Consider the following 72,089-nt stretch of genomic DNA (forward strand, 5'->3'; position numbering starts at 1 on the left):
GTTTATGTCAAGTTCATGTTTTTGTTAAATCACGTTTATAGTTAGGGTTTTGGATTCACTTTTGTAAATAAACTGCACTTGGGTTCTCATCTTCATCATCGTCTTCATTGCCATCATTGCCAGTTCCAGCATACGTTACAGAATACTTAACCACCCATGAACCCAGCAGTTTTACTTCTGCGCCTTCGTCAGGGCAATCGTCCCTTGGAGGACTATGTCGAGGACTTCTGTGGTCTAGCCTGCCAGGTGGACTTTAATGAGGTTGCCCTCAAAGACTGTTTCAGATTTGGATTGAATGAGGCCATTTCTTTTTTGATGCCTGGCGGTCGCAGTTCCCTCAGCCTGGCTCAATATATCGACCTCGCCCTACAGATCATTGGTTCCACGTTCACTGTGGGGGAGGCGGATGCCGAGCCAGAGTGCCACGTCATGGCCGCCGCCGAGCCAGAGTGCCACGTCACGGCAACGCCTCAGCCTGCTCCATGCCACGTCACAGCCACACCTGAGCAGTGGGACCTGGAGATGTTTCCCACCCTTATACCCACCCTTAGTTCTCCTGAGCAGGCAAGGGGAACTTTCGGCCCTCCGACCCCGCCTGGACCCTCCGAGCCCTGGACTTCGCCTTGGCCTGTCAGTCCCTCGACATTGCCTCAGCTCTGTGTTCCCTCGGCTCCACTGCGGTCCTTCAGCCTGTCGGCTTTGCCGGGGTCCCTCGTCCCTCCGGCTCCTCCTTGGTCTGTCGGTCACCTGGCTCCGCTTTGGCTCTCCGATCCTCTGACTGCGCCTCGTCCCTCCGATCTGTCAGCTTCACCAGGGACCTCCTTCCCTACGGCTCCACCTTGGTCCTCAGTCCCACCGGCTCCACCTCAATCTTCCGATTCCCCCAGCTCCGCCTTGCTCCTCCGAGCCTCCAGCGCCGCCTTGGTCCTCCCTGCCATCGGCTCCACCCTGGCCCTTCGAGTCTTTGGCTACTCTCCGGGCTCTGCCTTCCATGGCTCCGCCCCTCGAGCCTCTCACGGCTCTGCCTTCCATGGCTCCGCCCCTCGAGCCTCTCATGGCTCCACCCCCCATGGACTTTGCCTTGGTCCCCTGACCCTCGCCCTTTCTCGCCATGCCACACCCCACACCTCAAGACACCCCAGCCCCCCCCCCCCCCAGCTCCCTACAGAACTTTGAATTTGTGTCATGTTTTACGTGTTTTGTTTGTGTTGGTGTGTTAGGAGCCACCCCTTAGTGGGGGGATATGTCATGTGTATTTTGTTGATTCATGTCTTATTTTGAAATGTTTAGTTCCTGTTTCCCTTGTCATGTGATTTCTGTTTTCCCTCCATGTTCATGTGTCATGTTTTCATTGGTTTATTGTTTAATTAGCTTGTTATGAGTTCTGTTTGTTCATTGGTTTATGTTCAACCATGTCTTGTATTTAAGCCCTCATGGTTTCATTGTCTAGTTGTCAAGTCTTGGATGTGAATGTTGTTTTGTTGTCAAGTCTAGTTTATGTCAAGTTCATGTTTTTGTTAAATCACGTTTATAGTTAGGGTTTTGGATTCACTTTTGTAAATAAACTGCACTTGGGTTCTCATCTTCATCATCGTCTTCATTGCCAGTTCCAGCATATGTTAGTTTTATTATGACAAGCCTCCTCTAAAAGGAATAGTTTGGCCAAAAATGAAAAATCGCTCACCATTGACTCACCCTCATGAAATCGGATATGTATGACTGACTTTCTTCTGCAGAATACAAAAGAGATTTTAAGAAAATCTTAGCTCTCTATGTCCTTGCAATGCAAGTGATAGGTGACCAAAACTTTGAGGATTCTAAAAGCACAAAGATAGCCTAAAATGAATCCATATAACTCTAGTAGTTTAATTCACATCTTAAGTAATCCAATCAGTATGGGGTGAGAAAATACCAAAATATAACTCCTTTTTATACAAATTATGACATCAGCAGTCTCCTTGGCTCCTTGAGCAAGGAGTTTTATTTTAGTCTGTTCTTACCCAAAACCGATTAGATTCAGATCAGCTTCAGAAGTATTTTTTAATTAATCATATTTAAAAGGTATTAAAATACTAGTGTAATTTTCAAATGTTTTAATGGATTAAACCACCAGTGTCTTTTATGATGTTTTTGTGCTTTGAGCCTTGCATGATTTACTTGCATTGTATGGACCTACAGAGGTGAGATCTGTGATTTGTTTGTGCTCTGCAGAAGAAAGAAAGTCATACACAGCTGGGAAGGCACACATGTGAGTAAATGAGAGAATTTTCATTTTTGGGGGAATTATTCCTTTAGGCTATAAAATATATCCTAAAAGAACTTTTCAAGAAGAACACATCCATGATATAAAGCAGTTAGACATTAAAGACAAGGTAAAATCTCAAAGCTTTAAATGTTTTCCAAAAAAAAAAAAAGCCAACCCGATCTCATGAAAATTCGTACATAATTTACGAGTTTATTTCGTATGGTCTCGAACGATGTTGTTCGCAAAAACTCGTACGACTTCATTTCGTGCAAATTCCCGGATGTCTAATGCGGAAGTAAGTGCGAGTTCCGCACACGAGGCGTTAAGGACATGCTTATTAATATTATGCCCTTACACAAACCCCATATCTAAACTTAACCAATCAGTAGAGAGTGTAAACATGATAGGAAGCTGTTGTGTGACAAAAGCAAGTGTTGCGTATTAGATGGAAATGATTTCCAGTGACGCCATTGGCTGTAGTGAAAGTTGTAGGAATTCAAATGAAAGCAGTCACACGATATCATACGAATTAGCCAAACTTAGAAAAGTTCTATGAATCCTGACGATTTCGCTGTGAGTGTATGTTGAAAATGCCATACATGACACTTGGCTAACTGGACTATACTCACACTTGCTGTTAAACGTATAACATTCTCCAAGAACATGTCTCTAAACAGAGATGTTTTTGTGGAAAAAACTATTCTGAAATAAAACTTGGTAAACAAATTGTCTTGCAAAACCAATGACAGTTATGCTTGCTATAAGCTTGTTTTAATGTTGAACTTTAAGAACAAATCCCTCTATTCAGTGCATTCTGTACCAAAACCTGGTCCAGAAAAACAAAGAAAAGGCTTTGCTTGCAAAACTCTATAAAATAAGTTTGTTTTTAAGTGCTTGCACTTTGGTGGATAACTTACATATATCCAGTTCTAATAAGATCATCTGAAAGGCCTCAAATGTATACCTCAGTTTTTGGGATAGCTGAGGTTTAGGGCTTATGTGAGTCTCAGAAGATTCGCACAGGCTTTAGCCATATTTTCCAACCCAGTCATGACTTGGACCCCCTCCAAGATGATGCTGAAGTCCTCCTGCTCACCCCTTGTGCTGCCAGTAATTTTCATTAAGTGCTGCAGGAGATCTTGCTGAACATCTGTTTTAGAGCACTATAGAACACAAACTCACAAGCATTTGATACTTCACATGTTGCAAGTATTTCTAGCATGTCAGCATATTAAAAAGTGTTTCACGTATTTTTTTCTGTTAAAATACTTGTATCTCATTTTAATAATCCGAGATAACTATTAGTAAACCATATGTTGTCTGATTTCTCTGAAAAGTGTAAACATTGTGACTCTTCGACTACATTCATAAAATCCATTCTGACCGGCTGTCTGCAATGCAACACTTATGAGGGGCTGCACAAAATTCATCAGATAAAGTTGTTAAAGTTACCAGACTGTAACAATGAACACTAGTCAGAACTATTACTAGTGTATTGTACCTATCACATCCTTTTGTGTTTCACAAAAAGAAACTCATCCTGGTTTGGAAAGATACGAGGCTGAGTATTATTATTTTTTTTAAAATAGACAAAAGTACTAATGCATTGTGTGTGTGTGTGTGTGTGTGTGTGTGTATAAAACATCATAAATGTTCATAATAGTTTCAGGTACTTACATTGTGCTTTTGGAAGAGATCTTTCTCCTCCGCTCCAAAGTAATTTACCAAGCAACAGATTATAACCTGTCTGGTCTGGTCAATGCTTCTACCTGGGTCCTGAAAATACATTTATTTATATGTACACATCTTTTCATTTTTTTACATTTATTTGAAAATGTATTTATTCATTTTTAATTTAGGTGGTTTTTCTCTTCCATAAAGCTTAATCAGAGGCCTTTTCATTTTATAGTCTTTAACAACCACATTCATAAAATCCATTCTGACCGGCTGTCTGCAATGCAACACTTATGAGGGGCTGCACAAAATTCATCAGATAAAGTTGTTAAAGTTACCAGACTGTAACAATGAACACTAGTCAGAACTATTACTAGTGTATTGTACCTATCACATCCTTTTGTGTTTCACAAAAAGAAACTCATCCTGGTTTGGAAAGATACGAGGCTGAGTATTATTATTTTTTTTAAAATAGACAAAAGTACTAATGCATTGTGTGTGTGTGTGTGTGTGTGTGTGTGTATAAAACATCATAAATGTTCATAATAGTTTCAGGTACTTACATTGTGCTTTTGGAAGAGATCTTTCTCCTCCGCTCCAAAGTAATTTACCAAGCAACAGATTATAACCTGTCTGGTCTGGTCAATGCTTCTACCTGGGTCCTGAAAATACATTTATTTATATGTACACATCTTTTCATTTTTTTACATTTATTTGAAAATGTATTTATTCATTTTTAATTTAGGTGGTTTTTCTCTTCCATAAAGCTTAATCAGAGGCCTTTTCATTTTATAGTCTTTAACAACCACTTTAGACAAGGGGTTTTCAATCCTGCTCCTGGGGACCCACAGCTCTGCATATTTTGTAAGTCCCCCTTATCTGACACACCCAGATCAGGTCATAGAGCCTTTACTAACGAGCTGATGATTTCAATCAGGTGTGTTAAATAAGGGTGACATTAAAAATGTGCAGAGTTGTGTGTCCCCAAGAACATGTATGAAAACCACTGGTTTAAGGTTTACAGACTACCATTTTCCTCAGGGCATATTATAGAAAATAAGACTCTAATCTTTATTGGCGCGGGAACGCATGGCTCATAATAGATGTCCCTCTTATTTTACACTCCTGATTCAACTAGCTCATCAGGACAGGCTTCGACATAAACTGGGAATATAAAATAATGGTGCCATACAAAATATGCGATGTTAGTGGTGCTCCAGAACTGGATTGGATTGAACACACCTGGTCAACATTTAACGATACAATTAAGAAATAAAATGAAATTACAAATTATTAAGGCTTACGTTTTAGCGTGTACTCATGTCGATAAGTCTGCCAAAATGTCGTCAAATCAGCAGCTGTTAACTTTCAAATGAATTGGTGTCTGTAAATTAAACCACAGAATTGCACACATTTTCCCAAAATAATTAGGAAGTATTCTTTCTTAATTTTATTAGTTGAATTGGTGTCCATGAATTAAACCACAAATTGAACAAATTTCCCCAAAATAAAGTAATCTTCTCTCTTAAATGTAGTAGTTAAATGTACCCAATAGATTTTATACAATGCAAAGTCATAATTTTAAATATAAAATATCCGTAATATTTATAAATTTCATGTTAATTACTTTAATCAAATTTACTTGACATATATGCACTATGAACTAACAATCAACAATTGTATTTATATTAACTATTAACAACGATTAATAAATGCTGTAAACAATATATGGTAAATTGTTTGTTCATTATGCTTAATGCATTATCTAATATTAACGAATAGAACCTTACTGTAAAGTGTTACTAAAAAGACAATTCAAAAAGTGATTTTAGTATGCAATATATGTTTATTTCCATATTATTGAACTTATGTCATCTGCCTATCATTGGCCTACAGTTCACACAATCCATTTAGCAATTAAATTCGTCAATCGGCCCGAGATAGATTTATTATGAGGGCTTGTCTACGGACCCAATTTACATCTGCGTCATACTTTGGGCTTCAGACGCTTTTGAAGCGTCTCGGTTGCGTCGCGTCATAAACATACCGTTTTTAGGTTGCTGTGTTAAGTCAAACATAGTTTGAAACTTAGAAAAACACGTCTTGAGATCCCTGCGTTCGTATTTTGCGCTCCATCAAGCAGTGTTTGAACACAAGAACGTGTTCTCATCTTGTGTTATTGTAGTCAGTGTGTGGATTTATGGCGGGAACTCCGTGCCTAAACCAAGCGTCCATATGACGGGCCTAACCGAACGTGTAACCAAACATCTTGTGCTTTGAGCATCTTACACAGCTGGTGACCCACATGATGAACTTACCTGGCATCAGCTTCTTGAAATTAGCTTGTTTTTAACTAGGTAAGGAGCCAAGCTGTTGTTTAAAATCTATAAATGGACAATACAGGCACTAGATGTAGATATTTTAAACCTAAAACAATACTCAACCATTTTTCCTGCATCCTGCTGTACTTCCTTCAATAAGCATTCAGAGAAAGGTGTTATAGGCTATTCTAAGTCATTCTGATAGCTATAAAAAAAGCTACCACCTGACTTTCACTGATAATTTTGAAAGAAACTTTTCACTTAACACGTTCCATGACAGAAGGATCTAAAGTTCTGTTTTCATTTTTCAAAGGCAATGCGTGTTTGTGAGTCTGTGTGCGCTTGTGAGTTACTTAAAGAGAGCAAACATACTGTACATACTTGCATACTAAGTCTTAATTCATTTAATTTCTATTTTTTATATTTTATTATTCATATCACTTTTATATAATGTTTTACTCATTTTTCATAGTGTTATTTGTCAAATTCCTTAATGTTATATTGTGTGCTATACTGTCTCACAAGTTAGAGATAAAGAGTTTCAATTTCAAGGTCTTCAATGTCATGGGACGATGTTGTGAAGAAGTAATTGTCCATTGGCTTTGCATGGTATAGTAACACTTGTTGAATTACCTAGTGCTGGTCAGACAAAGTCAGACTGAGCACTGAGAAAGACGCAGTTAAGATTATTCAATAAACTGCTCATTTTTACTATCACTTCGTCTCCTGCCTTCTGCTGTATTCCTCCTGCTGATTCTTGGGCTGGTAGGAGAGTAAGTTAACATAAAAAGCTGTTGATGTGGACTGGTTTTGGAAATCAGACAGAACTCTGATATATGGATATCTTCTGACGGAGAGAGTGGTCTTGTGAACACAGGCTCTAACATGCATTTTCACTGCCTCATATTTTCATATTCTAAGCATATCATTGAATACTGTATATGGCATCACATCTCTGTCTATAGGCTATATACTTAGGCGGTGGGTGAATTAATTGCAGGATAAGGGTACATAAATAAAATTAAGAAATAAATAGATAACATTTAAAATGCAAATAAAATTTCCCCATCTGAATCCATATATTAACTAATTTCAAGATTTTCAAATTGCAGGTTCTGCCTACTGTACAATGTTCATGCTCCATACAAAACACTCCAAATTAATACATTTTTGATTATTGTTATTTGCAAAGACACCAGTATTCATATTGATATTTATACATCTCAAATTGATGCCTATCAATCCATCATTCTTTATATAGTCAGTCTCTGTATCCCTCTTTCCAGGAAATCTAGAGAATCTCCAGATGATGTCATGTGCAGCTTTAAGAGAGCCTTTAGAGCCTTCTTTCACAGTTTCTTGGCCAGACAACCTTTCCTTCTCCTGGATCTCCTCTGAGCTTCCGAAAAACTTCTTCTGTAAAACATATTCATATATACCCCCATTTTCTGATGAATATTTCTGTATTCTTCCCAATAATAAACATGTTTCTATCACTGTTTACATTTACAGTACTGTGCAAAAGTCTCAGGCACATTAGACTGTTCACAAAACATTTGTCTTAAGATGGTTATTTTCTATCTTTTGCTTTAGTGTGTCAGTAGGAAATATTCATTTTAGATTTTAACATCTTTAACACATACAGTGCATCCAGAAAGTATTCACGGCACTTCACTTTTTCCACATTTTGTTATGTTACAGCCTTATTCCAAAATTGATTAAATTCATTATTTGCCTCAAAATTCTGCAAACAATACCCCATAATGACAATGTGAAAGAAGTTTGTTTGAAATCTTTGCAAGTTTATAAAAAAAAAAATAAATAAATAAAAAACATCACGTGTACATAAGTATTCACAGCCTTTGACATGACACTCAAAATTGAGCTCAGGTGCATCCTGTTTCCACTGATCAACCTTGAGATGTTTCTACAACTTGATTGGAGTCCACCTGTGGTAAATTCATTTGATTGGACATGATTTGGAAAGGCACACACCTGTCTATATAAGGTCCCACAGTTAACAGTGCATGTCAGAGCACAAACCAAGCCATGAAGTCCAAGGAATTGTCTGTAGACCGCTGAGACAGGATTGTATCAAGGCACAGATCTGGGGAAGGGTACAGAAAAATGTCTGCAGCATTGAAGGTCCCAATGAGCACAGTGGCCTCCATCCGTAAATGGAAGAAGTTTGGAACCACCAGGACTCTTCCTAGAGCTGGCCACCTGGCCAAAATGAGCGATCAGGGGAGAAGGGTCTTAGTCAGGGAGGTGACCAAGAACCTGATGGTCACTCTGACAGAGCTCCAGCATTTTTCTGTGGAGAGAGGAGAACCTTCCAGAAGAACGACCATCTCTGCAGCACTCCACCAATCAGGCCTGTATGGTAGAGTGGCCAGACGGAAGCCGCCACTCAGTAAAAGGCACATGGCTCATAATTTCATTACCATTATATGACCAATTCACAACGTTATCTTTACGTCCTCCTAATGTTGCAAGCTTACCCAGAATGGCCCAGTTACATAATATATTTGTAATACTTAAGAAATTCCATTACTTACTGACAAAGTAACTGCAACGTCATGGGCCCATAACTTCATTACCATTAAATTACCAATTCACAACATCATCTTCACGTCCTCCTAATGTCCCAAGCTTACTCAGAATGGTTGAGTTACATAATGTATTCGTAATATATTACGACTTATTGGCAACGTAACTGCAACATCATAGGTCCGTAATATAATTACCACTTCACCTTCCAATTCCACTTTTTTACGTTCTCCAATATGATTAAAAAAAAAAAGAAAAAAAAAGTCAGTCCAGTCGCAACACAGGAAAATTGCATTTCTATGACAGATTTGTGTTGTAGCAGTTTAATAATTGTTACAGAATCATTCAAAGTTCAACAAATACATCAGATTGGTTAAGTAAAATAATTACCTTCTAGTTGAAGTTCTGTTAATATTTTTGCATCTGTAATTATTTGGCAGCTTTAATCACCTGAAATGTCCGCTAACATTATGCCAAATATTTATAACGGAAGTGTCCAGGATAATGCTTTTTGATGCTATTTGTTAAAATAAATGTATACATAATACAATATAGATGTGAATATATATAGTATATACATTTTGTATTTTTTGATAACCGATTAATTTTACATTTTGCTATACTTTAATATAATTATTTATTGAAAAAATTTTAGATCTGAAGATTATATTGTAATGAAGTCATTAACCATTTTTAAATATCTTTAATATGGCTTTAAATTAAATTAACAAATGTATTAAGGTATTAGGTGTTAAGCTGGTCTAAGTAGAGTTTAATATGAGCACAGAAGTCATTTAGGCTTGTAATTTCGTTGAAATCCTGTGGTCATAGGTTTTCATTTCTTTTATTGTTGCATTTTTCTCTGTTCTCTGTCAAAATAAATGAAGTAAATTAATTTTGAGTCTGTGTTTGTGCACGCACAACTGTTTAAATAGCCTTTAAATTAATGATGGGCAAATGAGGACATAAATTAGGTTAGACTACTGCATGTCTGCCCATAGAATAATCATTAAAAGCAAAAATTACCAACTGGTAACTAACAAAATACTACTGATCCTCGATGTTGCTACAACCTCGTCATGATGGACTGGCACCGTTCCAAAGTTACGTTGTGGCAACGAATCCAGGAATGCACTTTTCTGGTTGTCACAATGTAATCAGTTACGTTGCCATGACGAAAGTTTGGTCATCAAATTATGGTGCAGTTACATAATGGACATGTAATTGGCTAGCTGGGATGCGTATGTATTTACACACATATGTGTGTGTGTGTGTGAGAGAGAGAATAAAGCATTTGCTTCATTCATGAGGATAGCTCATAACTGTTTGGGTATATATCATTTTATTTAATACATTTCTGTGCCATGCATTAACTTACGTCCAGTTAAGACTTGCCAGCTATCTGATTTCCTCGGGACAGTCAATATATTTATAATAATATAAGTCAAATATATGTCTGTGTGTTTTGTTTGTTATAAATCTGTCATTTATTTGTTATGGTACTAAAATACCAGACCTCAAATTAGCTGTCAAAACAGTCCCATGGTTTGTTAATAAAGAAGCCGTGGCTGCAGTATTACACTTTATATAGCTTTAATAATACTACATATAAATTGCTAAATCAGCTTATGCAATAATCAAACGTGGACTAGTTGGAGAATACAACTGAAGCATACAAAGTTAAATGAAGGTAAAAAAACACAAACGTGTTACTACGTGTCTTCACACGTAAACAACACGTTGGAAAGACAATCGGTTACTGGCACTTCCGACCAGATGCCATAGGTACATGTCAGCAACACGCAAGCACACGTAGGATGGTGTTGCATATGATTTTATTAAAAATATCTCTAATTTCATTTTGGCTCATTGTTTGTACATCACTGACATGTTTTAGACATAATTTAGGATTGAAGATATTTTATAATATTAAGGATATTTTATTCTACATTTTACTTTAGGAGTTTTTAAAGCATGTGAAATTTTAAAGCAATTTCAATCTTCATTAACTACAAAGTTTAGCCTGTCTGTGTGCACACTCTTCTAGGTAAAGAAATCAGATTCAGCTGATTGTAGGCCTAATGTAAAATTAGAATGCTTAGAGTTGTTTTTAATAAACCTTATCACTTTGGCATTCATGAGGTTCATTTGTGAAAGTTTATGGCATTTAGTACGATATTTCTCTTTAGTTCTTGAAATAAAAGATCATGCTTAGATTTATTAACTTTTCATTAGTTTGTAGTTATGTTTTTTATATTATGTATTTATATGTTATGTACGTTTAATATATATATATATATATATATATATATATATATATATATATACACTTAGAATAGAAAAATGTAACCAATGTTGGAAACATGTCGTAAACGTAAATGTACAACAGACAATGGGGGAATGTATGAATATGTTTTACAGACAAAAATTCGTAGGCTCAGAAGAAAGAGATCCAGGAGAAGGAAAGGTTGTCCAGCCAATAAACTGTGAAAGAAGGCTCTAAAGGCTCTCTTAAAGCTGCACATGACATCATCTGGAGATTCTCTAGATTTCCTGGAAAGAGGGGTGAAGAGTAGGGCTGTGCCAGTACAATCAAATATCAATATATCGTGATACTTTTTCTCATGCTATTGTATCGATCCCAGTATCCATATTGTATTCAGTTTTTTGTGTGTATATATATCATGTCCAACAGTTCAATAAAGATGAAGCAGATTGTCTAAATAAGAGTGGCATTCCTCATTTCTTTCATATGAGTAAATATGGACATTATAACTGAAATATACCCAAATTAATTGAAATTTAATCAAGAGCTTGTGAATCAGAACTGAATTTAATCATGAAATTGTGATGTATCGAATCGTGACATATGTATAGTGATATGTATCGTAAGGTGCCTGGCGACACCCAGCCCTACTAAAGAGACTGAATATATAAAGAATGATGTTACTGATAGGCATCAATTTGAGATGTATAATTATCAATATGAATACTGGTGTCTGTGCAAATAACAATAATCAACAATTTATTAATTTGGAGTGTTTTGTATGAAGTGTGAACATTGTACAGTAGGCAGAACCTGTAATTTGGAAAATCTTGAAATTAATGTATGGATTTAGATGGGAAAAATGTATTTGTATTTTAAAATAAAATTAAGTAAACATTTATGTACCCTTGCCCTGCAATTCGTTCACCCACCACCTGTGTATATAGCCTATAGACAGAGATGTGATGCCATGTACAGTATTCAATATGCTTAGAATATGAAAAAAAAAATGAGAGGCAGTGAAAATGTATGTTAGATCCAGTGTACACAAGACCTCTCTCTCCGTCAGAAGATATCCATATATCAGAGGTCTGTCTGATTTCCAAAACCAGTCAACATCAACAGCTTTTTATGTTAACTCACTCTCCTACCAGCCCAAGAATCAGCAGGGGGAATACAGCAGAAGGCAGGAGATGAAGTGACAGTAAAAATGAGCAAAGTTTACGGAATAATCTTAATTGCGTCTTTCTCAATGCTCAGTCTGACTTTGTCTGACCAGCACTAATTCAACAAGTGTTACTATACCAAGTCAATGGACAATTACTTCTTCACAACATCGTCCCATGACATTGAAGAACTTGAAATTCTTTAATCTCTAACCTGAGAAAATATAGCACAAAAAAACTAAAAAAAAAAAAAAAAAAAAGACAAATAACAATATGAATAGAGTAAAAAAAAAAATGATTATATAAAAATGATATATTTGTGAATAAAATATGAAAAAATAGAAAGACATGAATTAAGACTTTGTATGTACAGGTGCATCTCAATAAATTAGAATGTCGTGGAAAAGTTCATTTATTTCAGTAATTCAACTCAAATTGTGAAACTCGTGTTTTAAATAAATTCAATGCACACAGACTGAAGTAGTTTAAGTCTTTGGTTCTTTTAATTGTGATGATTTTGGCTCACATTTAACAAAAACCCACCAATTCACTATCTCAAAAAATTAGAATACATCATAAGACCAATAAAAAAAAACATTTTTAGTGAATTGTTGGCCTTCTGGAAAGTATGTTCATTTACTGTATATGTACTCAATACTTGGTAGGGGCTCCTTTTGCTTTAATTACTGCCTCAATTTGGCGTGGCATGGAGGTGATCAGTTTGTGGCACTGCTGAGGTGGTATGGAAGCCCAGGTTTCTTTGACAGTGGCCTTCAGCTCATCTGCATTTTTTGGTCTCTTGTTTCTCATTTTCCTCTTGACAATACCCCATAGATTCTCTATGGGGTTCAGGTCTGGTGAGTTTGCTGGCCAGTCAAGCACACCAACACCATGGTCATTTAACCAACTTTTGGTGCTTTTGGCAGTGTGGGCAGGTGCCAAATCCTGCTGGAAAATGAAATCAGCATCTTTAAAAAGCTGGTCAGCAGAAGGAAGCATGAAGTGCTCCAAAATTTCTTGGTGAACGGGTGCAGTGACTTTGGTTTTCAAAAAACACAATGGACCAACACCAGCAGATGACATTGCACCCCAAATCATCACAAACTGTGGAAACTTAACACTGGACTTCAAGCAACTTGGGCTATGAGCTTCTCCACCCTTCCTCCAGACTCTAGGACCTTGGTTTCCAAATGAAATACAAAACTTGCTCTCATCTGAAAAGAGGACTTTGGACCACTGGGCAACAGTCCAGTTCTTCTTTTCCTTAGCCCAGGTAAGACGCCTCTGACGTTGTCTGTGGTTCAGGAGTGGCTTAACAAGAGGAATACGACAACTGTAGCCAAATTCCTTGACATGTCTGTGTCTTGATGCCTTGACCCCAGCCTCAGTCCATTCCTTGTGAAGTTCACCCAAATTCTTGAATTGATTTTGCTTGACAATCATAAGGCTGCGGTTCTCTCGGTTGGTTGTGCATCTTTTTCTTCCACACTTTTTCCTTCCACTCAACTTTCTGTTAACATGCTTGGATACAGCACTCTGTGAACAGCCAGCTTCTTTGGCAATGTTTGTGGCTTACCCTCCTTGTGAAGGGTGTCAATGATTGTCTTCTGGACAACTGTCAGATCAGCAGTCTTCCCCATGATTGTGTAGCCTAGTGAACCAAACTGAGAGACCATTTTGAAGGCTCAGGAAACCTTTGCAGGTGTTTTGAGTTGATTAGCTGATTGGCATGTCACCATATTCTAATTTTTTGAGATAGTGAATTGGTGGGTTTTTGTTAAATGTGAGCCAAAATCATCACAATTAAAAGAACCAAAGACTTAAACTACTTCAGTCTGTGTGCATTGAATTTATTTAATACACGAGTTTCACAATTTGAGTTGAATTACTGAAATAAATGAACTTTTCCACGACATTCTAATTTATTGAGATGCACCTGTATATACAGTATGTTTGCTCTCTTTAAGTAACACACTCACAAGCACAAACACAGACTCACACACACGTTGCCTTTGAAAAATGAAAACAGATCTTTAGATCCTTGTTATAGAATGTGGTATGTAAGTTTCTTTCAAAATGATCAATGAAATTCATGATAGACAGGTGGTAGCTTTTTTATAGCTATCAGTTTATCACTCAGAACGACTTAGAATAGCCTACAACACCTTTCTCTGAATGCTTATTGAAGGAAGTACAGCAGGATGCAGGAAAAATGGTTGAGTATTGTTTTAAACAACAGCTTGGCTCCTTACCTAGTTAAAAACAAGCTAATTTCAAGACGTTGATCTCACGTCAGGTCGTCACGTGGGTCACCCGCTGTGTAAGACGTTCAGTTACACGTTTGGTTAGGCATTCGGGTCGGACGCTTGGTTTAGGCACAGAGTTCCCACCATATGGTTTGTTCTCTGTATTAGTGCATTGCCCAAACAGCTGAAGTTTCGCTTACTGCTCCCTGGAGAAAACAGGTGGTACTTCAAGCTTGAATTGCACAGATGGAAGAAATATTCCTAATCATGGTCCAGGGACATGATTAATTTTTTATATAATCACACTGAATTAACATGTTAAATCGACAGCCATCATATTAACTTATATAACAGTTTAATCTCATGCCTATAATGATTTATAATCCAAGTTCACATTTAGATCAGTCTAATCATTGGTGATCTGACCTGTTCTCTTCTGGTTCCACATCATGGTATTCTTCTATCTCAGTATCGTCCTGTCTGAGACTTTCAATAAAGTGCACATTTCTTGTGTCTGTTTGTCTTTTCTTGTGGTGGGCATTCTTTGCTGATGGATCCTGCACAAGCATTGACTGAGCACCATCTGTTGGGCCGTATAATCAGCCATTGCTGGGGGAAAAAAATATGCTCTTTTGCCTGAGATGATGTGCAAGAAAGAGAATGTCTGTTCAGTGACCCCCCATGTCTGTGACACAGACAGAAGACAAAGCTGGGTCACTACAAGATGTGGCCTTTTCTTTTTGCTCAATATGAAGTTAAAGAATCAGGTCACTAGCAGCATAATTCCTGTAATGGAAAGGCATTTTAATATCTTATTTTTAATACAGATAAAATTATAAATATCACCTTTAAGGTCAGCAACCTGCTCAAGCACCTATTACTGCGTGCCATACAAGCACTGGATGCAGGAAAACACAAAGACATCATTGTGTAGTAGAGGAATTTTTGGAACCCCCCCCCCAACTTTGGCCATCTTCTTCCAAACAATGAAGAACTTCAATGTGGTTGGACAACTACAAACAAGAAAAAGACATTCATTACTATAACGCAGTGATTAAAATTACAGTACAATTAACACCACAGATATTTATCACAGAGTTATAACAAACAATAAAATCTGGTATAATGTTCAGGAGGCTGTGGCAGCGGGGGTGTGGTCGAGCGCCCATCAGGAGAGAGAGAGAGCGATAAGGGCACTTACACCGGAGCTAAATTATGTCTAACACCTGTCTCTAATTCCAGTGAGCTTGGTGAGAGCGGCATATAAACAGCCACGCCACCGCCAAAAGGAATAGGGAGTCTGACACGAGAGAGCCTACAGTGATCGTAGAGGCTGATTTGTTTATGAAGCTAATGAGTTGAGTGCCTAGTTCCTTGGAGACAGAGTTTGTGAAGCTGTAAAGCATTGAAGTGGCTGATTAAAAGCCTTACCCGAGTCTGGAATAACCCGCTTTCCGGTGTCCTCCTTCTGCTTGTGGAGTCTTTACACTGGTGCCGAAACCCGGGATACGAAGCACGCCCCATGGAGTCCTCCCAGGTGGACGAGATCCCCCAGTCCCTCGCCAGCCTGCACCAGTCCAACCAGCAATCCCTGCTTGAGCTTCGCCAAGACCAGGAATGACAGTTTTTTTGAGATCCTACGAGCTCAAGCAGAGGACCGGCTCACGATCCAGAGCCGCCTCGGCCAGGAGAGAGAGCAAGCGGCAACCCCGGACCACCGCAACCAACTGCCTCCCCCCCACACTCCTGAAGATGGGCACGGAGGACGATGCCAAGGCCTTCCTCGATTTGTTTGAGAGGACCGCGGAGATCTGGGGCTAGACGCGTGACCAGTGGGCGGCCAGGCTCCTCCCACTACTGTCCAGGGAACAGTTACCGGTGGCTAATCTCCTGGTTTATGATAACCTAAAAAAACTCCATCCTGCAGCGGCTTTTATGCGGCCACTTCAATGCTTTACAGCTTCATAAACTCAAGTCTCAGAGGCACATAGGCACTCAACTCATTAGCTTCACATAGGTAAACACATTAGCTACATAAACAAATCAGCCTCCACAATCACTGTAGACTCTCCCTTTTGGCGGTGACGTGGCTGTTTATATGCCCCTCTCCCCAAGCTCACTGGAATTAGAGACAGGTGTTAGACATAATTTAGCTCAGGAGTAAGCACCCTTACCGCTCTCTCTCTCCGGACGGACGCTCAACCACGCCCCTGCCACATAGGCATATGCCAACAGAGCGTCAATGAAATGGGAAACTTCAAAAAGCATTATCACCAACGAAGAAAAAATATTGGGAATACAAACAGGGGTGATAATTAAATTGGAGCGTCAAAAGAGAAATCACCATTCACTTGCATTTTAAGGACCTACTGCGCTAAGAATTATTATTATTTTTTTTTTTTTTTATATTTTTTTTCCAAATGTGTTCTGGTGAAGAAAGTCAAACACACCTGGGATATCATGAGGGTGGGTGAGTAAATGATGAGAGAATTTCCATTTTTGGGTGAACTATCCCTTTAAATGAAGTAGAATCCAAACAGTTCCATGAGAGACACAGAACAACACTTAAATCATTTGTTCCTCTTAATGCTTTTTATCCAGTTAGATCATAGTAAACAAAGCAGTAATGATCTTGAATTTCCAGTCAGTGTCTAGTTCTCATGTTCATGCATGTGAAAACCATTTTATATTTATTCCCAATGGAAATATCACCCAGTTGTTCATGCAGAACCTCTTTGGTTTGGCAGTGAGCCCAGACAGATCAGATAATCGGGGACAAGAGGCCCACTTACCTCCCATCTGTGTGTAATTCCCTAGTGGAGCTACTGTATAGCCAGCAATGGTTGGAAATGGAATGACATTGGACTTCAATGACCATATTTCTTTTGGGCATGGCCTGTGGTCTGTTTGTTTGTTTGTGTATCTAACTGAAAAAAGATTTGGTTAAGTTACTTGAGGGTATCACCAAATGCAGTGCAACAACTGAAATAAACTGACTGAACAGACTGTGATGTTGTACACGGATTTTTGTTCATGAATAATGCCAAGAGTCTGAGAACACACCCTATTAGTGGTGTCAAGCATTACAGCTCCAGCCAAAGTCAACACTAACAAGACCTGAATTTTATATGTGCCTTTGGTATGTATAGGTGGGTTCTAACAAGTGACATGTATGAGTGCTAGTTTAAGAAACACAAAGCACAATTCCAAAGCATAATGCACACAAACAGTGGTAAGCTGGAAAACTTGCTTGTTTTCTTCAGGACACTATATTGTCTCCTGTTGTATATCTCTTCTATACTCATTTTAGAAAATCACTGCAGCAGCTAGTATGTTTATTGCAGGGAATATAAAAACATGTGATATCAAGTGTCTCAGAGAACTTTCAAATTAATAAAAGGTGCAGTATCTTCTGCAGCAGACCGTTTTTTTTTTAAATACTCACAGGAGATGGATGGCCAGGCTGTTGAACTCCCTCTGTGTCAGAGTCTCTACGCCCACTGCACAAAGCACTGAAACCCACGAGAGAGGACAACACAACAAACACACAACACTCAAATAAATCTTGACTTGCAAAAATGACAATCTCACATAATTCAATGCAATACTCTAAATGATCTGGTGTAATTAGCAATCTAGCCACTAGATGTCAGGTTTGCCAAACTCAGCTTGCGGGCAAATTTGCAAACATCACTATTGTTGTAGTTTGCAGGGTGTAAATTATCTATCTCATGTTGAACACTTTTTTCAAACATAGTTATTTATTAATAATATAACAGTAATTATTAACATTTATATTTAAAGAAAAGGAATTAGTTTTGGTTTAACACATTTTGGATTGGAAATATTTCTGAATTTTACATCCACCAAAAAAACTTTGGTCAATCAAATTTATAATTAAATAAATACAGTATTACATTTTAAACCCACATATCCAGTGTATCAGATGTTCCACACCATTTTCATTTATTCAAACAATTCTTTAGCCAGGGCAAGTGTAAGGCAGTAATTCTTCATCTTAATTGAAAGTCATTATTCTCAACAGTGTTCCATTTGGAGAAAGAGTTCCAGCAATGCCATCTGTTTTATGTAATTGATGGTCTGCTAGTGGTCTGTAATCCATACAGAAACTGGACATGTGGAGAATATTTGTGTATATTTACTGGACTAACCTCTATTTCCACTAAAAGTGGCATTCCAGAAACATCTGAACGAATTTGCCCTTCATACCCACATTTTGAAGCATGTCATAATATTAATCAAAAGTGGTAATGAGCCCAAAATAAATATCCCAGAAACATAGGCACTAAACATATATCAAAGTTACCTTTAAAGATTTGTATTCATGGCACCTTCTGTGAAACTATGGCATACAAGCTGATACAAAACACACAATCCTACCTGCAGCAGTACTCTGCAATCACATTCCATCATAACCCATAAAGCTGATCCCTTCAGGGTAAAAGTGAAAGGACTGTTCCCTTTAGAACTTCAGTCGCTTTAGAACTTCAGGTTTATTAATAGCTAAGCTATTTGTTAAAATTAATGGAAATCAGAACTTTAAATATTCATGTAAAGATGGCAGTAGAGCCAGTGCCACAATGGCCCCATGGTCGGTAATCTCCTTGCCTGAGCTGGAGGGTTCTGTAGGCTAGTTCCCACTGAAGCATTCACTTTAGTAATCAGCCTAACATAAAAACTAAAAGCAAAACACTGACCACCCTGTGCTGGTTCCTGCTACATTCCATCTCCACTTAAAGTGAGGGGATAAAACAGGACAGGTCTAATGAAAAACAATACAATATAGTTAAAGTTTATCTGACTAACTACGAGGTAAGAGAATGACTACGAAAGAGGCATGTTCCCTGAGGGCACACACACACACGCACACACACACACACACTTATCCATCCATCCATTCAAGCACACAGGCCTACAGGTTACATCCATAATGACCTTCATGAGGAGGTATTTTACCCTGCAACACTTTTACAGCTGCTGAGGGACATATTCAAATTAAATTACCTTCAACCAATCACCCAATTAATCAAAAATGCCCTTGCCACAAGGTCAGATGTGTTTTTACTAAGTAAATGTACATGGAGAGAGTCACAAATGTCTGGCCGATAAGCCCTGCTCTGAACCAGATGATTAATGGTGGAAAAAGCGGGTCTGCTGCATGTAGCAGTACTTATAGAGTCTGAACCTGACACAATACAGATGTTAATCATTCTAAAGCAGACACACTGGACAGACACCATCTCATCCAGTCTTTAGTTACCTGTGTCAGAGGTCAGACTTTTCTGAGTCATATCACATCACAATTGATTAGAACCATAGTGCGCCGCATGACGGCATAACACAGTGAGGATCCATTTAATTAAATGTGATTACATGTGACTACAGTTCTGTGACATTATTTTAATATACTAATTAAAACGCCAGGGCGCCAAGTTGAATAACAATAATATACAAATGACATGAATGTGCTTGATGTGAATATTTAAACAGAGCCTTACATGAGTAATCACAATTTTAGAGAAATTCATGGTCTGTCAAAGAGACAAACAGAATTATAACTTCCTCTGCTCTGAATCCCCAAAGTAAATACTGCCCAATCATCATTTGGGAAAATATATTGTGAATGTTCATAGAAAACACAGGAGATATGGGAGTAAATAGGGAAATATTGCCGATGCAAATGGTAAATTCTTAAGATTTATATGACCTGAACATTCAGGGGACCAAAGAGGACCCTTGACCACATAAAAGAAAATGACCTCAGTTCTCAGTTAACTGAGGCCTTGGAGGTCACATCATATATATATATATATATATATATAAAACAGTTAGTTCCGGTCCTCAAATCTGATTGGACGAAAGACGTTCCATGAGCACTGATGGTGTCACACCATCAGCACTCGGATGCTTCACTGTGTGTATCACTCCGCTTGTGTTCGTGCAGTTCTAATGTGTAAGAGCAGTGCAGATGTGTTAAGAGCTACTTTGTGTCCCTTTACATGTATTTTGTTTTTTGACATTACATATGTTAGCCAGCAGGTGATGGCAAAAGATAACTTTTGTGTGTAATATGAGCCAGTTAGGTAAGCATAACACAGTCATAAAACCTGACTGAGGCCCACACACAGTCATAAATCTTACTGATAAAAACTGCGCCAAAATCAAACAAAGGGAGTCCAAAACAGACTACAAATCCCATGAAGCCTTGCTCACTAAAGGATCGAACTCTCAACTCCTATTGGATGAGGCACACGACAGAATGCCCCCAACCATGACGTCATCGGGAGTAGAAATACCTCTAAGATCCATCTGGGCATTGCTTCCAGCAACTTTGCTTGCCGTGTGTAGACGCAGATCATCACTGCTCTCAGGTGTAGCCTCGTGGCACAAGGAAGTAACATCTGACTTGAAACTGTGGCCATACAATCTCCATCTCGCTGGACGAGCTGAGATTACTCTGTGTTCCACCGAACACTCTAACGGATCCGAAGGAGACCGCCGAGCAATCCACATCTTCATCCGTTTGCCTGCAGAAGTGAAGAAAAAAGATTTCCCTCTTCAATCTAGTCGACATCACTGATTTCTCCGCCAGCCCGCAGAAAATCAGCAGCCGTACCGCCCACCGACAGAGCGAGGAAATGGCCTTCCGTCATCACCCAGGCCTCGAGGAAATGAGTCGGAGTCAAACGACGGTTGAACACACATTCTACCTGCGTCCTCATGCGATTCAAGTAAGAGGTTTACGTCTGGGCAGAGATAGAATATTATAGTGTGTTATTCTTGTGTATCAAATAGTGAATGCGAAATCCCTAAAATAGACAAATAATCGCCGTAACGTATACTGTATATATTTTACTATACTGTATATCCTACATTCAGAGTGTTTTGGAGTAATTTACAACTCCCATTTCCAAGTTGACTCCTGCTAAGAGGAAAAATGTAAATCCCCTAACACAGAACAAAACTATCTTTGTTTTCTGCATGGGTCTACTGTTTTCCAGATTAGCAGCATATTATTCCAGGTATGTGTGTGCATTTCCGTGCTATGTTCAGACTGTGAAGCTAGAAATTGAGCTTAGTAAACAAGTTTAGCCCCTTATTACTTCATCAAGCAGTTAAACCAATGCGATTCCATGGGATACTGACCCTGATTAAAAGCACTCAGGAGATCTGATGCACTTCTGATTTGTCTCATGAAAATTGTTTTAGTATTCCTCATTTGAATATTGTGTCTAAATGTTGTGCCTAAATCTGTCTATTCTCTGCATGCATATTTATGAATCTATGCAAGCTTACAACATCTTTTGCACTTCCAGCACACCATTAAGTTCATTCCTGCAAATAATTTAATAAAATCACAAACTACAATACTTATTAGTTGTTGAGAATAGTTCTAGTGAAACTGTTTCCCACAGAACTGTTTTTGCATGCTAAATTCAAAATAAAGCTAAATAGATCCTGATCTGCAGTACAGTGGAAAGTTATTTTAACTACCATAGTGAAAATAAAGAAGAGACTTGCGCCCACTTCCTAAGAATAACAATAAATAAATGCAAAATGCATTTATATAACATGTTATGACAACTTGTACAGAGTGCCTATTTTGCTTCTTTAATGCCACACTTTACTAGACACGCCAGACAAAAACAACATAAACAACACAACACATACATATCAATGAGTTGTTTTGGCAATGTCTTGAGAACATTAAACCAGAAACCAGAACATAAAGCCTTAAAATTGGTTTTGGGTGTCTGATTTGCATTTCTGACATGTTTTTATAACATGTCAGAGTTCTGTTTGCAGTGACATATAATAATTGTCTTAGTCAAAGCTGAACTACATTGAGCTGTGATGCTTAATATAAAGACTGACTGGTTACTCTGACAAAAGGCAATGCTTTTGTAGGATTTTTCCCCAAAACAATAAATGTTTAGTAAATGTGCCAACTGCTACAATCACTGATGGGTCAAAGTGACTCCTAATTCGTGTTCTTAAAACATCATGTTCATGACTGTTGACCTTGGCATGATCATTTGTTATATAAACACATATTGTGGATGAATGACTCCGTCAGGAATGATATATGAAGTCAAGTCTTTTGAGGTGCTTGATACATTGCCTTACCTCAACAAGAAAAAATAATATCTTTAGTGCAGTACAAACATCACGTATGACACAAAGCCATTTATCTTGCTGGAACACAGATGACAGAATTTTCGAAAGGATGGATGGCACGAACAGACTAAATAATCTACAGCAAATCCTTTAATGACCACAGTACAATGGTGTTAATGAGTTTGATATGATGTCATGGTATGGCAGTCAGCTATAACATATTTCATTAGACAGTGCAAATGTGTTAATTACTAATGTGAGAAATTGTTTTGATCAAACCCACTATTGAAGTAACAAGTGGTCAGCAAACTCTGTGTTTGCAAGCACTGGTTCAATTATGATCTGAAAAAGTTCGTTTAAATGTGATATTTATTTAAAAATGGTAGATTCACGCTGTCCAAAGCACTTTGGTTTCAAGTTAGCACAAAACACAGCATTGTTTAATTTTTGTTACTGGTCTCCCCCTCATTTTCCATTCTATAATGCAATCTCAGCAATGGATCTGTTATTCATCAAAGTCTACTGGGATGCATTTAATCTTGATTACAATGGCAATTTTATCTCTCAACATAAACATCTCATGAGAGTATTCTTGGTCGGCATCACCATATTCTGCATTTAGCAGGACTTTTGCTTTGTGGAAAAAAAAAGTTTTGAAAGGGTTATTTTACTTTAACAAAATAACCTTATGATGACTGATCACCAAAATACTGTTGCTTTTTTGCTATTTTTTTTTTTTTTTTTTTGTCTTTTGCCTTCTCAAGCCTCCCTGTCTTTGCCTTGTTTCTCTGCTCCCCTTGCCCCTTGTGCCCCCTTGAACTGCCTGTTTCCCCTTTTCCCCACACCCCTTTTTTTTTTTTTTTTTTTTTTTTGGAGCATCTGGAATCCGCTCTTTAAAGGGGGGCTCTATCATGTATTCCCTGTTTTTCGCTTAGATTTTGTTGAAATTCTTGTTTAGTTCCTGTTAATTTTGTAGTCCTTTTGTAGTTTCATTTTATGATTGGTTTTCCCCTGATTGTTTCCCCAGGTGTTCCTCATTCCCTTGTTTGTCCCTGTGTATTTAAGCCCTTGTATTCCCTGTTCTCTTGGTCAGTCTTCACATGTATTGTCATGTTCTGTACCTGGTTCCCTGTGTTTTGTTTTCATTTTATTCTGAGTTACCTTGTTCATCTTTTGTTTACATTAAAAGCTGCATTTAGATCCTCCATGCTTGCCTGCCTCGTTATAGTTGCACACCATGTTTTTGACAAAGTTGATTCCACCTCTGCCTTGATGTGGCTGCAGGGAATATTGCCCTTTTTTTCATTATGAAAATGCTTCTATTGGAAATTTTCCTCTTTTTATTTTTTTTTATTATAAATTATATTACTTGCATAATAATTTGAGTGAAAAGTTAAACTGAAAAAATTACATTAATTTCAGAATTTCTTAAAGTCACCTTTTGCTTTAATAACAGCATGCACTTGAGCTGACATGGATTGTAAAAGTATGTGCAAAATCTGAAGATCTATGTTATCCCAGCATGATTTATGAATATTCCAAAGAGCAAAATTAAATCAGAAATTGTATACAACATTGTCAGTAATATACATCATAATGTTTCTTTGGGTTTGTTTTTCAAAATCCTAAAGATGTTATTTATTTACAGGTTTAAATTTTGAATTCCAGATTTTCTATGTCGTTTGAGACTTGAAACCCTTATGTGTCTTAAAAGCTTTATATTGGACTACATTTAGGCCCTTTTGCTTTATTAACAAGAATATTTTGTGTGATCATCAATGAGAAACATGAGAGGTTGTAGGAATGGGACTGGCTGACCTTCAGAGGGAGATAATGAATGAGGTCAAATGAGTGTTGAGGCTTGGTGGAGGATCATCAGTAGAGTATGTGGAGCCTCATGTTGGAGAAAGCCTCATAACTCCAACAATATGTCAAACCCACCATCTCAAACAGACCTTGTTAAAGCCTATTGCTCTGATCTTCTCCAAAGAACAGAGATGTCATAATGAATTGGGAAAGATCATATCTGATCCCGGACTAAAATAACGATTGAATCTCTGCCTTTGCTCAATCAACAGGATTATAGAGTAAATTACCCATGAGTCCCTCTGGATACAGGGGGACTCTGAGCACCCACAGCTGGCTTATATGATGAGTCAGTTCAGATGAGAAAGAATTGATTTCTGTAGAGAACAAAGTCAAATAATTACAAAAAACTGAAGTTATAATGTAGTTCATGTTGTTATGCAAATGTTTAGCAAAGGAGAGAAAGAAATTACTAATAAATAAAAATACATATACATAAAAACATAATAAACATGTTCAGAAACATATCTAAGAAAATTTAACAAAGCATGATAATTTATGAATATTATTAACATTTGATTCTGTTAAAGGAATAATTAACCCAAAAATGAAAATTCTATCATTTACTCATTCTCATACCATTTCAATCCTGTATTACTTTCTTTCCTCCTAGGAAAAAAAAAAAAAAAGGATACATTTTGAAGAATGCACTGGTCACTGCTTTCTATGCTATTAATGAACTGGAGCTTTTAAACTTCAGAAAAGACACAAAGCACCATAAAGTTATAATAAAACTGGTCCATAGGACTCATGTGCTATATTCAAAGTCTTCTGAATTTGAACAATAGGAGGAACAGACCAAAATGTAAAGTCATAAAGAAACTTAAAATCTTAAGTCCCCATTCATTGTGATTGCATGGAAAAGAGCGACCAGTACATTTGTCAAAATATCTCCTTTTGATTTCCAAGGCAAAAAGAAAGTCATAGATTGGAACGACATGAGGGATAGTAAATATCACAGAATTTGCTTTTGAAGTGAACTATTCCTTTAATGTATTATGCAATAATGTACTGTAATACCTTACCTGACTTACCTGCCTGACAGCCAGAAGGCAAACTCTTCTAGAGAAAGTGTGGTGTTAGGACAGTCAGCACACCAGTAAGCTCAAAATTGCCATTTGCCATTTGCTGTGTGGGTGATCCTTAGCTTTAGTGAGTAACTGGCCTGAGCCCCTCTCATTATTTCTGTTTGCTCTAGTCTTTGTTTCTCTGAGCACGTCTTCATAAATATCTTTGGGTGGAGATAAAGCCTGACAACCATGGTGTTTTCACAAGGCCCTCTGTGAACTTCTGCTGGATTAGAAAAAGCCACAAGTGAAGATGAGTCTGTCCTTGTAAAGGACACACAAGACTAAAACCGCAGCTGGCATCTATCAGATCACCATATAGAACAAATTGGAGATGCTTTATCAATAGTTTATACAAGAGCAGGCATCACATGTCTTCTGTACTGTATGTATCTCTGTTAAGGATCAAACTGTCACATTTAGTGATTCACATTTTTTGGACTACACGTTTCACAGGAAACAAAGCCTATGGACTCCACTGCTACGTGTCGCGGAGTGATAACGACAAACTACAGCCGGTGCTTGCCAGACATCACTTCAGTCTTTTGACTTCAGAGGATGAACTGATGCTATCTCCAAATGTAAGACTTCAGATACTTCACATGCCACTGCCTGAACCTTGGATTTAGGATGGATCCCACCGAACCTCACCGAAATGACCTGCCGGTTGAACTGCGACACACCTCATTGATCTCTGCCTGCATCACCTTGGTCTAATGATGGACTACACTCTTGAAATGGAATACATACACTACCATTTAATTCCCAACGAAAGCCTTCATCAGCCAAATAACAAAGGACAATGCATCTATGTGAACTTCTGCAGTTAATCCAGGATGGACTTCAAAGACATTAGTCATTAATCTTAAAGTTCATAAAAAAATCTTTTTTTAAACACTGGACCTTAACGCTTACTTAATTTACAAATTTTAAACCATGACTTGCACTGCACATAAATAACTAATATTGGCATTATATTCATGCTTTTTAGCCAGAGGGGAACTGGCCCCCCAAAATTAGCCTGTTTTCTCCCAAAGTTATTTTTCTCCATTAACCAACATCTTATGGATTTTTGTGTTCCTTGCCACAGTCACCTTCAGCTTGCTCACAGTGGTTCTAAATATAATAATTATTTAATTATTTAATTTTTAAACACAATTTACAATCATATTTAATCAAACTACACAATGATCATTCCAAGACTTTATAAATATTACAGTTTTTTATTTTTTGTTAATGCATGATTTTCTGTAAATCTGCTTTGAAACTATGTGTGTTGTGAAAAGTGCTATACAAATAAAAATGACTTGACGTGACAAAGCTCCAGTTCCAGATTTGAATCCATGGGAGAGCCAGGTCAGAACTTATGAGTATCAGTATGGCTTTTAAATGAAGGTAAAAAAAAAAAAAAAGAAGAAGAAATAATGCCTGACACAGGGTCCAAGCTCATACCATAGACTTCTATTGTTTTTATAAAGACTACAGACTGGCCCTAACTCAAAACATTATTTATTATATATATATATATATATATATATATATATATATATATAGCAATGTATATTATATTATGTCGTTTTTTATATTTATTTAATTATATTTGTATTATTATTATTATTTATTAATTTTTTCAGCAAAGGACATCCCCAAATGTCCCCAAAGGTCTTTTTTTTCCCTTCTTCTTTTTTTGCTTAGATTTCGTCCCCAAACTTGTCAGGATCCCGACTCTGTAGTTGAATTTTTGTTGTGTCAGGATCCTGTCACCTGTCTTTCTGTATTTGTGCCTGTATTGTGTATCTAGTGTCAGGATCCTGCCACTTCGGTTGGTCTTGTTTATAGTTTTAGTGGCTGGATCCTGACACTAGTGTTGTGTGAGTGCACTTGGCTTTGTGTTTTCTCATTGCTATGTGCACTCCTGTCTGTGCTGTCTTAAGTGAAACCCCGCCCCCTTGTTTACCTTGTTTTTAGTTAATTTGCCTCACCTGCCTTCCCTGGTTATCCTCCTCATTTTCTTCCCTATTTAACCTAATTTTGTTTTCTGTTCTGTGCCTGTTCGTTGTGACTGTTCACCATGTTAGGCGTCTTCCTTGTTGGTTCCTATCGTGCCTGTTCCAGCCTGGTGCATCGAATCCATTCTGTCTGCAGTGATCTGCCCTGGACCTCGGAGTTGTCATCTTTGGGGTAGTTTCTGTTTGTTTTGTTTATTTATTTATTTTTTTAGTCAAATAAAGCCCATCCTACTTGCTGCCTTGAGTCCCTGCATTCTCTCTCCGACCTATCCTGACAAAGCTATAGTAAACCTCCACACACATCTGCAACTATTTTTTTTTTCAGTTACTTCTCCAGTGCCCTATTTTGACTTCTCAAGATCCTGCTAATATTGAGTTGAAGGACTGCAGAAGGAATTTTCATCTTATCATCAGAAGCAAAAGCTAAATTGTCAAAACATTCCCTGTCTGTAATAACAAGTGTGCTCTCACTCCCTCTAACTTTGTGTTTATTTTTGTTGTTTTTGCTCTGATATTGAAAGCAGGAAATCCATACAGCTCTTATGCAAGATGGCAAGCTCATCATAATTTCAGTCAGGGCTTTGCTCTAAAATGAAGACATCTGTTCTTCTAACAAATGGCATATACGTAATGAACTCGAATGAAGGCAAGCAAAACAAGTATCACCATAAATTGATATAATGTGTGCATGGCTAAGGAAACTGAACCGTTATTTACAAACTTTTCCAAACAATTTAATATTGAAAATAAGAGCAGTCACAAAATGTGTATATATATATGCTACTCTTTTCCAGACACATGCCATTTCAGCACAGAAAGCTGTATGAACCCCATTTGATTTTAATGTGTAAATTGTATTGTTTTTCAAAATGTAAGTCTTATTTTCAGAGTCTTGATATTCTCACATTTCACATCACCAAAGTAATTTATTCATGGCTTGCTATGTCTTAGGAAAACCACATGTTGGAGCAGCATAAATTTCTTTAAAAAAAAAAAAAAAGGAAATGGAAGGGAGATTGTAGCTGTGGGGTGAACAAATAGGTTTTAAAAGAGCCCATTTATCTTTTTTCTCACTGTGGTCGTTTTTCAGTTTCTCTTGAAAGCATTTCATGGACTACAATATTTCACTAGCTGTAATGTGACAATATACTACCTATTAAAATAAGGAGTAAATAATACAATATCCAAAAAATGCGATTGTTAGAGAAAGGAAAGCGTTTCACAATTTAATGAGAATGAGAAATAGCACCAATTTTGATTTGATGGAGATGTCATCGAAAATACTGATTTTAATCATTTAGATATGCTGTCTGGAAATCGTAATAATCTTAGAAACTTCTGTTTGTAGGTGTTTGAGAAGAGAAGGAACATTGATTCATGTCTCTGAAAAAGAAACATAATAAAAAAAACTATGAACCCCAAACTATTGCATTTGTTGCGTAATGATGGTTCAGCTTTCATTAAATGCTGTAGTAAATCTAACTTGCATGCATTTTTGAACAATTAATTATCAAATATTACCACATAAAAGACTGATATCTGTAACTCTTGATTATTCTTAACTCTGTTATTCTAACCTTTGTCTCTCTGTGTTTCAAAATGAAACTAATGAATTGGAACATGTTTGGAGCATTGAATGGGCATTAAACCTTGAATCTTATTATTGTAAACAAGAATTTTTGTCTTAAGTGACTTGCCAGGCAAAATAAAGGGGAAAAAATTATCCCATCAGACTGAACAGCTTTAATGAGTGGATTTTAAAGAGCTGTTCTCTGTTGCACATCGTCTTGCTCTAGTCTCATTACAGAGAGTGGTGATGAATGACTGAGTTAGATGTGGGAGGACTTTTGGAGCCATGGAGTAAGAGGGAGAGTCATGGAAATTGAGAAAAGACTGCAATGAGCCAGGCTTCTGTCATTGGACTGATTTGTCAGGGAAATTAATGAGTGTAAATTAACAGCTTGAAGTGTGATTGCCATCAACTACAGTAAAGCACTGTTTCCACAAACAAATGTAATGATTTAGTCTGAATTTATTAAAGGATCTGTAAATGAAACGTGGTTGTCATGTTAATGAAACCTGTCCATGTTATTAAGCATCATTAAGAACAATCTGTCTTGATCATTTTGCAGGCAAGAGGAAATTGCTGTCTGCCCAAAGCTACACTGCCCTCTTCTGTAGAATTTTAAAATGTACATGCTCTCCAGAGAACAGCATTTCATAAACAGTGTCTTTACCATTTTCGATGTAGTGGATTACATATTTGCTTAGCACAAAGTTGATTAAGGCCCATGTGTATAGCACCTCTTAATCCATAATTCACCTGTCAGACAGCCAAATGCCTGTCATGACAATTACAGCTGTAATTACATTATCTATAATCATGTAGGCCCTAACTGACTGTTGCACCAGTATTACATGTTTATGTCTCAAAATGGCCATTGTAATGCAATGCACATGAAGAAAAAACATTCACACTTGTAACCCATGCGACCTTCAAGTGTTATACTAATAAAGCCAGAATGTAAGGAACCTCTTGGCCCATTTTTAGACAGTGCTTTTGGCTATGTTGCGAATTTTATGGATCATGTATGAGCCACACTGGAGCCTGCCAATGTCAGCAGCAGCTGGCAGCCTCCAGCACAGTTGATCTACCAGTGGGGCTGTCTTTAGACTTAACATTTCTCAATAGAGCACAGACAGTTCTATCATGACTCAGTGGTGTTACAGAATTCAGTTTCTATAGTAAAATTAATCAGGATCTGAAAGGTATTTACCAGTCTGTCTGATGAAGTTATCTACTTAAGGCAGCACAGACATACAGTGCCCCCAAAAGTATTCAGACACTCAAGCCACACTTAAGAATGTATGAATGTGTTTGCATTACAGTATAAAAAAAAAATATATTCATTTTTTGAAATGCACAAGCACACGTTTTTTAAGCAAAACATTTCTAAAGAAGAGACATGTTATAATACAATTATAATACAATATAGATCTACGCTTTGATAGGACACCTGTGTGAACTTGAGAGGATCTGACCTCATACATCCAATAAAATGTCCATGACACCAGTTGTTGCCCAACTGGTAAGTAACCAGTAATTTTTTTTGAAGTAAAATTTGTTCTGAGAAATCATTTGTTTGCACAGATGCCACTTTATAATTTGTTATCCTTTGCAAAGAAAACATACATTTTTAAGAGTGAATTAAGTGTCCATAATGTTTTGAATCAACTTTATAAATAAAAGCAAAGGAGACTTATAATCTAAAATTGATCACAAAGATTCCTGAATAATACATTTCAGAAAGGAAAAGTTGGAAAAGTAGATAGTAAAAATGCACCTTTTTTTGGCAAATATGTCCGCAGACATGAAAGTGACAAGAGGTTTCAACTGTTTTACCTAAACCAATAATTGAGGAGCTTTCCTTCCCATATAGTCTTAGTGTGACTGTGCTCAGAGACAGTTTCATGGCTTTTAAACAGGCTGCAATAAACTCCCAAGAAGTTGTAAGATAAGTGCTTTGGGCCAGATACTAAACAGCATGTCTGAAACGCTCAAGCAAATTAATGAAATGAAAAGTGAATTTGGTCATGAAACCAATTTAAAACGTCTAGAGTTTGGAACAGCCGAAGGACACTCTTGCACTATATGTTGGCATAAAACCACACTTGTCAGGACATTTAACACGCTGATACCCAAACTTTTAACTCTGTCCAGCTGCTATCTTTCAATCCATGAATTATGAATTAAATTCTAGGCATTTGCTAGACATTTTTGTAAGAGACCTGAATGTACATATGAATGAGGCCTCAAATGACCAAAGTTCAGCTATGCAACACTATGTGGCTCTATTGTCTCGCTCACATGTGACATGTTAAGCTAATCAGCACACATTGTGTAAGCTGATTGGTCCTTTGACTTGTAATCGGGTAGCTAATCAACTTGCGTCTCTCTCTTTGTCTAACATTTAAATGGCTCAGTTTTTCTCTGAACCCCCTTGGGTGCAGTTCTAAGCAACATATACATATACCAATCTATAATAAACATCTAATTTAACATTACACAATTTACATATCTAATTTACACATAACACAATATACAATACTTCTTGGTCTTGCTGACGTTGAGGTAGAGGTTGTGCTCCTGGCACCAGCGTGTCAGAGTGTGCACCTCCTCTCTGTAGGCTGTTTCATCATTGTCAGTGATCAGGCCTACCACCGTCGTATCATCAGCAAACTTTATGATGGCATTGGAGCTGTGTGTTGCCATGCAGTCATGTGTGTAGAGGGAGTACAGGAGTGGGCTGAGAACACAGCCCTGTGGGGCTCCAGTGATGTTACAGAGATGATACTTCCCATTCTGATCTCCTGGCATCTGCCTGACAGGAAGTCCAGGATCCAGCTGCACAGAGTTTCACGTCAAGCTTGGAGGGCACTACGGTGTCGAATGCTGAGCTGTAGTCCACAAACAGCATTCTCACATATGTGTACCTTTTTTCCAAGATAAAATATTTGGTGATAAAACATGACTTGAACTGCCAGACAACCAAAGCAAGCGTATAAGCTCAATGTAGGAATATTACATAGCCGGCCAGTCTAATGTGACATACGTTTACTAAACCTAACACAATGCCTAGGGATCTGGCTCAATGACATATAAACTAAAGAGGAAGTTGACCCGAGGAATTGTGGCTATATGAGCTTATAAAGACTTTTAACTTTAGATGTCACAGCTCAAATGAGTATAGATTATGCAAATATTTGTGTCAAAATAATGCAAAACATCAGGCTCATAAAAGGTGCTTGGGCACAGAACCATCCATTTGGCCTAAGAATGTTTCATGGACTTCATTATACAAGTAGAGAGAGTTCTTTAAAAATGAATTGGAACAAAGTAAATGGATGAATTTCTCTCTTTGCCTTTGAGTTCTGAACAGTCAAAACATTCTTAGTTTGGATGCGTCACGAAACCCCAGATTCCCTCTTGCTCTAAAGGGAGCTGTTCTCTTCAGACTCTTGATGTAACCCTAACCCCCTAACCACAACTTATTGTGGTCTGATGTGATGTTGAAATTGAATATACCTTGCACAGCTTTGCACCAACTTTGAGATTGTTTGTAACAATAAATTGTGAATAAAACCTCAAATGAGCCAATGCATTTAGTTAAACACAGCTAAATGCAATTTAATACAGAAGACATGCTAATTTTTGTCTTTACATACCATACATTTGTAATACAGAACAAATGTTTCATAGCCACCTGTAGAAGTCCTTGCATTTGCCATGTATCCTGATTTTATACCAGCTGTAACTAAATTCTTGATCTATAGAAATTTACAGTGTGTTGCTCTATGTATGTTTCTGTTTCTGTCAAGCAGCAGATGAGGGTTGTCACTACATGAGCCCAACATTAAACAGAATAGAATACATTAATTGTATCTATTGCAAGCACCCCGGCTTCATTTGACATAGATACCCACCACTCATCAACATGAAAATATTTTAGCATAAACAGATATGAGAGTGACTGATTCTTAGGTTTAGTGAATAGGGTGTGAATTGTGTGGGTTTGCTTATGTTTCTAGCTTATATTTTATTATATTTCTGTGCTCCATTGGCTTGGTTATATAGTAGAAGGACACATTTAGATTCCCATGTTATGTCCAATGCTGTATTTCCTTTAGTCACTTCTATTCAAAGTGTGAATAGGTACTGTGTCATTAGTCTTAAAGTGTTGCATTTTTGGAAAACTTGCAAAAATAGCAAAGGTCTATAACCCTATGTCCTATAAACACTGATATTCTGGGAAGAAAATGTAACTAATCTGTCTCAAAATCAAAACAGGAAATGGAAAATGAATGATTTGACAACAGCGGTGAGTGACTTCCTCTACAGGACATCTTTCTGACATTGATAAGTATATCCAGAGATCAACATTTATTTATGATGGGGTTAAAGGAAAATATTTTCACTGAAGGGGTCTAAACAACAAAAAATGACAAAAATGTAAAAAAAAAAAAAAAAAAATAAGAAAAATAAAAAAAAGAAAAAAGAAAAGAAAAAAGAGTATAATTCACAGACTCTTAATTTCACACCTATTTTGGAAACATTAGAATTACAAGCTAAACAATTATAAAAAAAACAATAAAAAACAAACAAACAACTTTCTGGCAAACAAAACCCTTTACAATTTCAAAAGACATAAAAATACACTTATTGAGGATTATTGAGGAGACCTCTGCGCTTTCTTTTATTAGGCACTAATTGTGTTTCAAAAGGGATAGTTCACCGAAAAGTTCAAATTATTTACTCACCCTCACGCCATCCCAGATGTGTCTGACTTTCTTTATTCTTCTGAACACAAATTTTTAGAGGAATATTTCAGCTCTGTAGGTCCGTACAATGCAAGTGAATGGTGGCCAAAACTTTAAAGCTCCAAAAAGAACAAAAGCAGCATGAAAGTAATCCATATGACTCCAGTAGTTAAATCCATATCTTCAGAAGTGATATAATAGGTGTGGGTGACAAACAGATCAATATTTAAGTCCTTTTTTACTATCAATCTCCACCTTTAACCAGTAGGTGGCAAAATACACAAAGAATATGAATTGCAAAAAAACAAAATTGAAGACTTATAGTAAAAAAAGGACTTAAATATGTATTTGTTTCTTTCCCACACTATCATTTAGCTTCTAAAGACATGTGTGGAGTTATGGATTACTTTTATGCTGCCTTTATGTGCTTTTTGAAGCTTCAAAGTTCTGGCCACAAAGCTGAGATATTCTTCTAAAAATCTTTGTTTGTGTTGCAGAAGAAAGAAAGTCATACACATCTGGGATGGCATGAGGGTGAGTAAATGACGAGAGAATTTTCATTTTTCTGTGAACTATTCCTTTAATTGGTCTTTTAAACAACAAGTAGACTATTTGTACCTAGGCACAAATAAAAAATGTAATGCATTCCTTTTCCTTCAATTTTCTTCAAGCACTTTAAATCATTGAACTTACTAGAGAATCAATATTTCTGTCCCACAGACTTATAATATAGCAGAGCCAAGAACTACAGTATTATTCTTGTTTTCACAGAAGAAAGACTGGATGTGCCAGAAAGAACTCCCACCTGCACTGTAGGTTTGATTACGCAGATTTAAACACTGTATTACTGGACAGAATAAATGGATGGGGAGCCATGAGAAATAAACAGACAAGAACAGGCATGTGGAGCCAAGGAGGCTGTGCGGCCATCCGCATCTCATCTCTCACATTCCTGCAGAGCCCAGCTAAGCACAATGACAAACACAAACCCACAGGGATGAGCCACTGGGGGCATTAAACCCTATTATTACACATGTTCTCCTGTTATTGTAATGACAAAATACAGGTTTATTTCTGCAGCCTATTTACAGTGGTTTTAATGTTACCACAGGAGCCCAATGTCTTTCCTCAGAGGAATGCAAGTCCTGCAAGGATGTATGGTCATGTCAGTGAAGCTTTGATTAAGATTAAATGGTGTTTTTCAGGTGATAATTCGAATGTATTGATTGAAAACAGATGAATTTTAAGGCACAGTCTTAAAACAGCTGTGAGTTTTTAAATAATGCCTGAGCTGCCACATCCTTTTTTCAATGTAAGAAAAATCATACTTATCAAAGTCAAAATGATTTATTCATAGTATTTTTGAAGTGACATGAATATGATATTTACAGTCTAGAAATGCATGCAGTTCTTTTTATATACATAAGCCCAATGGGTTAAAGCAAACAGTAAAAAGATGAGTAAAATGCAATCAAGTGTTTCAGTTAATATTATTTTGTTTATGTTTAACTTATCCCAGTTGTTTTAGTGCCTCCTATACAGTATGTGCTGATTCAAACAATAACAGGATAGTTCACCTAAAAATTTTAATTCTATAATTATTTTCTCACCCTTATGTTGTTCCAAACCTATATGACTGACTTCGTTTTATCGAACGCAAAAGGATGTTAGTCTTAGTCACCATTCAATTTCATTGCATTGATTTTTTCTTTCCATATGATGCAAGTGAATGGTAACTGAGACTGAACATTTTGTGTAATATCTCCCTTTTGTGTTTCACCAAAGAAAGTAAACCAGCAGGGTGAGTTAATGATATATGAATGTTCATTTTTGGGTGAACTATCTTTTTAAATGACAATTTGCAACAAACAAACAAACAAACAAACAAACAATAAATAAATATCTTTGTAAACAGAAATAACAAAGCAAACATTTCCATATTATGTTTCCCTAACAGATCTTCTCCATCACTTATCTGGGATGTCTGCTGAAAGTTTTTTTTTCACAATTCTTTTCAGACAAATCCAACATTGCCTGGCGTTTTGTTTCCTTCATGGGAAAACCTCTCACTTTTCACCCATGAATTCTGCTAGACTGTGATAATGTAATAATCAGCCTGTCACACACTATGAATGTAAAAACAGAGAGGGGGCTTCATGCTTCCATTATTTTAACAAAGAGTTTGATTGACAAGCCACACCACTCCATGCCTCTCTAATACAACAAAACTGCGTTAAACCATAGTTTTAGTTGCACTGGATTTTTGTCTAGGGTTCAGTTGTCTCTGGACTATAAACTAGAAAGCAGTGTTATCTTAGTCTTGGTGCATGACTTGGACTGTTTCATGACTGTAAGGACCCTTTACAAAATATGAAAACATTTTAAGCAAGGCATGGAACCCACATCTAACCATCTCACCTTAATGTGTGGGAAATGTTCCCAGATATATAGCTATTAAAGCTAGAGCAATCTCTAATATGTTTAAAATCTGAAAGATAAAAGCTACATAGAGCATAGCCTTGCAAATTAATTTTTAGCATGAAGCAGGTGTGTATTTAACCCATAAATGCATACCTCGGGTCTTTAGAGACCCGGGACCTCATTCCATCCCCTGTTCCTCATCCATTTTTTGTATTTGTGCCCACACCTCTTAAGTAGTAATCGATCTCTTATAAAGAGTGTAGTACAAAAAATAAATAAAATAAAAATGGCAAATTGCAAATGAACAAACAAACAATCAATCAAACAAACAAACAAACAAACAAACAAACAAACAAACAAACAAACAAACAAACAAACAAAATATATATAGGCATGCAATACCAGAGGTATGTAAGAGTGTCAGGGTTTTTTTTTCTGCACTTCCATAAATTCAATTTTTTGATTATTTCATATATATTTAAGTTTACTATCACAGGATATCTATTTCTCTGTTTATTACTAGAGAAATTAGTACTATATTCATACAAATAAATACTATATCACACTGATGTTCTGTGCAACAATGTATGAATTATGAATTATGAACAATTAATTATCAGTATCCCATATGCATGTACAAATACATATTTTACATGTTATTTCTTACTCAAGGTGGAGCTGATGTTTCAGTGATTGATTTGATTTACCTTTGACATTGCTAGCTGACATAGAAACAACACTGAAGGTAACTATAGCAAGTGTAACACATGAACAGTATGATATGACTACTGTAATTTGGGTGTACTAATGAAATAATGTAAGTTGTGCATCTATTTAGACTCAATAAGTGCCTGAGAAAATACGTGTAACGTATGTGTAATCAGGGTTGGGGAGTAACGGAATACATGTAACGGGAATACGTATTTAAAATACAAAATATAAGTAACTGTATTCCACTAAAGTTACAATTTAAATAATTAGTAATTAGAATAGAGTTACATTCAAAAAGTATTTTCATTACCGAAGAGATTACTCTCATTTGTTTCATTTAATATTTAGACCTTTCAGATGGAAAACATGTATACATATAAATGATGCGATCCAAAATGCATTTGAACAGCGGTAAAACACTTTCTTATGATGTGTTACATTCATACGAGCAGACAGAGAAGTAAGATTGAAGTAAGTTTGGAGCAGAAGAAATAGAAATAAACCTTGTGTAAATTGTCAGCTTTACGCTAAGATAAAAATGCTATTTCTAGCCATTTTACATGCACATGTTACCAGGCACAATCATATTTTTTTTATCAAGAAAATCCATGTTGGATCATAATTTCTTTTTTTCTAGTAAGACCTTTGATATTAGGGCAAAAATATTATTCCTGATAATAATTTTTTTATTGTTTTCCTGTAAAAATATCTAAAAATCCTTAAAAGAAGATCAATTTGATTCATCTTGTTTTAGAAACAACACTGCATAAGATATTTAGGTTTCTCAGAGAATGTATTTTTAACATGTGTATAATGTCTTACTGTACTGGCAGTGTTTTTATAGTCAAAACAAGTGAAACAAATCTACCAGTGCTGAAGAAGTAATCCAAAGCATTTAGAATACTTTACTGACTTTGAGTAATCTAATGTTACGGAATGTTACAAATTACATTCTATATCATGCATTCTGTAATCTGTAGTGGAATACATTTAAAAAGTAACCCTCCCAAACCTATGTGTAATTTATGTAGCTTATGTGTATGTATGTGTATGTTTTCTTTATCTGTGCTCACCTACCTAATGCACCAGGAGGCCCCTGACCTGTGTCCTGGCCCTGTGGCCCCTGAACCCCTTTGAATAATGGCCAGAGTTCCCTGGAGGATGTGTGATCACAGCCTGCAGGATGTTAGTCATTAACAAAGACCCACTGCTCCATTTGGGGACCAGGCCTGATTGTTTTTCTCTCACCCAGGTTTAGGAAGGTACAGCTGGTGCACGCACACACACGCATCCATAGTAATTTATGGGTTTATAATTGCTGTTTGGAATCTTTATAGCTCTTGTTAGTAAACTTTATGGCAAAGATAAAGAGAAAGTACTGTCAGCCTGCTCAATATTGTTGAATGTCCGTCCATCCATCCATCCATCCATACATCCATCCATCCATGTCAAATAAAATTAAACAATGTATGTTTATTTCTATTAATCTTTCTTATCTATCCATCCGTCCATCCATCCATCTATTTCTTTATCCATGTGGTTTAAACAGCAGCTTAAACAGCCCTGCTCATCCCACCCTAATGTGATGAAGAGCTACAACCTCTGCCCATGGTGCCCTTTTCAAAGCCCATCTCTCTGCTCTGAAACCCTATATAGGCTATATAATCTCCAGTGGGCCCCTAAATGAAGTTTATAAACCATTACTTCCCTTTGAGTGACATACACTTGGAGGGCAAGCTCTTTGATCACCTCGTGTGAAATTACCAGTTGATCTTTTTTTCTTCTAAATGTGTTGCTGAGCTGTGAAGAACTAGAAAAATTGAATGATGTGGCAACTGAAAAGCACATAGGCTGAATCCATGGTATACTCCTTTGGGTGATAAAGTAAATGAATACTGTCAAGGATGCTTGGTTGTGAAGAAAACATGGTGTTAACCATTTAGTGATGAGATGAACCCTCAGGATTTGGTTCATTGACCGACAAGACGCAAAGCGGTAGTGGTGTTGTCAGGGTCTGTTAAAAGCTTGCCTCATTCTCTGAGCAGTAAACCCATCAGATTCTGACAGATCCTCTCTGAGACAGCTAACATCTCTCAGTCTCTCAGCATTCCTTACTCCTTTAAGTGTGATTTAATGGCTGACCCCACTGACTGCTCCGGCTGCCAGAGTTTACTGAGGAAATTGAACCCTCGCTGTGGTTCATAAACAGTAGCTTTTCCCAGTGAAACCAACTGTAAAGGTTCTCCTTTTTCAAGCCATGGTCAAGTCCAAACACCTCTCCAATTGCCTGGTAAACTAACCTAACCAGCCTGTACTGTAAACCAAAAATCTCAGATATATCTTTGAAAGTTTATTTTTATGATGTTCACCATTCTGTCCATTTGGTTGAGTGATGTTTTACCTTAATTCTAATTCTTCCTGTCAGCAGTTTCAGTAAGACCTTACAATAAGGTTGTATACAAGTTTTGAAATAATTGCTCATTGTTTGTTGATACTCCCCAATGCGTTAACATATAGAACCTTTTTGTAAAGTATTAACACAGTGTAATTATTTCTTATGACAACATTTGTCAGATGACTCATAAAATGAATATTTGCATATTTAGTGCTTTTCTGTGCAATGATGTGTTGAAAAATGCAATATCTAACTAAATGTAAATAACCAATGATGCACACTGTATAACAGAATCATAGTCACTTCAGTCACAATCTCTTTAGATAGCAACCAGAGACATTCAAGTAAATTAACTTAATGATGAGAAGAGTCTTAACAAGACTCATTAGATGACATTAATACTGAGTGAGAGTTCAAATATCTGAAATAATTTTTGCACTTAAAATGTTGGAGAAAAATGGCAAAACACACAAACAACCCAAACAAAGTTAGTGGACATGTACACATGTTTCTCCATAATTTTACCACCCTTAAATGTTTACTGGTTTTCATTTACATTGCTACTTATATAAACACATAACATATTCCATCGTCCTCTTGCCAGCTGCACAAATATGAATTAGTGGACCTTAAGGGAATATGAATTTCATTTCATGCAGAGTCATAGCATCAGCCATGGGTCAGAGGTCTTTACCCAGCCAAATGTCCGCTTTCAAGTTCCTATACACAAAGAAGTGCTTTCTCAACTACTTCTGATACATTTTGCTTTGATTCTTAGAAGGAAAATGATGGAAAAGGATTGTTATTTTTGGATTTTAATATATAAATTGTAAATCAGTGAAAGAGATATACTGCAGTTGTTTTTAGGTTAAGTGATTACAGTGAAGTTTATTCAGTGCGTTGCCTCAGCGGTTGTTTACATAACTGCATGTGAATCTGTAACCGAAACAGCACCCAAGTTTCGTGCCAGCATCAACAGAGAAACAAAATCACTACCCAAATTTATATTGCTCATAAAATGTCATTACTTATGAAGTAAACTGTAGTGTATCATCTTTAATCAGTAAACTGACAATATGACACGTCTTAAAAATGTTAGACAAAACATTGTGATCAAATCTAAAAGTTAAAACCCACAAATAAACCATTCGAGTTCGAAGTCAGGAATTTTCTTTTTTCACCGTGCAGTATATACAGCAGTTACAAGTGCGCTACACTGTGAATCCAGTGTCCATCTAGGGCAGTAGCTCTCAACTGGTGGGTCATGAACCAAAATTAGTTGCAGGTCTGTTATGATAGAACTGCAAAAAGCAGGAAGAAACAATGATTAGTGTATATAATTAAATTAAACTAACCAATAGGATAGAACAAATGGTAAGACTTTATTTTACAGTGTTTGCATAACACATATTACATGTTATTATTATAAATTACTATAGTAATAACAATATGTAAGTAAAAGTACAAAATAACTGCATAGCAAATACATGTATTTTATTTGTATTAATAAGTAATTAATAAAATACATAATAAATACATAGTAACATAAACATTGTAAAATAAAGTGTGACCGAAAAAATATATCCTCATAGGCTTATCATTTAAAAGCGTGAACACTTCCCATACCTTTTGTTGTTGACGCTTGAGTTATGCTGAGCGTACAATCACTCTACAGTTGATGAAAAAATGTGATCCGTCACTTAATAGAAGCTAGCCAAACAGGCAGATGTCACCATGAACAGGTTGCGCCACATGCCCTTTATATCCATATAAACCCTAACGAACAAAACCAGACTATATTAAATTCAGTGATATATTTTTGGGCCTATACAGTTTATGGAAGTACTAATAATTTCACTGCTTATTTTAAGGACAGTTCTGTTTACTTTTGTAAGATAGAAAATACTGGTAGCTGTGTTGGGTCTTTACTTGATGTCTAATATAAAATCTGGGTGCTGAAGCAGAACATATTGAAAACCACTGATCTAAAGGGTGGGGTGCTGGTGTAGAGTGTTAAATAGATTCTTGGTTGTACAGGAAACAGTCTCTTTTTCCTGTACTACTTTAACCATCTTCGTTACCAGTGCTTATCTCCTTAAAGGCTTGTCATCAATAGCTGTGTTTATGAAAGCGTGTAAAACACTGCTCTCTTAACAAAGCACTTGTCTGTGGCCTGTCACCAGGTGGCAAACTTATCCGAGATACATCTGGAGATAGTGATCAAGCTGTCGCTGCATGTGCCCCGAACACGTCATTCTGCAGTCTCTAGGCCACAGCTAGGTCCTGAGCGAGTAAATGAGTAAGGTTAAGATAGTTTTGATTCGTCGCAATGTGAGTTTCCCCGGGAAGAGGTCCTCCTGTCGCAGCTGTAAGTTAGGGACCGTGGAGAAAGTGCAATTTTCCTTTCCTTTTTTATTGATTGATTTATTTATTTATTTATTTTTTTGGTAATAGCTTGGTGTGAACTGCATGTTCAATATAAACCTTTTTGTAATAGCGTTTTTTGTTAAAGGACATAGAGACACGAAACCAACGTCATTCAATAGACAAGGACAGTGCGCAAATTTCATAACCTTTCATTTTACCTCTAGTGTTTGAATATGGAACAGCATGTCCGCTTATAACCGTTGCCCCGTCTTTGCGAACACGACCAGATGTAAATCAGATTTTTGGGAGGACCTGCTAACACTCACACACATTCAGTATGTTTAAATGAAATACACAATAAGGCAGCAAAATGACTTATTTTATGTGAAATCATTTCAAACCCACCAAATAATAATAATAATAAAAAAAAAATAAATAAAAAAAAAACACCAAAATAAAATATATAAAGAAAATAAATAAAGCTATCAAATGAATTAACGTTCCACTGAGAATTACTCAGTCTCTGACACCACATCAATGATAAAGAGTTCAATATTGATATATGAAGTCAACAGCATGAAAGTTCAAAGAATGAAAGAGTCTTATCTGTAATTTTCCAGTGCTGAGAGAAATGTGAATGTAGCTAAGAACAAAGATATGGTGCCCCTGGAGCAGATAGGGTCAATCCTTCCAAACTAGAACAAGAACAGCTTTTTGGAGCATCTATTTTGGCCTACAGAGCTAAAATATTGTTCTAAAAATCTTAATTTGTGTTCTGCAGAAGAAAGGAAGCCATACACATCTGGGATGGCATGAGGGTGAGTAAATGATAAGAGAATTTTCATTTTTGGGTAAACTACCCCTTTAAAGTGATAGCTCAGCCATAATTTAATATTCTGTCATCATTTCCCTACCCTCATGTTGTTCCAAACCAGTGTGACGCTTTGCATTATGTGGAACACAAATATGTTAGACAGAATGTTAGGGACTGACAATCTCGCTCACCATTCACTTTCAATATATAGAGAAAAAAATAAATTAACTGAAGGTAAATAGTTACTCAGGCAAACATTCTGTCTAATATTTACTTTGTGTTGCACGGAAGAAAGAAAGTCATACGGGTTTGGAACAACATGATGGTGAATGACAGAATTTCCATTAATAATAATAATAATTCTGTAATACATGTTAAATGTATATTATGTAATGGAATATAAGGGAGTAAATGTCTATTATGTCATTTGTGAAAGTAACGAGTTACTCACTACTTGAGAACTCTTAATTGGATACTTTCTTACTCAAGTAATTATTTATGTTAGTACTTTCACTTCTACTTGACTAATTATTTTTTTTAAAGTAATTGTACTTTTACTTGTGTTCCTGAGGCAAGCATGAAATCCATACCCAGGATGATAGGCACAGTAAAATCAGCATCCTGCAAAATAAAGTGTCAGGGTAATTTTTTGACCTTGAACCTCACCATTTCACCTTTACTATGTTTGTTTCTGTCCATTTGCATTAATGATTGACCCTTACTTGACTGACACTGTTCCTGTTTACTCAACTGTTTCTAGCAGGATTCTTGTATGAGAGACAACGTGCTGTCAGTGTTAATCATTGCTGAGAAATATCTGTTGCGTCAAATGATAAGGATGGTGACCATTTTGATATCAGTTTGCACAGGATTTTTCATGGATTGTACCACTCTAGTGTTGGCAGGTGGAACGTTAGGTTGGGGCTCATGGGAGGTTTGAGGTTTCTTCCTTTGTTCTTCTGTATTGACTTCTTCGTCAAAGTCTCTCTCTATTTGAGAGATAACTATTCTCACTAAGTCTCCTACATCTCTTACCGTGCCTCTTAGCAAACTGGCTAAGCATGGATTGCATATGACTCGATAATGGAATGCAAAATCTCTAATGCTCTCCTTTGCACCTTGTAGCTTTCTTGAGGCTACATCCTCATAATCTTACATTTACATTTATGCATCTGGCAGATGCTTTTATCCAAAGCAACTTACAGTGCCCTTATTACAGGGACAGTCCCCCTGGAGCAACCTGGAGTTAAGTGCCTTGCTCAAGGACACAATGGTGGTGGCTGTGGGGATTGAACCAACAACCTTCTACTTAACATTTCAGTGCTTTAGTCCACTACGCCACCACCACTCCAGTCTTATCTCAGTGAATGTAAGTAAATGTCTTTGAACTGTCTCCAGTTATGCACATTCCTCTTTTCTGCCTGCCACCAGTCTTTAGCAGTTCCTTTTAATACAGATCAAATCAATCAAATCAAATCACTTTATTGTCACACAGCCATATACACAAGTGCAATGGTGTGTGAAATTACAGATGTAAGCGAAGCCATGATCTCATATTCACATAAGGGACTAACAGCAAAGTACTCTTCACATCATTCTATGAACATGATCGGGTCTTCATCTTGACTGTTACTAAAATATAGAAAGTCGAGTTTCACAGGTGGGTTATATGGTACTGTGGTGGAACTTTCTGGAACCGGTAAGTGACTTAGCTGAACAACGTAAGTTTGGTCTTTGGGCTTGGAAACAGGAGTAGGTAAATTAGAGCTTGGGTATGGTTTGATTGGAGTAGATATCAACAGAGCAAGATATATGAGTTTGTTATTGATTTGAACATCACACCTTTTTAAGCAATCAATCATGGATTGACCTAAATCTTTGACAGTAAGCTCTAATTTTTTCTCCACTCTGTCACGCTCAATATGGTACAACAATCTTTCTTCGATGGTTTAGCATTTGTTCTGGAACTCATCGTGAAAAACACATTCACTCACCTTCTTGATACATTCTTCCAAACTATACCTTCCAGTAAAGTGAATTTCTCCTTCAATTGTTCTATCAATGTTGTCACGGTGTCATATGGTTCATGACATGGCTCTCCTTCGATTGCAGGTGGTGGAAAAATAAAACCATCAGGTTCTTCATCTGTGATGCCTTCATTCTCTTTCAAATCTATAAATAAATCACTGAAAGTGTTAATTCACTCTCTGACTGGTTCTCTTCGGGTGGTGAATGGACCAGATGAGAAATCTAATCTGGGCACGAACTTATCTTCCCCCAGAGCATTATGGCTTGCCATATTAATAATGACACAAACACTGAATTGTAAATGTGTAAAAAGTTCAGATCCCTGTTTGGGCACCACTCTGTCGCCCACAGAACGTGACCAGATATAAATCTGAGTGTTAGCGGGTCCTCCCAAAAATCACTCACACACATTCAATATGTTTAAATCAGATACACAATAAGGCAGCAAAATGACTTATTTTATGTGAAATAATTTCAAAACCACCAAATAAACCCACACTCAATAAGGAAAAACACCAACATAAAATGTATAAAGAAAAGAAATAAAGCTATCAAATGAAATAACGTTCAACTGAGTACTATTCAGTCTCTGACACCACATCAATGATAAAGAGTTCTATATTGATATATGAAATCAACAGCATGAAAGTTCAAAGAATGAAAGAGTCTTATCTGTAATTTTCCAGCACTGAGAGAAATGTCAGTGAATGTAGTTGTCCATGAGTATGTCCATAATCCTTCCAAACGAGAACTAATTCACCTGTGTGGTTAATAATTCATAAGGTTGTAACAGCTCTAACTCTGTTACCTTAGAGGTTATGTTTTTCCACACCATTATGGGGCGCTAACCATCTTCATAGATGAGTATTTAGCCAGGTACTATACCTGAAGATGTAGGCAAGCATTTGGATAGAGGAAGCACTTTCTTTCTGAGGTCCTATGGTTGAAGAATTTGTTTCCTTTTGGTCAATCAGTAAGTAGTGTTGTTTTTTTTCTTACATGCACTGTATGGTTTTGGTGATTTGTACTTAATGTGTAACTATTGGATTGAGTATGTATTGAGCTAGTCATGCATGCTAATTGTGAATGTGTCTTTTATTTAGATGGACCTTTTATTCCTGTGAGGAAAGTAGTTCAAAAGGTTTGCTTCCACGAATTGCCTGCTTTGTTGTTTGTTGCTGGACACATGAACACTTGGAATGTTTTACATGAGTACAAAGAGGTGGTGGAGTTTACATGTGGAAGACAGGAGGACTCTTTTTTGCACCAAGTTTGGCTTGTTTACGTCAACATTGGATTACCACTAATTGAACTTTGCTTTCTGAAAGTGCTGACTTTTGCATGGACATCATAATTTCAACCATTACCAAACATTGTCGGCTTCATCTTCAGCTAAGTTTTTACCATTCTCTTTTTCTGGTTCAGATCACTCAACACTGAACATTTCTTGATTATTTCTGGATTATTTTGGTAATTTGATTTCATAATTTCTACTTTATTTTTTTTGTGTGCTATGTAAATGATTGGGCTGTTGAATATAATATACATGCAATTCACTGCAAATTTTGGGTCTGTTACTTCATGTACATTGTTGGGTAAACCAAAGGAGATTAGCATTCATCTTTTAATAATACCTAAAATAGTATTAAGCCTATCCGTCCTTACTCTGATATATAACTTAAGCCTAAAAAGGGGTAGCGGTTAAAATGTTCATATTTATAATCCCACTGTGCATTAAATCCGAACTGGATCAACAAAGGCGATGCATATCATCCTTGAGTTACTCGACGCTTGACGGAGCACAAACAGTAACAAAGGAAATATTCACTAAAGGCAGAAGTGGTCACTGTAAATGAATAAGCATTTTCCATCAAGGAACTTGAAGTCCTTCTACAAACATAAAAATTATCTCATATTAGCTTTTTTTTAGCACACAAACTCATACAGCAAACATGAATGAAACAAATACATAGACATAATCAAGAATACAAATTAAATAGATGAAAAGAAAACAGGACCTTTACGTAAGATTGGACTTGAAACCATAAGTTTCCCAACCATGCCTCTATCTTGTTGAACTGGGCAGGTAAGCCATGCTTCCAACACAATCTAACTTATTCTTCTTGTTTAATGGCGATCAACTCTTTAGGAGCATTATCGCCACCTACTGTACTGGATGGCAAATTAAACTTGCATGGGTGATGAGTCTGAAGTTTAAAGTCTGTATGGATGTTTCATACTCCTTCCCAATCCGTGGACCAATCAGAGCGCATGCTCATGCTAGCGCTGCGTGTTCAGCTCCTCTAACATTCACAATTAGCTCTTCATGCTCCAGATTAGGTAGAGTATTTCCATCCACACATATTATATTCTAGACCCTAGACCTGAGTCATATATAAATTTAATTAGTGCTCTGTATACCTGTCTGTCCATTAAACCTTTTCCTAAAATATCCTCATACTTCATTCTGTCCTCCCCATTCTTAAAGTAACCAAATAATATATCACGATATATATTATATTTACTACACATAAAAAGCACATGATATACATTTTCAGATACACCACACACATCGCATAATCCATTTTCATGCAAACCCATAAGTGCCCGTGTTAATTTCAACCCTGTGTGTCCCAGTCTTAATCTAGACAGCAATACTTATTTTCTATTTCCTCCCTGGCAATTTATCCTCCCTACTGTCCGTGTAATACTATAACACCATCTCCCTGTGTTACTACTGTCCCATCTAATTTTCCATTTATTCATTAACTTTTTCTTTAGAATCGATTTTGCTTCTTTTTTCCCCATTGGTACTTTAACATCCACCTCCCTCTTGTCTAGTGCTTTTTTTTTTGCTAGTTTATCAGCAACTTCATTACCAGATACCCCAACATGTGCTGGTACCCAACAAAAATACACCACCATTCCAGCCTCTTTCAGTCTGTATAATGATAAATATACTTACATTAATAAATCTTCTCTGTCAGATCTTGCATGTATTATACTAATTAAAGCTGAAGAAGAATCTGAGCATATTACTACTTTGTTTGGTCTGACTTGTTCAACCCACTGTAGTCCTATTATTATAGCAGTTAACTCTGCAGTGTACACAGATAACTCATCGGGCAATTTCAAACTAATTTGCATATAAACCTATTCCAACCTTTTGACTGACAGGTTCCTTAGAACCATCTGCAAATATTTGTAAAATTGAATAAAATGTGTTATTTAAAATAGCATTAACCTCATTTCGAATGTATTCTTCTTTGGACTTGTCTAGTAAGCTCAAATCTACAAGCGGTTCAGGGACTCTCCATGGAGGAGCATCAGTAAGCGGCACATAAGGACAGAAGATCTTATTGTCCATGCCACATTCCTTAGCCCACATTCTACTCTTCCATCCAAAACTATGTCCTCCATCATATGAATATTCCCAGCACTCCTCCAATACTTTGCGAGTAAGATGATTATTTGTTGATTGTTGAAGATTCACCCAGTATGTCACTGCTGGTTTTTCCCTTCTAAGATCTAGAGGCATCTCTTCCATTTCTACCCCAATTGCATCTACAGGGGATGTTTTAACTGCTCCACAACATATTCTTAATGCTCTGGATTGAATAACATCTAGTTTTTTCAGTAAAGACTTGGTTGCCGACCCATATATAATGCATCCATAATCAAAGCAAAACGAATCAATGCTTGATACATGCACAACAATGCACTACATCTAGCTCCCCAATTGTGACTAGCAACCGTACGCATGCAATTTATGATCTTTTTACACTTTGATTCAATTTTACTTATATGCAATTTCCATGTTAATTTTTCATCAAACCATAAACCAAGATATTTAAAAACGGGTACTCTTTCCAATGTTTGATCAAACAACTTCAGATCTAAATGTTCAGTCCTCTTGTTCTTTGTGAATAACATGTATTGTGTTTTTGAGACTGAAAACTTTAGACCCCAATCCAGTGACCATTCGTCTACTTCTTTAATTGACTCCTGTATGCCTTTAACTACATTTTTAATATTACGGCCTCTCTTCCATAATGCTCCGTCATCTGCATAAAGAGCTAATCCTATTCCTGGTTTTTTAACTTTATCAAAAACTTCATTAATCATTAAATGAAACAATATTGGGCTAATTGCACTACCCTGCGGAGTTCCATTTAGAATGTTATAAGGAGCTGATAGTTCTTCTCCAATTTTAACCTGAAAAGTGCGTTCGAATAAAAAGTCTAAAACGCAGTTATAAAATTTGCCACCTATTCCAATTTTATTCAGTTTAATTAGCAAACCTTCTCTCCACAAAGTGTCATAAGCCTTTTCTATGTCAAAGAAGACTGCAATCATAGATTCTTTCATTACAAAAGCTTTTTTAACTTAATTTTCAAACAATACCAAAGGATCTACTGTAGACCTACTTTTCCTAAAACCACTTTGAAACGTTGATAACACTTCCCTTTTCTCCAAAGTGTAATTCAGTCACCTCACAATAATTTTTTCCATTACTTTACATAGCGTAGAGGTAAGAGCGATGGGTTTATAACTACTAGGTTTTGTTATATCTTTCCCAGGTTTAGCTAGAGGGAGCACAATTGCAGTTTTCCATTGCTTAGGAAGGACACCCACATTCCATATATAATTATATAAGTCCAATAATGTTTCTAATGCTTTTGGTGATAATTTCTTTAAGATTTTATAACTTATCATATCTTTACCTGGTGTTGTATTCTTTGAGTTATTAATAGCTGTTTTTAACTCAAAATAATTAAACTCATCATCCAAACTACTATTAAAATCTTGCTTTTTCTTGCAAGTATTTCCATATATATTCTTAATTTGTTGTTGTCTTGCTAAGAATGTATCATCTAAATTCTCAATGCTATGAGCTTTAGCAAATGTTTGAGCCAACATTGTAGCCTTGTCTTTATTTGTAATAGCTACCTTCCCATTTTCCTCCATTACAGGTATCTTTTTGAAGCTGTCAGTTCCATTCATCTTCTTTATCATACACCAGACTACATTTATTTCGGATTCCCTCCCTATTGTATTGCAGAAATTTTGCCATACTGTCCTTTTTGTACTTTTAATAACCTTTTTAACATAAGCTCTTTTCCTTTGATAATCTATGACTGCTTCTGGGGTGAGTGTTCTTTTTAAAATCTGAAATGCTTTATTCCTTTCTCTGATTGCTGTCGAGCATTCCTCTGACCACCATGGCACATTCTTTCTTGTACTTGTACCACTTAATAGTGGGATAGACTGAGAGGCTACAAAATAAATGTTGTTCACTACTTTACCATACCTATCATCAACATTACCCTGTACTGACAGATTATCAAATTGTTCTTCACATAACATTTGAAATTTTTCCCCAATCTGCTTTTTTTATATATCCATCTAACGCCATAATTACATTTTTGTAGTTGAATCTTATTTTGAATTTCACAGGTCACTGGAAAATGATCACTTCCTATATTATCCTTAGATACTGACCATATACATTTACCAGCTAATGATGCTGAGACTATTGTGATATCCAAACATGACATTCCACCTCTTGTTATGTCTATTCTTGTTGGATTGCCATCATTTAGACACACTAAAGAGTTCTCTTCCATGAATTCTTCTATTATTTCTCAATTATTTCTGTATTCTTGCTACCCCAAATGCTATTGTGAGCATTAAAATCACCACATATAATAATTTTGTTTGACATTTCTCCCATGGCACTTTTCAGGATATCTACTGTTAATTCTGAACATGGATTATAGAAATTTAATAATCTGATTACCCCGTGTACCCATTACTTCTATACATATGCACTCTGCATTACTATCATTCTTTACATATCTGTATATCACATTTTCTTTTATGAATGTTGCACATCCTCCACCTCTACCATTAATGCTGTCTTTCCTTATTGTCTCATAGCCATTCAGCCTAAAGTCCAATGACTTGCATAACCATGTTTCTTGTATACAGATGATATCAGGAAATTTATTCATATCTGCAATATATTTTTTAAACTCCTATCCATTAGCGATTAAGCTTCTGGCATTCCAATGAAGCAACAGGAAAGACATGATAATGTTATATATCACTACACTGAGATGCATCATAGCTTGCTGGTATACTTCCTTCTGTTTTCCCTTCTTTAGATTTTAATATCTTGTGAACTTGCTCTGCTGATATACCAATGCAGTTCAAGAATTTGTTTGCGCATTCTACCACAATTTTATTTTGTCAGATCTTCTTTCTACCTGTGCAGTGCCATTCACCACTGCACAGATAAACGCCACAAAATCAGTTTTGCTCATGTTAATATTGTCAGTTGAGTCATTCTTTAACAAGTTCAGCTGTTTCATTGGCTCATTAGTCTGAGAGGTTTGCGTCTGTCCATTTTGTACTCTTGTTTCTTCTACATGTTTTATTCTGCGAGCTGCTTCTGCATATGTTAAATTCTGGGTGGACTTTACCTTCTGGATTTCACGAGCGTGCTGTTGTACTGGACATCCTGCGTATGCAGCGCTGTGCTCTCCCCCACAGTTGCGGCATTTTATCTCAGCTCCTTCCTGACACTTCCCATATTCATGCTCTCCTCCACATTTTGCACAAGGCATTTTCCCTTTGCAAACAGCAGCAGTATGTCCTATACGCTGACATTTATAACAACGCAAAGGAGGGGGTACATATTCCCGTACCACATAACTGATGAAACCTAGCTTCACCTTTACTGGTAAATTGCTGTCATCAAAATGTATCAACACAGAAAGACTATCACACTTTTCATTATCTTTCCATGTCATCAATCTTTTAGCCAAAGCAACTTTGCCTCCAATCAAGTTTCCTTTTATTTCTTCCATAGTTACATTTAAGGGCACTCCTGAAATCACCCCACGCTTCTTCACATCTACTCCAGCACAGCTTATTTTATCACCAGCCAGTGATTTTAGTTTTAGAACCTTTGCTCTCTGATTTTCATCTTTACACTTAATCAAGACTCTTCCATTGCTCAGACATGTTGCCCCTTTCGCTGATCCTATTTCTTTTTCTATCGCTTTTGATAATTTAACAGGATGCATGTATTGTTCTGCTTGTTTGACAAATGTGATCATAACTTTTATATCTTTTCCCTCAGTATTTCTCATCACCCTTTGTCCTGTATCCCTGGTTTAACTTATATACCTTTGCTCATATTCAGACTCATCACCCATGTTATTTCCTTTTTTCCTTTTATTATATTGTACTTCTTGGAACTCCATATCTTGATTACCACCATCAGAAGAGTCATCCATTATGTCCACCTACTTCAACCCATGAACCGTTCCTGTTTTGTCCTTTTCAGAATCTGTAGATTTGTCTTGATTTTTTCTCAAAACAAGCCGTTGTCCGCTTCCTTTTCTGCAGCTCCACCAAACAAGCAGCTTCTTCTCGACTCCAAGCCCGCTTTCCAAAAGTCCTCCTGTTGTGTGCCTGAACAATCAGTAACATGTGGGAATCTGTCATCAGCGCCACCCGGTGGAGAGGTCAACCCCCGGCATCTAACTTATTCTACAACTCACCTTTGTTTATACCAGGTGCTAAAGCACTCTAACGCCCCCTCACGTGAGTAGTAGAACTACACCCTGAGAAAAGCATGTAAACAGGCTTGTGACTGTTACAAGCTGCTGCTCATAAAGGTCTAAATAAGTGGTTCTCAACTGCTTTTGCCTGAGGAGACAAATTCTGCTATAAAGAGGTGACCTAACACAGTACCAAAATTCCTTATCTTATAAAAGCAAGCAAAAATGTCCTACAAATCAAACACCGAAATGTATTTATATTAATATGAACTGCACAAGCCCAACAATATGCAAAAGTATTAACATTGTAGAGGCTGAAAAGGAAAATCGAACTTGTCCATGTTGCCATCTGCCTGATTTGTCTAGTTTCTACCAAGCAAAGACTATTAAGCCCAAGATGGACCACTTAAATGGAAATTAAATTAAAATGAATGGAACGCCAATATGGCGGATGTACAGTTGCAATCGAAATTATTCAACCCCTCCAAGACAGTAAGGATTTACAAAGGTAAGCTTTTCTGATGACCCAGAATTTTTAAACTTTACATCTATGTCAGTTGAGTGACTCATTCAAAGTCATAGTGTGAATATATAACCTAATATTTGTAAATAGCAGGATTTTTTTTTTAAATACAGCCATGTCATAATTATTCAACCCCTATTGCATGTAGCTGTTTCTTAAATATGTAAGGCTACACAAGTAATTGTTTTAAAACAAAATTAAGTCATCAGTCTGCAGTGGCACTTATTTAAGTTTTAAAATGTAAGTTTAGCGTTGTAAGCAAAAATGTATTTCTATGCAAAAACTGCAATTAAAAATAAACTGTCTCAAAAGCTAATAGAGGAGATTAGTTCATTACACAAGAAAGGTCATGGCTAAAAGAACATTTCCAAGGCACTTCAATTTCCAATAGACAAAGCTGGCAGCACCATTCATACATTTTTTAAATATGGTACAACAGCAACCTTCTTGGGGTGTGGAAGAAAGCAAAACTTCACCAAGGGAAATGTTGACTTGAATATTCAAGAAGTAATAGGAAGGAAGTAGGAAAGACCTGTGGATTCCTGTAAGAAGGTTTTATAGACGTATGACACTAAATTGAAAATGAGTTTAAGAGCCATGGGTCAGCAGTACGTCTGGAGTAAGATGACAAGGTGATGACAAGAACGACACCATCCCCACAGTCAAGCATGGAGGTGGGTCAGTGCTGATATTGGGGTGTTTTGCAACTGCAGGAAACGGCTATCCTGACTATGTGACTGATACCATGGATTCTTTCAGGTATCAGGCCATTTTGGCGTGAAAAAATGTGATGCCTTCAGTGTGTAAATTGAAGCTCGGTGATCACTGGACTTTTCAGCAAGACAATAACACCAAGGATACATCCAAGTTGTCCAAAATCTGGTTCAGGGATAGGTCGTGGAATGTCCTTAAATGGCCCTTTCAGTCCATCATTAAAATCCCATTGCAAACCTTTGTTGGGATTTCAAGGAAGCAGTGGCAGCACAGAAACCAAAGAATGTCAATGAGCTGGAAGCTTTTGCTCATGAGAAATGTGTAAAAATTCTAACAGAGAGGTGTCCGAAGCCTGAGAACACTTACCTGAAACATTTATTTGCTGTTATTAAGGATAAAGGATGCTCCACAAATGACTGACTTTGAGCGTTGAATATTTTTGACATGACATTTGTGGAGAGAATTAGTTATTTTTTATTTTTAAATTTGGGTAAACTGAACACTTTGTTCTCAAAATCACTCAAATGTGTATTAAAAACTTACTTTGACTGTTTACTGAGGTTTTAGTTGATGTGTTTTAATTCACATCACCAGAATGTATTGCTGGTCAGGGGGGTTGAATAATTTTGATTGCAACTGTAGATAAGCAAGTCCAACCTTACAGGTAAGAGCTAATCACCTTTTACTGTAGATACAGACATCGCATGTCAGTCAACTCGAGAACATGCTTACACACTAGCTAGACAAATAGTGTTTTTAGCATGATCATAGCTAAAGAAGCACAGTTTATGATATTGTTGTTCGCATTATCTGCTGATATGTTCTTTGATCATAATCTTGACCAACTGTTTTGAAGATTTTGGTCTTTCCCCATTCAAGTAGATAGGAGCTGTACTTTCATGCTGCTTGTATCCATAGAAAATGCCTGGGAGCAATCTAAAGATGGCCGCTGAGTGGACTTGCTTTGAAAGGGACTTTGTACCAAGTGACAGATGAATTTGCATCAAAATACATAGAGTTTAACTGAATACACTGCCTTTTGATGTCTACAATTAAAGATGTGGGAAGCATTTTCTCCTCCCTTTAAAAAGTTGATAAGCCTATTTATTTTGCTATCCCATCCATGCATGATTAAATAGTTAGATGTGATTTATAATTTGCATTTAGAATTTTTCTCTCAGTGCTGCATGCAACCCTAGCTAAATTAATAGACCTGCAACCTATTTTTTTAACCAAGGGTCTAAATAACGTGGTGTTAAAATTACACTCATAAAATCAGGGAACAATGAATGCTAAAAGACCAAACCACATCATTAACACCAGCTCTTAAATGGTAAACAACCGTTTGCCTGATTGCACAAGGATGATATGACTATGGTTTGGTTTAAAAAATCTGTTCAAAAATTATAACAATATGCTGTAATTGCACTTTACTACTTTGAGCAATGTGACACAATTTAGTCAACAAACATTTGATCCAGATGAATTTACTGTAGTTCTGTGAAACTGTACTGTGATATCTGCAACACTAGTTGAGCACAATTACACTACCATCATTACCTGCCATCCCAGTGAAGGCAGACAATTACTGAGTATGACCCCACTCTGTCCCTTTATGAATATACTGTCGAGAGACAGTCTATTCCGTGGTGTGTTGTTACATTTCGAAAGCATTCAAGAGGTTATCCAGGAAGCATATGGTTTTCATATGAGTCTCACCCGAGGTTGCTCAATATAAAGCATTTTCCATCATCACTTGCTGCTTGTATTACAGGTTACTGGCCAATTAAAATGTGCCGGCTAGTCTTATTGAAATGAAACTGGTATTGCTGTTTTCCCCATTTCTCCAGTAAACTATTGAATCTCAGAACTGGATCCATAATCTACACCACACCAAGGCTGCTTCCACTGAGCTCTGACTTCAAAGGGGTTATGACATGAGGAATACATTTTCCTTGATATTTTGACATATAAGAGGTCATTGTATTATAAAAACATACTGTAGTTTTAGAACTCAAAGCTTCCTCTCCAATCCAAAAAGATCATTTATTGTTGCCATGGCTTGTTTTGAAATCGGCTACATTGTGACATCACAGTGTAATGTCATTTGCATAGTCCCCACATCCACAACATACGTAATCATCATGGACGGTGAGTTGACAGAGAAAAAAATTTTGGAACTGCAACACTGAAAGTGGTACTATTGTAACTGTAGTTTGCTTTTTACCCAGACCCCAGATGTTGTTGTGTTCTTGGTTGTGAAATTTTTTATCTCTGCATGGCCTTCTAAAGTATCCCAATATTAGGAATGAGTGTCTAATTCAGATGAAGTACCTGAAAGCAATGTGGGAATAAATGTTTGGATTCTTTGGACTCATGGATGAATTCCTCTGAGAACCAAGGATTCAGGCTTTGCAAATAAACTTGTATTGAAAGATGTAGCAGTGGCAACAATATTGTACATAACATAAATGCCGGTCTTATTCTGCCAGTCAGGATGCCTGTATTTGTTGGATATGTGAGGAATTATAGTCTACATTTTTTATCTCAGAATAAACCATGATCATGACTCCAATGGGGTGCAGATTGTGCTTTTTACATGGTTACCAACAAAGAAATACATAATTTCTCATGTAATATTGATATTGAGTTTAAATTATTTAAATATGGCAGAAGAACGCGGAGTACAACGAAAAACAGTGGTGAAATACATGGTAGTAAGGCTGCCTGCTTTCTCAACTGTCTCATTATAGCCATGATGTCCCATATTTTGGCCGAAATGTTTGCTTCGGGACGCCCATTTTCCTGTATTTAAAGGGCTTTAGTTCACCCAAAAATGAAAATTCTCTAATCAGTTACTCACCCTCATGCCATCCCAGATGTGTATGACTTTCTTCTACTGAGCACAAATGAAGATTTTTAGAAGAATATCTAAGCTCTGTAGGTCCATACAATGCAAGTGAAAGGTGGCCAGAACTTTGAATCTCCAAAAATAAAATAAAGCCAGCATAAAAGTAGTCCATAAGATTCCGGTGGTTTAATCAATGTCTTCTGAAGCAATACAGTTGGTTTTGGGTGAGTACAGACCAAAATAGAACTCCCTTTTCACTGTGCAATCTCTAGGTATGATTCTGATTTCAAGCTCGATTACACTTCATAGTGTGTGACGCATGTGCAGAGCGCTAGATGGTAGGCAAGGCTACTATTGCTGTCAAGATTTATAGTGAAAAAGGAGTTATATTTTGGTCTGTTCTCAACCAAAACCAACTGGATAACTTCAGAAGACATTGATTTAACTACTGGAGATTGATGTAAATAGCATCTGCCACAGAATGCAGCTATTTGCACCCCAGTAGTCTGGTGGAACCACAGATATATATGACAAACTAATCAATAGGTGTCGCTGCAGTGGTGTGGGCTGTAAAAACGGTGTGTAAATGTGTACTGTTGTCCTAGCAACCGTGGTTCGAATCTGCTTTTCCCATCCGATTTCTTGTTTCCACTCTTAATGTTTCCTTTAATACTACTTGAAATAATAGATAAAAAATTAATATAAATGTTGAGTTCATCACAGTGATTTGGCCACGGTGAATGTCGGTGAGTGCAGAGAAGGGTTTGATCCGGAGGCAGGGTCTGTCGATCGCACTCGTTCCCACGGCTCGGCATTGCTTGTGTGTAGATTTCATTACTGTATGATATTGTAGTAACCATGTTTTTTTTTGGCAGAAACCATAGTTTTAATGCAATTAACCATGGTGTTAGTACAGTAATGTTGTTATATATGGCTAATTTTGTGGTTACTGTAAATCTACAAAAAATACAATTGTGAAACCATGGTTACTGTAGTAAAACCAAGTTTTTTTTCTTCTAAGATAAGGTTAAGGTTTGGTTTAATGTAGTGTGTCTCTGGGACTGTAAATAAACACAATAAACACACTGCAGTGATGCCCGTGAATGTTATTATTTAAAAATAGGTGCAAATAGTGTCCGATACAGGGTGCAGTTAGTATCTACCATTATTTGCACCAGGGTTGGGGCGCAAATAATGTCTGCCACTATTTGCACTGGGGTGTAAATAGCATATATCATTATTTGCACCAGGGTGCAAATAGCATCTGCCTTTTATAAATTGCTTACCAGTTTTCATTCTTCCATTCTTGGAAAATACAGTTCCACACTTGTAATGGCGGGAGGGTGTTTGTTTTTCAACAGTGGTAGCCAGTCATTACAGTGGGTGTGTCTTAAATGTGAAATACACAGAAAACCGAGCTATTTGAGCAAGTAGGTATAGATAATATTCCATAAATGTCACAAGTGCTGTCTCCATATTGTCTGAGGATACAGATCAAAACAGATCACCTGCCGGTGCAGTGACAGTAAGTGTATTGCTAAATACCATGTAAAGTTCAGTGTAGAATTTTAAGTTTAGTATAAACTATCACGCTTACTTTATAAACTAGTTGTTCTGATTTTTAAATGGTAACCAGTTGTATAGTGCTATAATCTGGCCAATGGAAGAAGAAAAGCAAAAGGAATGGACATCAGAGTGCTTAGTGAGAAAAGAAGGGATAAGTAGTTAACCTGGATGTATTGAAAAAAAAAAAAACATTTCAGCTGGGTGTATTCAAAACACATCTTTTACAATAAATCTAAGAACTGTAATCAGAATCACCTTTATTGCCAGGTATGCTTACACATACAAGGATTTTATCTTGGTGACAGGAGCTTCCAGTGCACAACAATACAATACGGCAACAAGACAGAGATAATAATAAAACATAATTAAGAAATAAAAAAATAAAAATAAAAAATAGTGGGATAACGGCGTTCTCCAAGTTTTACTACTGTTTTCTCAGTAGTTGTAGAATGCATAACAGCAACTTCAGGCCACTTGCTGTGGGCATCCACCACTATTAACAACATTTTACCTTCGACTGGCCCAGCAAAATCCACATGCACACACTGCCAAGGGGTCTCTGGCCAGTCCCATGGGTGTAACGGGGACAATTGAGGTTCATTTCTCACTTGCTGACAGGATGGACATGACTTTGCTTTTCCTTCAATGCCCCCCTGTAGTCCTGGCCACCAGAAATAACTCTGTGCCATATCCTTCATTTGAACAATACCACAATGGCCCACATGGAGCTGCTGGAGGACCGTTTTCCTCAAAGATGGGGGTATGATGACTCTTTGTCCACACAGAAGACACCCTGAATGAATAGACAATTAATTCCGCCTGGATAAGTATGGCTTCAAGTTAGTAGTGTCTTTAGGAACTTTTCCGTCTTTCACCATTTCCATGACTTCAGACAGAAATGGATCATTCCGTGTGCACCTTCTCACCTGCGTTGATGTCACCGGAGCCATCTTGACTTGCTTAAAGTAGAAGATGTCTTTCTGCTTGCCCTCTGGACATGTCACGGGTAATGGTAGTCTAGATAGACCATCTGTGTTGCCATGCTGCCTTCCGATATCTTATTTCATACATGTATGCTGATAACAACAGCGCCCATCTTTGCATTCGGCTTGCTGCCAAAGAGGGGATACCTGTGTGTGGCCCAAGGATGGTGGTTAAAGGCCTGTGATCAGTTAGCAGTATAAACTGTCTGCCAAACAGATATTGGTGAAATTTTCAGACACCAAAAATGATTCCCAAAACCTCTCGCTCGATTTGCGCATACTTGCTTTCTGCCTTGTTCAAAGTGCGTGAGGCAAATGCTATTGGTCCCTCTTCTCCCGTATGCATGATGTGGGAAATTACTGCCCCCACACCATAAAGTGACGCATCGCAGGCCAGTTGCAGGGGAAGCTTCGGATTAAAATGGGTCAACACACCTGAATTCACAAGAGCTTTCTTGGCTTCTTGAAAAGTGGTCTCACATTGCTGTGTCCATTCTCACGGCTTGTTGTTACACAGAAGTTGGTGTAGTGGTTTTAGCAGTGTGGCTAAGCCATTGATGAATCTTCCATAGTAAGGATAGTGCCAATCCAGTTTCACTGTCTTCAGCCATTCTCGTCTGAGTAAAGCTGGGTAGTTCCCTTTTACAACATAAAGTGACATTTTTGCTGACTGGCCATTCAATTTCACCTCCACATCCATTACACCTCTTATGGCCACAGACTCTCCAGTATATGTTTTCAACACTATATTGCTGGGCTTTAAGCAGACATGTTTGAGTGTTTTGTGGTACACAGCATCTGACACAATGGAGACTGCAGCACCAGTGTCTATCTCCATATGCACACACTGTCCTTCAATGACAGGTGTCACCCAATAGATTTGGAGTCCCCTTCCATGGCTAGGATTTTTAATGTCACTACCACCAAAGAGGAGTCAGTGTCATCTGTGTACTCCTTGCAATCTGTCTGCATTGTATGCACGCTCTTCTTTTTCTTTGATGTGTAAGGCACTTTGTTTAATCTTTGTTTTGCATTCTTTTGTTTTCCTCTGCAAGCATGTTCTACATGGCCTATTTTTCCACAGCTATGACACTGCAACTCTTTACACCAACACTCAGATGCAAGATGTCCAACTTTGCCACATCTATAACATGTTGCATTCTTAGGTGCTTCGCCAGATGAATTTGGGAATGTGTTCGTGTCAGCTGCCAATTTATGCACTTTTACTGAGCTACTGAATTGCTGTGCTTCTTTAGCAGCAAGTTCCATGCTTACACTTATTTTAGTGGCTTTCTGCAATGTGAGATTATTTTCACTTAACTGTCTTTTTTGAATGGCTTCACTTCTTAATCCACATACAAGCCTGTCCCTGTTGGTATCATTTAAAACATCACCGAATTCACAATGTTCTGAAAGTTTCTTCAGAGCAGCCACAAACATAGTTACAGTTTCTCCCTCTTCCTGATTTCTCTTGTGAAACCAGAATCTTTCCGCTATCACTAATGGTTTAGGCGAAAAATGTGAGTTTAACACAGCCACAATCTCTGCGTAAGTTTTCTGACCTGGTTTCGCCAGCTGCACGAGACTGCGCAGCAAATTGTAGGTCTTGGCGCCGATCACACTGAGAAAAGTAGGCACAATCTTCGCGTCCTCAATACCGTTTGCCTGCAGGAAATATTTAAATAGCTCTATGTATGAGCTCCATTGTTTGACATTTTTGTCGAATTGGCCGATATTTCCTATGACGCCAGCCATATCTTCTTGCGTATCAATTTACAAGCACTGAGATCATGCAGAGTTCACACACTGTTTCATGCCCTAATCTCACATTCAGCAATTCACACACACAGGTCCTTTCAAAAATCCTCGTCGCCACTTTGTCATGTCTTCCTTTTATTATTCATTAAGACAGAGGACGCTAAAGAAGGATCGGGAATACCAATTCAGGAACAACAGAACTAGCATCTTTAATGCTCACATTGCACACACATTCTAGGAGCAAATCACTTCGTCATCCTACATGACTCCACTCATTACTTACATCTTAAAGTAACCAGCTGTATTTTATTCATACATAACACACACAGACACATACGTAGTGCAAATTTAAATACAAATCTGTTATATACAGTTCAAGGGAATGTAATGGCAGAAGAGGTGTTGGATAAACATAAAAAACTAAACTGTGAATTGCACATAATTATTGCTCAATGGGGCAGTTTTAACTGTTCATGAGATGGATAGCCTGAGGGAAAAACTGTTCCTGTGCCTGGCGGGTGCTCAGAGTTCTGAAGCGTCGGCCAGAAGGCAACAGTTCAAAAAGGTAGTGGGTAGGGTGAGTGGGGTCCAGAGTGATTTCTCCAGTCTTTTTCCTCACTCTGGAAGTGTACAGTTCTTGAAGGGATGGCAGGGGGCAACCAATAGTCCTCTCAGCGTCTGAACTGTCCTTTGTAGTCTTCTGATATCCGATTTCATAGCTGAACCAAACCAGACAGTGCAGAGGACAGACTCAATGACTGCTGAATAGAACTGTAAGGATATATTCTCCCGTTGTTACTGGAGTAATTCAGACTAGTGATGGTCAGTTTAAGGCTAAAGTAGTCTAATGGCACGCAAATGTTTACCTGGCTGTTCTTTCTGTTTGTAAGTGTTCTTCTGTTACCGTCTTGGGCCTGTAGTAAAATATTTGTTATCTCTTGAATACCTACAGTATGTAAATGCTGAATGACAATACATTGAACCTTGAACCTACTAGCAATCTGTACCTTGTATACATAAAGCATTCAGGACTCTGGACAGTACCATCAGCACGCAAGCTTGCTTTCATATCTTGTGTGTAGGCTCTTATTTAACGAATACTCCAAAATGTTTAAGCGTTTCACCGTGTAACATTTATTTTTAAGTAGAAAATGTTACTTTCAAGGACATACAAAACTTCGCTGGATCTCATTTCTAAAGTCCAGAGTAAACAATCTAAGTTGTAAATGCAGCGGGTATCAATGAGTCTATGAATAAAGAGAGCCTTCTTGATTTATGAATGAAATATACTAAGAATGCGTAAATGACAATAAACAGAAAAGTAATGATTACACAAGAAGCCTGCTGAACAGTTTTATATGTATTATATGAACACGGTTAATGAAGTGAGCTAACAGCATACATCAGATTTAAATCTATACAAAATAAAACAGTTAACTGCACATTTGAAATGGAGCACAATGTCCAGCACCCATCCACACAGACGAAATAATACTAGGCTACATGATTTTAGAGACTTGAATATATTTCCTGACTCATGTAATCACTAACAGTGTGGGTGAACTATTGAGGATATCACAGCACATGGGTAATATCAAAACCAGAAGCGCTTTTTTTACAAGTTAGAAAGATTCAATCTACCAGTTGAAGGAATGTTCCGGGTTCAATACAAGTTAAGATCAATCAACAGCATCTGTGGCATAATATTGAATACCAAAAAAATGAATTTGGACTCGTTCCTCCTTTCCTTTAAAAAAGCAAAATCTGGGTTACAGTGGGGCACTTAGAAGTGAATGGGGGCCAATTTTTGAAAGTTAAAATACACACTGTTTCAAAAGTATAGCTACAAAACATAAAGGATATGCGTGTAAACATGATTTTATTGTGATAAAATCACTTTCAAACCTTTTCTTTGTAAAGTTATAGCCAATTTTACAACTTTGTTACCAAGATTATGTAATGTCAGCAAACCCTAAAATGACTGTAAAAATGACTATTTAAACAACTTTACAGCTCAAATAATACATGAGATTTAGCAGAGGAATTCATGTAAGTGCTTTTATAAAATTATAAGCTTCACATTTCTGTGTTTAAACCCTACAAAAATTGGCCACATTCAATATCATTGTCTCCATTCACTTCCATTGTAAGTGCCTCACTGTAACATCGATTTTTGATTTTTTAAGGAAAAGGAGGAACGAGTTGAAATTAATTTTATGGTAATCAACATTATGCCACAAATGCTGTCGATTGAGCTTATCTTGTACTGAACCCGAAACATTCCTTTAAGTTTATATTCATATTTATCTTCTCATAACATCTTTGTGAAATATTATCCAATGTTCTATATAAGTGGAAAAATGTTTTTTAAATATTTTTCTTGGTCCCAATGTTTCTAATTTCTCTTGTTTCTATTTTCTCTTGTTGGTACTGTAGAAACTAAGTGCTTTGTTTACCGGAGTCTCCATCCAATATGGCAGCGGGGGCGTGTTTGATAACGTAATCTAATAATAATATCTATAGTTTCAGGCTGGAGATCTCGAACAGGGGCAGGGCGGGGTTACTCCGAAAGGGGCCTGGGTCAACTCCAAAAGGCGGCGACACCACACACGGTTAGGGTTAGCAAACAGGTTAGGTTAGGGGCTCTTATACTTTTGCTGGCATTTGGAACTCCCGCCCCTTTTTGGAGCTCTGCCTGCAGCTGTATCCTTCTCATTTCGAAGGCCAGAAATGGTAGAAAAAGGTAATTTGTGTCATTTTTGTGCAAAAAACTTTTCCAACATTATAAGAGAACCTCAAAGAAGACAATAAAATAAAAAATATGCATGTCATGATCCCTTTTACAAAGACAGAAGTATTTCTAAAACAGTACGAACTGTTTCAGTAATGTGTATTGTGACTCTAAATAGTGCATTTTGGAGCGTGTTCTCGGCCTGTGATCCTATGCAACACATTCATGACTAAAGTTTATTATGTGTTAATTGGATTCAAGTCAGTGCACCATAGCTGAAAACCAGGCTTTCAATGGCCTGTATTTCAAAGGTAAACCTGCTCCTGAAAACAGCATATAATTTAAGAGGTACTTGACCATTATAACTTGCTTCAATGGAAATTAATCAGAGGTAAATGGAATCTAAAGTTCTGTGTAAAATGAAAGTAAAGGGGTGAAAAAAATTCCAAAGGGAAGAAAAGAAGAAGGCTTATTTTACATTCACCCGAAGCGCCCCAAAAATGCACATCCAGCCTACTGCTACAATAGATGCTTTTGTGCCACAAGTCAGGGGTTAACCGAATTCTGTGAGCATCCGTAGACGATCCCTCTTGATGCAGTGGAGGGCTTTCCCTGCGCTTCATTCCTGTGTTCTTTATTGAGGCCTAACAAGCAGGGCTCTTTTTGTGTTTGGCAGGCCAACACCAACACCCTTTGCAACAAAGCCTCGCCAGCCAGACACTTTTCTCCTGTTTAAACCATTACACACATAGAGCCAAAAAGAGTACATGTCTACGTTATTCAAAGTCTTCAGTATTACAAAATCATTTGAGAAGAGAGGATACTGGAAAATGAATTCTCACTGTGACTAATTTGTCCTGCTTTTTACTGTGTTTGCCAACAACAGAATACCACCCACACTATTAATATCTTTTCAGCATGATGTATTAGATTTGTTAACACTGTATACATAAAACTTATCTGATGTAATGTTCTGTGTAAAGTTTCTTTTTTTTTTTTTCTTTTTTTTTTTTTTTTGCTGAGGCTAGTGGCCTTGCTCATTGAAAGGGAAGGGGCTTTGTCAAGACCCCCTGCTTGCCAACTGGCACTACAATCCTTTCAAGACATGGGAACATGACATGATTTTTAAGTTGCTTCTATAGCTGAAGGGGGAAAGACTTGCAATGGAACGCTAAGCTCTTTTCAGATGGTTTTGCTCTGTATGCTTCACTGGTGGCAGCAGCCATTAAAAGTTCTCCATATTGTTTGGGAATTTTTGTCATTGTGAACATCCGTGATATGTCAGTCAGTAATACTCATTAGTTTGTTTGTTTTAATTGTGAAGAATATTAAATAAATAAAATGTAAAATGCAAAGTTAGTAATGACGTTTGTATAATATTTAGGTTTAATTGGATAAATCCAACAAAGGCTATTTTTTTCTGTGCTAGAATGATATAAACATTTTTTGTATGTGTCGTAGCTTGTGAAAACATCCATTACCTGTCCATTTGTTGACTGCTGCACTTTCTGATTGCATTGAATAATTGTATTTCAGTTTATATTAATCCATTTATAAATTAACTTTTATTTTGTTCTATTTTATTTCTTGTTCTTCTTTCTTCAAATCTTTTAAGAATGGACTTTTATGCGTCTTTATTTTTCTTTCTCATTTTCATGCCAATGTAAAGCACTTTGAATTATACCATTGTTTATTAAATGTGCTACCTATATACTGTACAGTAAATAAACTTGCCTTGCCTTGCCAACACACCTCTGCATTCCTGAACAGCAATAACAATTGTGTGCAATGTGAGAAGTTGAACTGGGTATACAAATACACAAACAAACTAAATTCAACAAAGGTTATTTTGTTGTTGTCTTTATGTACTAGAATGGTATAAATATCTAACACGGTGCTGCCCTATCTGATTAAATAATTTTATTTCACTTTACATCTTGTCTTTTTTACAATTTTAATCCATTTTAAATTAACTTTTAGATTTCTTTTTTTATTTCTTGTCATTTATTCTTAAGTGCTTTTAAAATGGACTTTTAAGCATCTTTTTTTTTTGAAAAGTTTAAACTGAGTCAATGAAAACAAACAAACAAAACAAATCCAATGACACCTATTTTGTTGTTGTAGCCTTTCTGTTCTAAAATGGGTGAAATATTCCATGTATGTGTCATTGCTAACTCAAGTGAGTGCGAGGTAAAATTTCTTCTGTGGTCCTTCATGGTCCTGTTTGTGTAGCCTGTGGTGGGTTTACAACCTCTGGACCGGAAATGTTGCCGAGCCCGTTCCATGTGGCCGTGTAATGATGGGGTAACTTAGAAAGTTCACTAATTTATGACTCCCTACCTCTTCCCTATGATGGCCACATCAAAGAGCACCTGCAGGGAGGCAAATTGGTGTTAAGTGGAGCACCTCCTGTGGATTCCGCCCCTCTTCATCATGATTAGAATCTGAAGAAATCTGGATAGGATTTTATGGAGACCTGCCACACAGGAGCAGGAAAGTTTCAACTTATGCCAGAACACTGATTCACCCCAAGCTGCCCTTATGTCCATTACACACAGCTGGACACCCTACAGAAACGCCAGCAGGAACGGCCATTGCTTGTACTTTCCACTCTAAATTAGAAGAATTAAAGGCCATTCCCTCTTCTAAACTTTGAATACATCCAATCAAATGATCTGGACAGCAGATAAGCTCAAGTGTTTTGATTTCAGTGTATGATTTCATGCTACAGTGAAATGTGGCCATGAAATTAAACAGTGAGTGATAAATTTAACTTTGATTAGCAGGTTAAAAGGATATAAATGGAATGGATGGCTTTGATGCTTAAAGGGCTAGAATGGAATAAATGAGGTTCTGTTTGGATGTTTGCCAATATTACACTGTAATTTTGGATAGTAAAATGCCATTACAGGGCATGACATGTAAGCAAATCCAGAATATTTGGCAACTTCATTCTTTAATTTTGCTGAGCAAAACTGGTAATCTGTTGATAAAGTGTACAATAACACAAAAGTGCCTGAAACCAGAGAACATTCACATCAGTGAGATAATTACGAGTTTCTCTTGAGGCTGAGAATGTATGTTGGGTGGCTGATAGCCCCTCCTGCATCTTTCTAAACCACCCAGAATAAAAACTCCTCAAAGAAAGAAGAAAAGAAATGACAGTGGAGTTAATTTAGAACAGAGCGCGGCCAGAGCGGCTAATCAAACACAGCTCTGGCAACAACCTGTGCTCAGCTGAATGGGTCTACCTCTCTTTCTCTCTCTCTCTCTCTCTCTCTCTCTCTCTCTCTCTCTCTCTCTCTCTCTCTCTCTCTCCCTCTCCCTCTTTGCTCTTTATTTCTTTGACTCAGCCAGAGTTCAACCCATTGTTTTGTTTTTTTGGGGGGTTGGCTGGCATCTGTTGAAAAAAAGCTACTAGAGAGAATTTTACTGTATAGAAACAAGCAGAGCATCAATTCCCAACTTAAAGGTTAAATTAGTATTTTTTTTTCCTCATTAAACAAGTTTAACCCTAAAGAAATTAACAGTACTTTTGAAAAATATATTTAAAATAATGTTCACTTACATATGATTAAAGGCTACAGTGATATAAAGCTGTGTTATTCTATATAGAACAAGTTACCTCACAACATGATTGCACAGGAACTCGGCATGTTGTTTCTGAATGCCTATACTCTGAAATTGAACACATTCTGCCAGATTACTGGCAAGCACCATCTCCCATCAGAGATTGTTTGGCATGAAATCAAATGTGTTCATCATTTACTGTAGCGGTAATGACAGCACCACCTGATCTTTCATACATATTTGCACTTTTGGTAAGACACTGGTAAATAATAATATTTGTACATTTGTAAAAAATAATCAAATAAATACATCTGTACATTTGACTATTTTATATATAATATAAATATCCCTTTAAGGGAACTGGAAAATTAGTGCAATCCTCTGAGTAGCAGGCTAGAAAATGCTACAGATGTATTTACTCATGGCGGCTGCTGACTCTTTTTTCATTGCTTTGTTCATCATACGTGTTTGACCAATCTGCAACCAATAGGTTGCAGTACCTCCCACAGCTCCTATCCACCCAAGTATTTATCCCGGAGTAGGAATTAAAAAGTCCCTCTAAATGGCTAAGAGGATAGTTCCTCATGTGTGAAAACAACGAATGAAAGTACCTAAAACAAGCTTTAATTCCTGCAGTGGGAAAGGGCCTATAGTGGCCAAGTTTGACCCAGTAGTGCTTCCCACTAGCGTGTGTTTAGTATGCTAACATTTCATGCTCAAGCTAGCATATCATTAAAAGAGTTTAATTTGAGTTACCTTGACATGTCAAATTTTGTTGGGTTTACTTGATTCAATTTGGTTCCTTCTACTTGAAGTATTTAAATTTAAATTAGATGGTCATTTTAATGTAAGAATTTTTTTTATTTTTTTTTTTTGTTATGGCTGTTACGGCTATTACGGAGGGTGGATATGGAAGCCCAGGAGTGCCATTTAAAAACAAATGAAGGAAAAAATGATCAATCTATTGATTTGAAAATAAAAATGTGAATAAATATGTCAATTTATAAATGGACAAATAAAAAGACACATTTAAATATGTTTATTTAATGTTTAAAAATTTCATTATATTTAACAATAAATGAGTACATTAATGAGTCTTTTAAATGCACTTTTTTATGCACTTTAAAAGCACCTTTTAAATTGCATTTTAAAAAGGTATTTGGAAATTGCGTTTCTTAATTAATTTGCTAATTGCTTTTCCTCATTCATTTACCAATGGGTTTTCTTTTTCGTTTTGCTTTTCTTTTCCTTTTCTTTCTTCCTTTTTCTTTTCTTTTTCCAATTGAGAATCGAGTAAAAAAATGCCATTGGACTGTTGACTTGTGGGAGCAACCAATGAAATTTTGACTCAGTTATAAGACACACACTCTCTCACACATGCCACTCAAAGAGGATGTAAGACAGCCTGTCACTGGACGACAGTACGAGCAGTTTACATGATATTATTGGATCTACGAATCCCGCACATAAGAAATGGATGTGAAGCATATCGGCAGTTAATGGTGGCTTGTTCACTGTTGCTGTGAAATGCCAAGCACAGCCCAACTTGAGTATGCACAGTGATGCAGACCATCATTCAGAGAGTCCGCCTTTTCACTATCATACACAGGCAATTATTTTAATAAAAATAAAATATTTAAAGATGATCATACAGTGTTTTTAAAATGAATGTGATATAACTGAAAGGGAATGTGTGTTTCTTTTGTATAAGTTCTGGAAAGTCCAACGACTTTATCCAGCAACTCGAGCCGTTGCCCTTGCTCACTTCCGTTGCGTGTTTCAGTTCGGGCCGCAGGTCAGGAGGCTGGTTCTGTTGACAGAATCACGATTACCAGCTCCCACCCTGAACACATATCACTGTGCACGCTAAGGGAGGGCCATGTTCAGAATTTCACAACAACAGTGAATGAGCCACCATTAACTTCTTATATGCTTCGCATCCGCTTCTTATGCGTGGGATTCGCATATCCAATAATATCACTTAAATTGTGCGTACCATCAGCCCTCTTCGAATGACCCATGGGAGAGAGGGTGTGCCTTATAATTGAGTCAAAATGTAATTGGTTGCTCCCACGAGTCAACAGTCCAATGGCATTTTTTAAACTCGATTCTTAATTGGAGAAAGAAAAGGAAAAGGAAAAGAAAAAGGAAAAAGAAAAGGAAAAGCATAACGAAAAAGAAAAGCCATTGGCAAATGAATGAGGAAAAGCAATTGGCAAATGAATTAAGAAATGCAATTACCAAATACAAAAATGGTGCTTTTAAAGTGCATTAAAATGTGCATTTAAAAGATTCATTAATGTACTCATTTATTGCTACATTTAATGACATTTTAAACAAAATAACTATTATTTATTGATGCACAATTTTATTGTTAAATATAATGACATTTTTAAACATGAATTAAATAAACACATTTAAATGTGTCTTTTTATTTGTCCATTTATAAACTGACTCATTTATTCAAGTTTGCATTTTCAAATTAATAGAATGATTATTATCACTTCATTCTTTTTTAATTGGCACTCATGGGCCTCAGAATGTATGGATTGACAAATGGAAAAAGAAAAGGAAAAGTCAAATAATAAAGAAAAGCTACTGGCAAATGAATGAAGAAAAGCATTTGCCAAATGCTTTTTAAAACGCAATTTAAAAGGTGCATTTAAAAATGACTTATTAATGTGCTGTTTTTTTTACTAAATATAAGTACATTTTAAAACATGAATTAAATAAACACATTTAAATATTATTTATTTGTCCATGTATAAATTAATCACATTAAAATATGTCTATTTATTTGTCCATTTATAAACTGGTTTATTTATTCACATTTTTATTTTCAAATTACTAGATTGATCATTTATTCCTTCATTCTTTTTGAAATGGCACTCCAGGGCTTCCATAGGTGGAAATGAAGATCATTGAATAAAAGGGTTGAATTTGAGTCTATTCCTCACACAGAGCTATCTGAGGACTTGGATTATAGTGACATATAAAATGGATTACTTTTATGATTACTTTTATATCTTATTTTTTGGTATTTTGTTTATGAGCTGCAACTCCTTTTGTGTCCCATGGTAAACAAAATAAAAAATTAAATGCTTACTGAATGAGTAAATGATTACTAAAGTTTTTATTTTCATTTAAAGTTTAATAAGTTAAATACAGCACCAAAAATCACATAGAACAATTATAAACAGTTATATACAGTTATATAAACCCTTATGATGTCAAATTATGCATCAACTGTGTTAAAGAAATGTGTAGGTGTAACGATGCTGGCAACAGGCAGACGAAGAGACAATGATGTGTGATGAACCCAAGTGCAGTTTTATTTCCAAACGTGAAATCCAAAAACCCTAACCCTAACCCTAAAAATACAAAACATGGACTTGACTATAAACTTGGCATAGACTAGACTAGACTAGACTAGACTAGACTAGACCCAGCATACACAAACAAATAATACCTGACAATGGCAAACATGACTCTTAAATACATGGACAAGGGTAACAAGACAAACAAGTTGACCAATGACAAGACAGAACTGATAACAAGGTAAAACCAATGAAAACAAGACACATGAACATGGAGGGAAACATGAAATCACATGACCAGGGGACCACATGACAAGATCACATGACAGGAACAAACACATACAACCCTGACAGTAGGCATCTTACATTTAATTAATCTCATTGATTAGCTATGCAATAAAATGAACCAATTTATTCCACAAATTCAATATTCATGGTTTAAAAAAAATATGTAAACATCATGTCTCTAAAGTTGTTAATATGTAAAATCATTACGTTTTATATGCTGTCAATATTGTATGTTTTGCTAGAACCACTCTTTACATAAATAAATATGACTTGTTGTGAATATGAAGCTTGTTAAGGCAACAAAGGGCAAGCAACTGAAAAGTTAACTCACCCACCATAATTTAACATCTGCTTCCTGTACACACAGTCAAAATCTTCAGCCCCCAGAACTTCACCAGAGAATGTTCCACCTTTACAGATGGTTTTAAACTATTTCTCATAACAAATCAGTTTAGCTTAAGAATTTACTTCAGCATATCATTGTTTACTTTGCAAGAATCATAAACATTTTTGTTTTTCAACGTCATTGTGCAGCCCTAATGATGACTTTTAAAAACAATAATTCCATTACATTATCCACATTGAGGTCATTGTATACATTCAAAACAGAAGAGAGCTTCCTCCACTTCACCATGACTGGCAGCTACTGCCTGGACACTGGAGCATCTACAACCCTTCTTAAATGCACCTACACCATTTTATTCTTTGAAATCAAGATGAAAATGATGTAAAGTGTGAACAGATGTAGATTTATGGTGCAGACGTGCCTTGTAAATAAAGTTTAAGTGTCAGCTCTGAGAAAGAAGAAATTTGATGGACAGCAGCATGTCTTTAGTGATGGTTACTGTGCAGGCTCTATTGGAAGGACATTTACCTTTTTACTTCACTGACTCTGCGCTGACATATGCTGATCTCATTCACAGAGTAAACAAGAACTCTCTGTGGCATTAGTCACGCTATTTTACCAAGAGATGACCAAATTCATTAAAGCTTCTGGCCTGAGGAGATGTTGGATAGCATCACTGCATGTTTTAATATTTGAATCTTTTTTTGCATATAGTAATACATTATAAATATTACAGATTAAATAATTTTTTAAGAGATTGTTTAGAAAGTGTATTTAATAATGATAAAATTTGAGCCTTTAAACTTAATAAATAAATAAATCACTGCATTTTACAATTTACAATCTACACCACTTTCACCAGTATAATTTTAGGATGCAACCAGCAGTGAAATCACTCATAACAAGTTAGATGTTTTTTGTGATTTTTTAAAAGGCAAGCACATTTCTCAGGGAACATAGTTTCAGAGAGCTTGCTAAACGTAAGAAAAAAAGTTGGTGAGTGGATAATCATTTTTGGAAAACATGCTTAACCAAACAACAGAGATGTCCATTAATCTAATTCAAGTGAACTTTCAATTCTTCATCTATTTCAATGAATTACTCATAAATAGAAACAAACTCTTAATTGTTTCAAACATATCATATTTTACAAATGATACAAACATATTTTTGATGACGGAGGTGGCAAATAGCAATTTACCACAGTTTTACTGAACACTTAGTAATAAAGTTATAATTGGCAACATTAGATAATACATTAGGAACTA

The sequence above is a fragment of the Myxocyprinus asiaticus genome, chromosome 23, assembly GCF_019703515.2.
Source record: "Myxocyprinus asiaticus isolate MX2 ecotype Aquarium Trade chromosome 23, UBuf_Myxa_2, whole genome shotgun sequence".
In the NCBI taxonomy this organism is placed as follows: domain Eukaryota; kingdom Metazoa; phylum Chordata; class Actinopteri; order Cypriniformes; family Catostomidae; genus Myxocyprinus; species Myxocyprinus asiaticus.